At 52.8% G+C, this 60948-nt stretch overlaps 5 protein-coding genes across 9 annotated transcripts in view; 1 reads left to right on the forward strand and 4 right to left on the reverse strand.

Annotated features, from left to right (window-relative positions):
* The window catches only part of SART3 (spliceosome associated factor 3, U4/U6 recycling protein), a 13957-nt gene extending 2153 nt beyond the window's left edge, over positions 1-11804 (reverse strand). Inside the window, exons 1-18 of the mRNA XM_065739298.1 lie at positions 11562-11804; positions 10613-10739; positions 9554-9658; positions 9113-9297; positions 8132-8237; positions 7251-7375; positions 6904-7059; positions 6489-6627; positions 6026-6133; positions 5734-5811; positions 5587-5645; positions 4750-4859; positions 4318-4430; positions 3913-3989; positions 3354-3525; positions 2195-2643; positions 1598-1750; positions 1-20 (exon numbers count right to left, since the gene is read on the reverse strand). The exon at positions 1-20 is cut by the window's left edge and continues 168 nt beyond it. Of these exons, the coding sequence (XP_065595370.1) occupies positions 1-20; positions 1598-1750; positions 2195-2643; positions 3354-3525; positions 3913-3989; positions 4318-4430; positions 4750-4859; positions 5587-5645; positions 5734-5811; positions 6026-6133; positions 6489-6627; positions 6904-7059; positions 7251-7375; positions 8132-8237; positions 9113-9297; positions 9554-9658; positions 10613-10739; positions 11562-11735 (2456 nt within the window). The 5' untranslated portion in view covers positions 11736-11804. The remainder of the gene's footprint in view (positions 21-1597; positions 1751-2194; positions 2644-3353; positions 3526-3912; positions 3990-4317; positions 4431-4749; positions 4860-5586; positions 5646-5733; positions 5812-6025; positions 6134-6488; positions 6628-6903; positions 7060-7250; positions 7376-8131; positions 8238-9112; positions 9298-9553; positions 9659-10612; positions 10740-11561) is intronic.
* A 239-nt stretch (positions 11805-12043) lies between these two features.
* On the forward strand, positions 12044-13480 carry ISCU (iron-sulfur cluster assembly enzyme). Its single transcript, XM_065739332.1, has 5 exons — positions 12044-12124; positions 12202-12315; positions 12526-12636; positions 12976-13054; positions 13272-13480. The coding sequence occupies exons 1-5, from the start codon at positions 12044-12046 to the stop codon at positions 13361-13363; spliced, it is 477 nt and encodes a 158-aa protein (XP_065595404.1). The 3' UTR covers positions 13364-13480.
* A 2621-nt stretch (positions 13481-16101) lies between these two features.
* On the reverse strand, positions 16102-21610 carry TMEM119 (transmembrane protein 119). 2 transcript variants are annotated; one of them, XM_065739270.1, is made up of 2 exons: positions 21368-21610; positions 16102-17552 (listed from the first exon to the last, which is right to left on the reverse strand). In XM_065739270.1, the coding sequence occupies exons 1-2, from the start codon at positions 21604-21606 to the stop codon at positions 16829-16831; spliced, it is 963 nt and encodes a 320-aa protein (XP_065595342.1). In that variant the 5' UTR covers positions 21607-21610; the 3' UTR covers positions 16102-16828. The 2 variants fall into 2 exon arrangements, with proteins under 2 accessions (XP_065595342.1, XP_065595343.1); XM_065739271.1 differs by lacking the exon at positions 21368-21610 and adding an exon at positions 18662-19285.
* Positions 21611-21625: 15 nt separating this feature from the next.
* On the reverse strand, positions 21626-23361 carry SELPLG (selectin P ligand). Its single transcript, XM_065739272.1, has 2 exons — positions 23281-23361; positions 21626-22819 (listed from the first exon to the last, which is right to left on the reverse strand). Exon 2 carries the CDS (start codon positions 22812-22814, stop codon positions 21654-21656), a length of 1161 nt encoding a protein of 386 aa, XP_065595344.1. The 5' UTR covers positions 22815-22819; positions 23281-23361; the 3' UTR covers positions 21626-21653.
* A 3245-nt stretch (positions 23362-26606) lies between these two features.
* On the reverse strand, positions 26607-60137 carry CORO1C (coronin 1C). Of its 4 annotated transcripts, none has more exons than XM_065739300.1 (11): positions 59074-60137; positions 41996-42195; positions 36532-36654; positions 31760-31889; positions 30189-30370; positions 29530-29649; positions 28865-28969; positions 28066-28211; positions 27525-27582; positions 27192-27437; positions 26607-26763 (listed from the first exon to the last, which is right to left on the reverse strand). In XM_065739300.1, exons 1-11 carry the CDS (start codon positions 59972-59974, stop codon positions 26644-26646), a joined length of 2331 nt encoding a protein of 776 aa, XP_065595372.1. In that variant the 5' UTR covers positions 59975-60137; the 3' UTR covers positions 26607-26643. The 4 variants fall into 4 exon arrangements, with proteins under 4 accessions (XP_065595372.1, XP_065595373.1, XP_065595375.1 ...); XM_065739301.1 differs by lacking the exon at positions 59074-60137 and adding an exon at positions 55183-55264; XM_065739303.1 differs by lacking the exon at positions 59074-60137 and adding an exon at positions 55133-55207.
* Between the last annotated feature and the right edge of the window lie 811 nt (positions 60138-60948).

The raw sequence follows: 60948 nt of genomic DNA on the forward strand, positions 1-60948 counted from the left end.
TATTCCACATAGGCCAGGCCCTAAATAAGGAAAGAAGACACCCACATTAGTTTTAGTGCTTCTTTGTGACAGCTGGAATGGAATACACCACACAGAAAGTGGAACTAAACGTGGCCTCAGGTCCCAGTATTCTTCACGACTAACAAGGGAAATTCTTACCTATGCAAATCTACAACCTGCATTCTTTCTTCAGGTCTGATTTATAGAAAAGGTATTTAATAAACAAGATTCGATAAAATACAATTAAGTACTGTCTCAGCAACAAAGCTTCACTTTCAAACATACATTAGACATACACTCAGGATAGATCTGGTATTGGACTGATGTGGGTTCACAGGGGGGAAAACGAATGTACACAGCTAGAACAGAAAGATGCACTCAAACTCTGTGATTTTCCACCACACTACAGCTTGCATCCACAGGAACAAGCCCACAATATAGGGCCAACTTATTTTCATGAAGAGTAAAACCCACCCCAAGCAGCTCTCACAACACAAAGGCACTGCTCCTAAGAGACTGGAATCGCTGCCTCCAGAATAGAGGCTGATGACAAAAGCCTTCTTTGCAGGAAACAAATCTGAGCCAATGTCACAAGGGATCCGCTGCTTACCACCTGCCACTGGTACACCTTGAGCAACGGTGTCTTATTTCCAGCAGAGCAAAGGAAAAGGCCTCCCCTTGGCATCTGCTGTGCCTGGCTGCTGCTACCAGGGAGTGCACCACAGCTGGGAGGCATCACCTCCCAGGTCTCCTACTGCTATTCTTAAGCACCACTCAAACCCTTATTGGATTATCTAGCTTCACAGGGCTGGAAATACATCAGGATTCATACAGCATTCAGTTCTAGTTTACTTGTGATTTAAATCATAGCTCTCACAGCAGAGAACATGGACTACACAAGACTTGGGATACCAAAAGAACACTCCTTTAGAAGATGCATACAACAGGAACTGTATTTCAAACATTAACAGGAGTTAAAAATCCATTTTAAAACACATATACATCACCACCAGGATGGTATCTGTTGGAAGTGTCTGGATGTCAGCCACAGCAGAGCTCTCACGTGGGATTTTGGCAGAAGAGCCACTGGTTTAGTTCTTATTTAACAAACACCCATTTATTCCAGCACGGAAAAAGCAACTGTCAGAGAGGTGTCTCATTTCTAACTGGCAAATCTATTACTGCACCAGGTGCCCTGAACAATAGCATCACAAAACTGCAGACAGAGAAGGAAGGGAATCAGTTATACCAGGTGAACCCTATCCAGTCAGATACTTCAGACACAAACTTTCTTTCCAGGATTACTAATGCCTCTTCTTTTCTGATCTGAAAATGCTGTAGATAACACCTTCCTTCCTCCTCATTTACACCATACACTTCTCTTAAGCAATTGAGTAAGTATTTCAGCAAAAAAAATGATTCTTATTGTCCTCTTTTTCTTATCTGTTGGAATAAAACCACACTGGGTTGTACAAAGGTTGACAGCCACAATTATTGAGGGCATTTGCATTAAGCTAGACCTGCTTTTTGCATCCAGATCTTATAATGAGTTTCTTCTTGAAGGACTTCATTGAAATTAAGAGTTAACAATACCTACCTTGGGTTTTCCAGCTCGGTTGGTGACCAGCCGGATGTCTTTCACATTCCCATGAGCTTTACATATATCTTCCAGCTCTTCCTTAGTGCAGGAAAATGGCAAACCAGATATAAACAGTTTGTGTTTCTCCAGTGTGGTACTATACCTGAACACCTGAAAGAAATTAAAAGGGTGTCAGTTCTCAAATCAGTTAGAAACAAAGGGAATTTCAACCTATTATAAAACACTCAAGTGCCTGAGGTTATGTTCCTGTGATTAAAAATAACAACAACCCATTAAAGCCATGAGCAGCATCTTGACAGATTGACAGTGATGCCTGCTTAGGAAGCTGGGTACATCACACTATTAACAAGGTGCTCAGATTATTCAAAGGTTCACAGGAATCTGCTAACATCAATCCTAGTTTATGCCAAAGTCACACAGCATACAACAACTCCTAGAAAACGTGGAGACGTTACCATTCCAAATTAATACAAGATGAACTCATCAGATGCAAGAACTCCAGGAGCAGAATGTCCTGCCAGCTTTCCAGTGCAGTGCCACTGTTCAACTTATTCCAACACATTCAACATGCTATTGAAAGAACAAAAAGTTTACCTTAAAGTCTGGATTCTTGTTCTTGTCGACACAAGGAGAAACAAACATAGGTCTTCCCTCCACAACTTTACGATCCAGCCCAAGAGCTTGCAGAGCACACTTCTCATCCTTGAACTCTACATAGCAGTAGCCCCTGAAAGTCCCCTTGTTGCTGAACACTGGACGGATTTGTGCTACCTCCCCACAGCTCTCAAAGAGCTCTCTCAGTTTCACTTCGGGATCTGTCATGCTGTAGGAAAGGTTGCTGACAAAGACAGTGATGTTATCTTTAGTGCTGTCGTGCAGAACTTTTGGGATGTCTTTTCGGCTGGTGGAGGGCTTTTCCTTTTGGTTAGTGGGATGATCTGGTTTCTCAGGTCCACTTCTTCCAAAGAGCCCAGTTTCTAACTCCATGTCTTCTTCAAGAAGCAAACCATCACCATCTCCCTTATGTCTCTTGCTGGGTTGCTCTGCAGATGAATGAAATTCAAAGCCTTACTAGTAGTAAAGTTATAACGTTTCATTCCTCACTCTAATTAGCTTGTCCTCCGCTACCAATACGGAATCTGGAAATAGCAAATATGGATGAAATCAAGAACACAATGACAGATCTCACAGACAAAATAGAAACCTCCCTCTGGTTCTTATTAATAGCTTGACCAAGACAGCAAGGACTTAAATGGAAGTGCTAAAGATATTTCTTCTGTTTTTCCATCAGTTACAACTACTGACTCACGCTCTCTTTGCCTAAAAGGATCTTTAACTAAAATAAATATATAAATGAATATTAAAAACCCTAGTAACAGCAATCTTAAATCTTATTACCACCTTCCAGGAGACTGCTACACTACTGAGCAACCCAATTTAGATCGATGACTGCATCATTTAACAGTCGAATCATTAGAAAAAAAAATCTTTTATTTCAGATAAATACTGTGTTGATATCTTTTAAAATCTACAGTAGCTTTTTTTTTTTTTTTTTTTTTTTTTAAACATACACACTTCTGGCCAATAAAAACCATTTAGTTTTGCTTTCACTTCACAATACAATGAAGATCTGCTTGGGAAAAGAGCCCTTGAAAAGACAGCAGCTCTAAGGGCACTTCTCCATCTGCCTTCATCTGCAGGCAGACAGCTGGTAGCACCCTCTGTTGCCAGAAAACTGACACGCATTTTTTACCTTCTTCCTCTTCTTGTCCCCATTCACCCTCATCATCATCATCTGCTTTGCGTTTTTCACCAATTCTATTTTTTTTGGCCTTTTTGGAAGCTTTCTTTTCTGCTCGAGATTGCTTTCGTTGCTCAGCTTTCTCCTCCTCCTGCCTTGCCAGAGCAGCTTCTTTCTCAGCAGCCTAAGAACAAGCAAGATTTTTTTTTAGATTGCAGAGCATTCTCACACACTGGTTTTCCTGTTTGTTTGTTTCTTTTCCTTACTGAACTTGCAGGGTTTTCTCCTAAGCTACATTACACAAACTAATAGGATCATCCTTTAAAGCACATCTCAATTGTTTGCTCTTATAGCTTTCCTGGAGCACTCACATTATTCTTACTCATCCAAGTGCCAAAAGGTGAAAGATAAAAGAGCATCAAAAAGAAGTTAACCACATTTTAAAATGAAAATCAATAGTTCCGAAGCTGCAAGACAATTTGGGCTTATCTACATGAACCAACATTAGAAATTCATGGTTGAACAGTAGGTATTTCCTATAAACTGCTTAAGTAATTCACAAAGTTCTGACCTTTGCTCTTTGTTCATTAACTCGAGCTAATCTGTTTTCTGTTTTTTGAACAGCTGCATCCCAGTCTTCCAATGTCCCTAGAAGATTTAAAACAAACAAAAAAGCACCTTGCATTCAGCCTTCCCATAACTTGAAAACAATTCTAGAATAATGAGAATCTCTGAGTTTGCAGAACTAACTCTCCTATTGCCATTAGGCATGACAATTCTAGATATAAATGGTAGCCTTCAAAGCAAACAAAACCCAAGCAGAGCAGAAACCTCTCATATATCATACAACACTTCAGAAACGCACAAAAAAATCCAACCAATTGCAGCTGGCTCTCAGTCAGCCCAGAGAAGGGAAAAGTTCACAGTCCTCGTACACTACCTAGACTGTAAAATGAAACAACGTGCAGTTTGTTACCTTCTATCCTTTCCAGCGTGAGCAGCACCTCGCAGACGTGCTCTGGATAGTCACTTGTGCACTGCACTGCTCGATGCAAGGCCTTCCTGCAGTGCTGGGTGTCACCATGAGCTCTGCGGTGTACAAAGTGTGGCAGTAAGGAGGCAAACCTCCACATGGAGGCTGCAAAGCTGGACTGTTAACTGTGTTCCATGCAGACCCTTCCCCTCCACCCCCAGCTAGCTCACACTATGCTTGCTTGCTGCAACGTTTCTAAAATATACTCCACAGCCCTTTTCTGATAGCCACAAAAGCACATCATAAACCCTCATGCAGTACATCCATGCTGAACATACCAATCTCATCTCCAACAGATGAGCAAATTAAAAGAAAAAAAATACATACAGATACACTCACATATATACACACACTTCCCTCCAGCCAAGCTCTCACCTTTCCAGGTTATAATATTCCAGCCACATGTTAGCATACTTGGCATTCCCTTTAGTCATAATGTTGTCCCAGAGCTCTCTGGCCTTCTGCATGTTGTTACATAAGCGGGCCTGAAAAGCAGCACTCAACATGTTAGTCTTATCAGTTTAAGATTATTTGTTCAACACCACATCCCTCCCTGCCATCCCTATTGTCTCCCCATCAGCCAAAATACTAAGAATCAACAAAGAATCCTCCCCCCCAAAAAACCCCAAACCTCCAAACATAAAAACTCAACCCACCTAACACCATGCATACAAACCCAGCAAAAGGAAGAGAACACCTGATGTCATCCTACCACTGAGCAACACCTCCTGTGCCCACTTGTTCCATCAGTCTCAGTTTCTGGCTCCCACAGGTACTTTTGGTCATCATAAAACATTGGAGATAACTTTCTGAACTTTTCCTTCGGCCTTTATTGATTATTGTACCTAATACAGCACACTGATACCAGTACTAGCTTGAAATCAGCTTGTGTAGGCAGCATTAGATTAGGGAGAATTCAAGGCAACTTTCAGACTTAAGTATTCAGCTTCAAGTCACCATGGCTAACCTGCTGACCAAGTTACTCCCATGTCTGTACTGCAGAGCAGACACAGCAGTACAGACATTCTAAAAAGCCCTGATGACTTTCTCTAACATACTCTGGGATGTCCTGCCATTATGTGCAAGAATGGAAGAAGAAACTCGCTGAAGGAAAAAAGACAATGTACAAGAAAACTGCCTTCAATAGTTGGAATGTCTGAAAAGAAACTCCTCTTGGTCTAGTAATTAAAACAGAACAGATAAAAGCACCACCTCAACCCTTGCCCAGTTCTGCATGATGGTACAGGATGGATCTCCACTTTCACTGAAGCCTGGGAAGAAAAAGAAATACTGTTTGCAAACAGCTCTTAAAAATGTACTCTGAGCAAAGCAGGTGATCCATTGGATCATTTCACTTACGCTCTTCTACTTCTTGTTTCAAGTACTCCACAGCACGTGCAAACGCAGACCGCAGCTCTTCTAGTTCTTTACTCGAGTCTTTGGAGAAAAGAAATGCCTTAAAACTATACATTTCTTACCTCCCCCTCCCCCAGAACCTTTCCACTAACACCCTTGGATGATTTTACTTTGCTAATTGGGGGAGAAAGTTTTTTGTGAGGTATGTTTTTCTGTATGTTTGTTTTCCATAGAAGTTCTGTGTGTCTGAAATTGTAGCAGCAAACAAATGTATATTCAAACATGCTGTACATACCTTGTGTGAAATCCACCCTTCTTCTTAGGTAATCAAGATAGGCCTGCCAGATTTCTACATAATCTGTTGCCTGAATAAAGCCTGCATTCAGAGCCTTTTCAAACATGTCTGAAAGTGGAGGGGAAAAAAAAAAGACAAATACGTACTTCCTTTTCTATTACATTCCAAAGTATAAGACAAAATACAAGACAACCAATTTACTACATGCAGGACAAGAAATTCACTGTAAAGCCACTTTAATTCAGCAGTGCTCAAGCAAAGTTTAAATGAAGCTCTTGCTCAAAGGTGAAGCTGCTTAACAAAAAGAGCTGTACCCCAGAAGCACGCTACTGTAAACTGCATCAGTTTTAAGACTGCTGCAGAAGGGTTACAACAAACTCTCCAGGTCACACATCATTTAGAGTACAGCAAACCATTCTGTACTGTAAAGAAATTTTGTTTTGTTGAGATCATCTTTCCTTACCAGAAATAATGCAGTGATCAACTCCATGCCTCTCCATTGCCAAAAGATACTGAATCCAGAGCCCAACTGTCCAGGGACAGTTCCTGACAGCACGGTCATGAGCAGACAAAACCAACTCTTTCACTTTCAGCTGCCGGTCCTGAAATAATCACACACCAAAGTTTTAAGCTCCAATCAGCCAAGAAAACCCACCCATGATAAATAAACGAGCTAACACCTTAAAAAAACTATTTTCATCTTATATTTGAAATCTAAGACAGGATTGGCATTTTAGATTAGATACACAGAAGAACTCAGTGAATGCCCTCAAAATAGAAAGGAGGAACAAAACAACTCTGTGCCACGTTAAGTCTGGGGAAGACACACAAAAACCCACATGGAAAACAAAACCAAGATCTCTTCTTTCCTTCCTTACCAAGTACTGATTGTAGCGTGCCCAAAGGTCTGGTACGAGGCAGTTCTCAGCCAAAGCCCTCTCGTAGATCAACTGAATGCGAGCTGGATCACCAGCTTTCATCTCAAAATCAATGTAAGCTTGGTATTCTGCTAGCTTCGGTGTTTCAGCACCCAGCTATAGGTTATGAAAGATAAAAATCTCCTCAACAAAGCATGATTCAAACAGTTCAAATGACTCAGTAGGTCCTGCACATTTCAAACCTGAGCTCGGCCTCTAAATATCAACTGCTTCATTAGTTTTAGTGCTGGGAACTAGACACCAGCTTTTGATTTAACTCTTGCATTTAAAGGAAGTAACAGCATTACCAGTGCCTCTTCGTATGGTTTACACTTCTCCAACTGCTGCAGGGCTTTTTTGTAGCTTTTTATTGTTGTTTCTGGTATTGGATCTTCAGACCACTCCTCATATTCAGCATACGAAGCCTCCATATCTGTTAAAACAGACATGAAACTCAATGGACTAAATAATCAGAATTCCATCTCTACTTGATGCTAGCACATCCATATTTCTGTTTACAGTTTTGTACCTTAACTGTCACACTACCACATGGTTAAAGGGTTCAGACACTTCAGCTTACACATGTAATTTGAACAAAAATTCAGGACAAGCTGTTTAAAAGCTGACAACTTTGCAATACAAAACCCAAGTCGCAAGATTTTCCCAGGGCTTTCAAGAAGAAACCAACTTAGATTCTTTCAATATGCAACTGAAGCTTAAGACCTGCACCACCTTTCTTCTGTAAGCAGATAAAGAAGCAAGAAAATGGATCTGAGGAGTTCAAAGTATGAAACTGATACAGCAGGACTATCAATCCAGCTGTCAGCACGTGTCATTTAGCTGCCAGCCAAGGTTCTTATACAGTGAGCTTCTCAGCTGAATTCCTAGCTCCTAATGGCCATGTCTGTGTTCATTACTTGTACTTTAAACAGCCTAAATGACCTCAAACTACACACCAAAGTAAAACAAAGAAACAACCCAAGTTTCAAGGACCAGGAGTATTTCTGACCAAATAGGAAACGTGCATCATTCAGAAGCCCCAAAGACGGGCAAACACCATTGACTTGTGAATACTCAAATACCACAGCTGCAATTTGTGTGGCTCCACCAGAAGAATAATCACAATTAATGCCTACTATGCCATACTACAGTTTATCCATGCCACCTCCCCAAGTGCACAGGCTCTCACCTAACAGTGGGATCCCCAGCTGACGCCTGAACAGCGTGTGGATCCTCTCAAGCTGGCTGCACAGCATCTGCTGCTGCTCAGGAGACGGAACACTGCCAGGAGCTGGCTGCAAACAAAAGGACTGAAATTAATCTGCTCCCTGATTAAAGCCTGAGCTGAAGAACACGAGGGGGTATTGTTTATGGGCTGGGAACTGGGCACCAAATCGTTGAATTGAATTGCTGAAGAACACACATGGCTGACTTGCATTTCGTGTGGCTGCTGTGAAAGGTAAAAGTTGGAAACTGCTGGAGTCAGAAGCTGATGGGTGTACAAAGCCAGTGAAAGCAGACACACTGGGAAATGACAGCCTGGAGAAAAACAAACAGCGTGTGATCACACCAATTCCCAAACACACTGGACTGCCAGATAGGTTTTCAGTAAATCCTTGGTGCTCGCAGAGATGTAAACAGAAAGGAATCTGGAAGTTCCAAAACAAGCAGAAAATAATTCTCCCATTACTCCTCTGATTGGGCATTTCATTACTGATCAACTTCCATATCTTACGTAGCAAGCTACAAGGAAGCAGAAATATTCACATTCTGGACACCTCGCAAAGTTTTTGAAATATAAAAGGGTAAATCAGTGAATAAATTCAACACTGAGATGCAAGGCAGTCTGGAAACGCAAGCATGATTGATCATGGGCAAAAAAATTCAGAACAATAATGCTAAATAGCAAAGCTACTTAGTCTTGTCAGATCAACTAATGAAGCAGAGAAGTTTTATGATCTTACTTTAACACGGCTCCACTCTTACACCAGGTAAACACACAGATCTGACTGTTTGACCCGGGGAAAAACGTTTCTACAGCTGAAAAGAAACAACTGAGTGACACCACCGCCTCTTTCCTCTAAGGAGACTGATGATGGAGCAGCGTAAGGTGACCTCCTAAGCTACATCACAGCTTCTTACTGGCAGCAGCCCACCAATCCAGGCTCACCTGTGCTGTTTCCAGGATGGCATTCTCAAACTCACGGTATGCTTCCCACAGAGCTGTTCCTTTTGTCACGTGCAGCCCAACTGCTGTTAACGCTCTCTCAAATATCGAGCGAACTTTCTCAATTCCTCCTTCCTGACCAATGCCACCAATGGAGTACTGGGCATATTCCAGCCAAATTTCAGGGCCTAACCAAAGTTATGAGAAACAGATGAGTTAACGTCCTCGAAAATAGAAAGGCAACCAAATACCTATCAAAGACATAATAACTTCCTTTGCCGTTCAGTGTAGCAGACCTTTAAACGGTCTTTAATTCCCACACCTCAGAAAATAACACCACTCCATTCTTGTATTTTTGATTCAATTTCTGCATTAAAACATCGTGAAGAAGCTTTCCTCGAAAATAAATTCTTAAGCTGGAGGCAGCACACGTTATAAACTTACAGATGTAGTCTTTCACAGCTCTCTCAAACAGCTCATAAACTTTCTCCCGCTCTGCGATTTCAGAAGCCATTTTTATCTCATCCTTCAGCCAGTCCAGCCAAATTTCTGAAACCAAGGAGTTTACAAGTCAACAATGCTTGTGAGTTTATAATAGGCTTAAAGATGGGGACAGAGACAATGGGAGAAAAATGTTAAGTCCCCACATCTATTCACAATGAAATGAAATGTTTGGTACTGATCTCTCCAACCTAGTCCTACACAAGCACATTTCTATTTAAAGAGAGATAAAGTGGTGAGCAGCAATTTATTAGCACCTTGCACAGAGAACACGTGTGCCTCCTGATGCCTCTGTGATTGCTGGTGCACACTTTTCCCCCCTTTTTACAACAATCAGTAAATGGCTTTAGAGGCAGCAAGTTCCCACATGCTTAAGAGGAAACCTTCATTTGTCAAGGCTGGAAGCCCACTGCCAAAACAGCCTCTGCAGTATCTACATTGTTGCTGTGTTAATTATGAATAAAAATTAACGCCTGCTTCAAGGGCTACCTACATCTTGCACAACACAGTATTTTGTGCTGCTTGCCTGGGAAATTTCACTTTTAGCAGCAGTGTGTCTGGCTCTGACTCACACCCCCTAAGTGACTGGAGCCATTTCAGTGCTGCTATCCCACAGCTGCACGTTATCAGCCCTACAGCAAAGGCAGCACTAGCAAACACATGCCTGCCCCTGAGCTACTGCAGCATGTAAGCAACTGCAGATGCCCCCTCCCACCACTTTCACCCTTTAGCAGGACCCTCAGGAAGAAGAAGGCAGGACAGCACAGATGCAAGCAGCAAGAACTCAGATTTCTGTGAGACTCACTGCCCTGCACCTGGCAAAGCCCAGGCTTAACACTGGCTATTTACACTCATTGCATTCAGAGCTTCAATCTGACCTTTCAGGCTGGAACGAAGTGGCTGAGACCTGGCACAAAGACATTTTTTTTCACTACTGAAATAATTTTATTTCACACTGATAATGCTTATTGATATCAGCTGCAAGGAGAAGCAGCTCCGTACCTTCAGTAAGTGGGAAGAGTTCACTCATCTTCTGCCGAGCTCTTCTGAGCTTCACCAGCTCTCCCTCCTGGCGGAGCAGCTTTATCAGATCCAAGTGGCAGTTGTAGTCAAAAGCATTGATAGAAAGCTTTAAAAAGTAAATAAAAGTTTTTAAACACATGCAATGGCAGAAAACCTTCAGCAGCGCAGAACTTCACGCTCTCTTCTGCGACATGCAAACCCCCCTCACCAGTTCAGTAACATTACTAAGACTGGAAAAGATCAGTATGACCACCAAACCCAACCCACTCCCACTGACCACGTCTCATAGTATCACATCTTCACAGTTCTTGAACGTTCAGGGATGGTGACCTCAGCACCTCCCCAGGCAGCCTATGCCAGGGCTCTGTCAATTTCATAGCAAATGAATTCTTTCTCATGGTCAGACAGAACTTCCTGGGTTCCAGTCTGTACCCGCTGCCCCTTGTCCTGGCGCTGGACAGGGTTGAGAAGAGCCTGGCCCCATCCTCTAGACACGGATAAGCACTGCTCCCTCAGCCTTCCCTTCTGCAGGAAGGACAGCCCCAGGGCTCACCAGCCCCCAGCCACCTCTGCAGCCCTTAGCTGGGCCCCCCCTAAAAAAAAACCAACAGAGCTTTAAAGCTCTGCTGAAAACTGAACTAACAGCTCCAAGGCCCGAGAGCCCCCGGGTACAGACACAGCGCTGAGCAATACCCAGAGAGCCCTCCTCCGTAAACGTGCCTTGATTCCTTCACAAACACGAAAGAGACCGCCGAGTTTCCTTTCAACGCGTGAGAGCCGCTCACTGAGGCTCTCTCACCCTCAAGCGAATTATAAATAAACGAATATAAAGGCACAGCCCGCACCGCAGGCGCCCAAAGGTGACCCCATCACCTCAGGAGGCGTTTCCAGGGGTTCACGACCAAAGCAGGGCACGGCCGGGCCCCACCTGCTCCTCCAGCCGCTGGATCTCCGCCTCGTTCTCCTTCTCCTCATCCTCGCCGTCGCCCGACGAATCCGAGTCGCCCTCATCCTCCGAATCGCCGCCGGACTCGGGGTCGCCCTCCGCCATGCGCTTCTCCTCCTCCTCCGCCGCCGCCGCCTCAGCTCCCGCCGCCGCCATCTTGTGCAGCTCGCCTCGCAGCCCGCCGCGCTCGGCCAGCCGCTAGGGCTGTCCGCAGCGCGCCTGCTCCAATATCTCACACTCTGCCCATATAAGCGCGGAGAAAAAGAGAACGATCAGCCCTCCCGGAAAGGCTCTGCGCTTCTCCGCGCTTCGCAGACACACAGAGCCGAGCAGCTCCGCGTTCTGCCCCTCGTAGCCTCGGCTGAGGCGCAGGCAGCACGGCGGACGCTTCAGGACCTTGAGAGCCAGGGGTCCTTCAGAAGGGGTGGGGGCGCGCGCCGCTGCCGGGTGCGGGCAGACGCAAGATGGCGGCGCTGAGGGCGGCGGGGGCGGCCCTGCTCCGGCCCGGGAGGGGCGCGGCGGCGGGGGTGGGCTATCACAAGAAGGTGAGGGGCGGCGGGGAGGGCCGCGAGCAGCCCGTGGCGGCCGTTGGGGAACCGATAGCCATGCGTTCTCCTTGCAGGTGGTGGATCACTACGAGAACCCGCGCAACGTGGGCTCTCTGGATCGCAACGCTAAGAACGTAGGCACGGGCCTGGTGGGCGCCCCGGCCTGCGGCGACGTCATGAAGCTGCAGGTGAGGGGAGCCCGGGCTCCCGCTGCTGTCTCCCTTCTTATGGCTGTGGCATAGCTTTCCCCTGTCACACACCCCCCACTCCCCCCCCGAGCCCAGCCACCCCCAAAACGCAGCCACCCCCAGCCCTGAAGTCACTCTCCTGTTCCCGCGTGGCTCCTGTGCCTCGTGGGGCCGAGCACTGTCCCTCTGAGGCCTCCGACGTTCCCGCAGGTGGAAGTGGATGAGAACGGCCGCATCGTTGATGCCCGCTTCAAAACTTTTGGCTGCGGCTCGGCCATCGCCTCCAGCTCGCTGGCGACGGAGTGGGTGAAAGGGAAGACGGTAAGGGCTTAGCGCGAGGGCCACGGTGGGGAGCAGGTACACACTGACACCTACTGCTGGGATCAGGGAAGGATGCCGGCCTAGGGAAGCACCCTCTAGGTGTGCACACGTGGAAGGAAGCTCAGAACGCAGTTTCGTCCTTCCCAGCCTGATTTCTGAAGTGGTGTTTGCCTTTCTCATGCTAGAACGCTGCCAGCACCCTTTACTGCCTTTGCAAAGTGTCACTTTGAGACACGAGATGTGGTTGTTTCCAGAGCTTTGAAGCACACCTGTAGCAAATGCCTTTGTAGTGTGTGTGTATGCATTAACTGGTGACTGCACCCTACCCACACATTTCAGGTTGATGAAGCGTTGAAGATCAAGAACACAGATATTGCAAAAGAACTTTGCCTTCCTCCAGTCAAACTGCACTGCTCCAGTAAGTAAAGAATCAAACAAGTTCTTATTAAAGAGCACGATGCATTGTGTGTTCTCCAAGTAAAGTTTCTGCACATAGAGCAGAGCTGAGGCTGACCCATAGAGGGGGGGCACTGCTTGGCTGCTTCTGCTTATACTGCATCCTTAGTTCCAAATGTCTTGTCACTGTTCATGAAGTACTTGTAAAACACATTGTTCTGTGCTTTTTTTTTTCCTAGTGCTGGCTGAAGATGCAATCAAGGCTGCCTTGGCTGACTACAAGTTGAAGCAGGATCCAAAGGAAGGAGAGTCAGAGCAGAAAGCTAACTAATTCCTGGACGGACTGTAGAGGTTGTCCTCATTCCAGTTAAATTTGCAGTGCAATTATTCTAGCTATTAATAGAAGCCTGTGCACTACTCAAGAAGCTGTAAGATACGCACAACTCAACGCACAATGTGTCACTGTTCATGTGTGTACAGCCACTCTGGTAGTGCTTAAACAACTGGAACGTGGGTATTGCAGCAGCCTCTGTCCTATTAGGACTGCTTTTGAAATATTAGTGTGGAGGACTGCTCCACTGCAGGGAACCCCAGTATCTTCTCACAGGAGGGAGAATCCTGCTGCTCCACTGTTGGAAGGGCTGCACTTTTTTCTTTTGGAATTGGTATAGTTTTGCCTCATGTTTGACAGAGTTCAGCAGGAAACGTTGCCTTGGTCTTGATGCTTATGTAAGATCTACAGATCACTTTGAATCAATGCAGTACATAAGTTTCGGGTGGTTTGTCTGCAGCTGTGTTGGAGTTGCATTTCCCAATCTCTGACCTCTCACATGCTGTCTGTCCCCTGTATCACGCTGCTCTCTGGGAGGAGCTGGGATGCTTCACCAGGCACTAGAGGGCACTGACTGTGCAACTGGGAGATGAGCAAACAGCAGCAGCTGTGGTTGGGTGCCAGGAAGTACAGACCCAGCAGCATTAGCAGGGCTTGTTTGTGTTTGTGTCCTCCAATAGCAGCAGAGTTAACACTGGAAAATCTTTTAAAAGCGTTCAGCCCTTGGGTTTGCCAAATAGTCTGGTAAGAGATTCAAACCCAGGATGCAAATAGCTTAACTGGGATGTAATGCTGAGGGGAACCTCCCTGGAAGAGCAGGGCTCAGTCTGTGCCCTCTGAACTTCCCCCACCCTGCTCAGAGCAGAGCTAGCAGCCAGCGTTCTTGTTACTAAGCCAGGGGCAAACAGGGATCCTCACCTGCTGCAAGAGCTGATTTGGGATGCTATCTCTGACAGCCTCTGTTGCTTGTAGTAGTTTAGGACTGGGTTCTCCTCAGCTGTGGAAGGAGATTCAGGAACAGCCTGGCAGACATCTCTCCTGAGCCTCTCTCTGTGCACAGCTAAGGCTGCTTCAACTGCTTTGCTGGAGGAGTGGGTCACAGAGAAAGCAGGGTTTGATGTTCAAGGAGTGGAGGATCTGCACACCCACTCCCCAGGAGCGTGGGGCACAGCTTCATTTCGGAGCAGCAGTGTTCTGTAGCCGTGCAGTGTGACTTACCCCCTGTGCTGCCCCGTGCCTCATGGCAGTGCTGGTTTCCAGGGGAGCATTGCCACAGCTTTTCAAATCAAAAGTAAACGCACTCAGAAATCTTTGCCTGCTCTTACAGATTTGAACATCCTCCCCCCACAACCCCACCCTGTCTTCCTTTCCAGTTTTCATACCTAAGATGTTTCACAGCTGCATTAAAAACAACACATTTGAAAAAAAAAAAGAATAACTGGCTCACTCTGGTTTCTGTCCACAACGTAATTATTTTTTTTAGTGCCCTAATCTGCCAAGCAGGGCATGTGCTCTTGCTGCTGCGGGGTGTGGTTGTCACAAAACAGCTTTCGTGGTCCCTCAGCCCAGCACCGCCCTGTGCCCGCTCGGCTCTGACCCTCACTGTCGCCCCTCCTGTCAACGAGGAATGTGCGTTGCTCCCTGGGAGCAGCTGTGTGATCCACCAGTCAAAAATACACAGGATCAGGGAAACTTCAGCCACCCACGTGCACTGTGGGGCAGAATGGGCTCATTGTGCTCACAAGAGCCCCTCGGGCAAAGAGCAGGAGGGAGATAAAAGCCGGCACTCTGCTGGGAAGGCTCTGCAGGGCCACGTTCCCATTTGCTTGTGGCAGGGATCTGGTGGGGCTCTGCCGACCCCACTGCAGCCCCACGGAGCAGGGAGGGGTGAGGTGGGAGTCTCAGCCCATTGCTGTTGGGGGGCTCCCTGCAAAATGCTGTCAGCTGGAGCAACAAGGATACACAAGCATGGGGTTACGTTGGCAGGAGGATGCAGGGATGCTGATCTAAAGACACAGGGACGTGAGGATAGGTAACAGCACACATAGTTGCTTTAAACCCAGGAGAGGTGGTGGGCACAATCCCGTAATAAATAGGGAATCCCCCCCACCCCTTTCTAAGGATCAGGACTCACCAGGCATCACAGAGGAAGCACTCTCCAGGCAGAGATGCTTCCCTCGTGGCTGCCAGCCCTTAAATGAGGTTAGGGAGGGGTGGGCCCTGGGGGTTCCACCCGTGAATTGCTCCCACCTGGACTCCACCAGGTGCTCAGTGCCTGTTTCAGGCCGTGACCTAACGGCTCCCACGAGGACACAGAGCTGTGCTGCCTCCCAGGCACAGCAGACTCTTGCCTTCCATCAGCTCGTCCTGCTGCAGGGCAGGGCGTGATGCTGCGTTCTCAGAGCAAACCTGTGGGCATGTTCCCGCAGGGGATGAGAGGTGCAGCACTGTGCCCTCCCCGTTAGCACTGCTGTGCGACGCCAGATAACGGTTTCTGAGAATTGAGTGCAGATTGTGCAGGAGATAACTGCTTGCCCTGGCTCTGAGGGCATCACCAGCAGTGAGCACGCGGCCGTAGGGAGCAGAACTCCAGGAGGGATCCCATTATTACTTTCTAAACAAAATATTTTGCTGCCTTCTGCGGTGCTGAGCCTCCCCTGCCCATCCAGGGAAGGATGGCACGGAGCCCGTGGCTTGCCTAATCTGACAGCTCCAGAAACACACGCGAGAGGAAGAAGTGCGTGTAGTAAATGTCTTTATTCATAGCAAAGGGGGTTAAGAAAATAAGGCATAACTCCAGCTCCTCTCTGAGCTCTGTTCACTGTGCTTTCCGAGGGGTCTGTGACATTCAGGGCATACAAACAAAAGGATGGGGGCATTGTCACTGCATCCTCTTCCCTCCTGCTAAGGTTGGCTAAGGTTTTCCCTTCTTTTTCTCACCAAAACACGTCCAAAATGCCTCCAGTCTCCACCAGGCACTGCAGGGAGGGGGTGTTGTATGAGTGAGATGGGAGCAGCACATCCCCCTCCCCGATCCAAGGGGTCTGTGATGTCTCCAGGCCACCACAGAAGGTCTGAACTACCGGCAGGCCATAAAGTCATGGGTCATGGTTCCTCCATGCCCCATTGCCTGGATGGGGGCCAGGATGCGATAATGAGCAAAAATAACATCTGCAAGAAAGCTGTGCAAGGATAGCAGGGAGACCCAGCCTGGGCTATTTCTTTATTTTTTGAGGGGGGAACCAAGGAAAGCACCCACGGGGAGAGCACAAGCGATGGGTTTGGCTGCACTGAGCACCACCACAACCCAAAGCACGGCTCAAAAATGGCCTCCCATAGCTTCACGGGGTTGGGGGGAGGTGAAGGAGGGGGAATGGAGCTTCATCGGGGCTTCCTCGAGCCTCCACGTTCAGGTGGGCGGTGAGCAGGGCCGCCAGGAGCCCGGCTCCAAGTCCATGCTTGGCACTAGGTGCTGGGAGAGCCATCTTGGGCCTCCTCGCCCTCTGCGCTCGTTATCTCCGTCTCCACTCCTTCAGCATCTTGATTTTGGGGAGGGGGCTCCACGGGTTGCTTGCTGCCTTCTTCCTCCCCACCCTCGTGCTCTCCCTGGGCACTGGCCCCGTTGGCCAACGGCGCTTTAGCGGGAGATTTGAGGCTCTGGGCCGCAGCCAAGATGTCAGCCTGCAGCTGCCGGCCGCAGTCCAGGTGCTCCTCAGCGTCGGGGTCTGGAGCCTTCTCAGGCACTTCGCTGAAGGCCCGGGGCCCTCCCGTCTTGTCCCGTTGGTCCACGTACTTCTTTTTGGGGAAGGAGGACGGGTAGTACGCCGAGGCCTTGTGCTTCTGCCGCACGATGACGGCGGCGCAGATGATGAAGAGCAAGACGAAGGCCAACGAGCCCACCACCACCACCAGCAGCATGTACTCCTTGAAGAAGTCCACCAACCCATCGAAGACATTGCCCGGCGCTGAGCTGTTGGTGACGGCCGTCCCCACTGCGTCACCCACCGTGGGGCTGCTCCCCGGCGTCACGGGTTGGGCGGGGGGCAAAGCAGAGGCCTCCTCTCCATCCCCACTGCCACCACCGGGCTCGGGAAACACGGCCACGTGCCGTGGGGCCGCCGAGTGCCCTGGGGCCACCAGAAACACCAACAGCATCAGAAGGCACACAGGCAGCTGCACCGCCATTGCCCTGCAGGGAGCAGGGGGACAGCAAAACGTTAGGGGTTGGTGGGGAGAAAAACCCAAACCCTGCCCCAAACAAAGATCACATCACATCGACCCCATCCCAAGCGTTGCATTGGCCCCAACCCAAGCAGTGCACTGACCCCAAGCCACACACAGTTAAAATTCTTGAAGGAAAGCAAAAATCAGCTTTGGTTTGCTCGCTGCGATGGTGGTGAGGATAAGCAAAGTTTGTGTTTGTTTTGCAATGAGGTGCCGTAAAAATAGATGGAAAGCAGCCCAGTGCGATTGCTCAAGTCGTGGGGACGCTGCGTGCGCGACGAGGTGACCAGGGCGAGAGCCAAGAGCTGGCTGCAGGCTGCCTTCGTCGGCTTAGAAAATTCCTGAAAATTGAGGTTTCCAGTGGAAACTCTGACACAGACGGAGCCGCTGCGTTTCCCAACGCTCGTCCCAGCGCAGAGTGCTCCCAACACTTTCCAGCCTGAGCTCAGCTATAAATACACTGGCGAGAGCTCAACCGGTACCGGACACAGCACATCCCCCCGGCCACATCTCCCATCCTTACACCCCCCAAATCCCAACCAGTTTGGGGTTTTCTCTCCCAGTCTCAGCCTTCAGCCGGAGCTCACGGAGTTCCAGCTCTCAATGGCTGCAGAAATCTGGTTTGCATTAAAGCAGCGCGTGCACAGGGTGGGAGGCAGCCCTGCAATCCCTGCGGGGAGTTTGGGGGGACGCAGCTTTAGGACCGGGGCGCGCTCCCATGTGCCAGAAAGGTGACTCCATTTGCAAGAGGAGCTAGCAGCTGCAGAGCCAACACAAGAAAGCCAAATGGGTGCCCGTCGCCATCCCACTGTCCCCACCACGTGGCCCCACTCCTGGCTTTGCCACACCAATGCAAACCCAAATCTGCTTTCTGCAGCTCGAGAATTTGGAGAGTTTGATGACAGCAGACGTAGCATTCCCCAAAGCATACAGACAGCTGTGGCCCCATCCTGCACCCCAAAAGCCATCGAGCCTCTCCACAGTTGGAGTTCAAGCAGAAAAGAGAGCACAAAGCATGAGAAAGTGGGAACTTTGGGGACCCCATGCAACGGACTCGGGGTTCAGGGGGCTCACCTCACCGGCACCGCGTGTCTGTCCCGCGCTTCTCTGCCTGTCCGCACCGAGCCCTAGTCCCGCTCCCTCCTCCTCCTCCTCCTTCTCTTCCTCCTCCTCCTCCTCCACCCGCCGCAGCCCTGAGCTCACTGGCTGTGAGCGCAGCGGACCAGCTTGTTCTCATTAGGGCCGTGTTGGGGAGGGAGCAGGGGGAGGCTGGAGAGGGACAGGCGGCCCTCAGCCCACCACAGCCCCCTCCCAGTGGGGCGGCCCTGGGCTGGGGGCTGCTCAGTAAAGGGGGTGACCATCCCTGCACCCCTTTTTGGGGGTGCAAGTGGGGAAAGCAGGTGTGAGGAGGGGGCTGCTGTGAGGGATGGAGGTAACAGTGTGGTTCCTTCAGGGTTACGTGCAGCCCCAAAATGTGAGCTTTGCCCCCATGCAGTTCCCTTTGTCTGCACCCCAACCTGGGGCTGGATCCTGTCCCTGTAAACCCAAACCTCGCCATGATGTGGGCACAGGACACACGGACCTGTGAAGTGTGGTCATGCATCTGCCCCGGGACAAAAGGGACTGGAATTGCACACAGAGCTCTGCTCACCTTCCCCATCCATCCTATCCATCCCATCCACCCCCTTCATACCATCCATCTCATCAGTCCCATCCACCCCATCCATCCAACCATCCCCTCCAATTGACCCCATCCATCCTGTCTGCCACCAGGCACAACAAAGATGTCCCTTCTGCCCCCCCAAACCCCACAGTCTCAGCCCTGGCCTTTCCCTGGCGGCCAGACCCTCACATAGCCCCCAGCATCCCGTGGCAATGCCCCATATGCAGAGCAATGTCCCCAAGGTAGGGAGACCTGGGAGATGTCACTCTGAGATCCATAGGGATAGGGATGGGGATGAGGACCAAGACAAAGAGAGGGATGGGGAGGGTTTGGGGCTTGGTTCCCTGACGCTTTTAGGGGCTCACAGTGTGGCCTCGAGATGCACAAACAGCTCCAGAATGGAGGCATCACCCCAGCCCACCCAGCTCAGCCCCCATCCCCTGCATTGCAGCCGAAGTAACCCAAGCAGTGACCTCACCCCCTTGCTATTTGCATCCTGCCTCCCTGGGGACCCTGCCAGAATCCCCCTAAGAAGCCACCGCTTCTTAGGACCACGGAGTGGGGGGGGGGGGTGAGGGGGGGTGTCCCCATTCCTGTCCCCATTCCCATCCCTGGTGGGTTCAGGTTTCACCCGGCTCGCTCCCAGAAATAACGCACCGCTCCTGCAGCCCGCCGGCTGCTCGCAGCTGCTGCTTCTCCTGACCTTAAATTATCTGAAAATCCTAAAAGGGAGCGGAGAGGAGGTTGGGATGGAGCCAGGGCCCCACTGCGTGCCATGTGTCCCCATTCCTTCTCTCAAGGACCACGGGGCCGTGATGGGATCTGGGGCAAGGCAGCACTGGGGAGCACCGAACCGCCCTCCCCGGCTGCGAAGAGCACAGTTTGGGGTGGCCCCGCTGCCAGCACCCACCGACCACTACGATGCTGTTTTTGGGGACTGGGCAGGGCAGCACCGCCCGGGCTGTGCTGTGTAATTTGGGGCAGATGAAAGGTGGGGGCCCACAGGGCTCAGCTCGGCACAGCCCGGAGCCCAACCGGCAATTTGGGAAATGTCAGCCTTGCTCTGCTTGTAATTTGCTCCATTGGGTTCGTGCTGTGCTGCGGCAGCATAACAGCTGGGGAGGGGGGGACGGGGGGGGCTCATCCTGCAGGGCTGCACCACTGCGTGCGTGGCTGTGTGGGCAGCACAGCAGCACTGTGCACAGCCAGGCACGCGTCTGCCTCGGCAGCCGACCTGCCCCACACGTCGCGTGGCACCACGTCCCTCTGATGGCAGAGGGAAGAGCAGCTTGTGGGGTGGCCCCACCACGTCACCCATGCTGCACCGGCCCCGCAGCCTCACCGTAAACATTTACACTGAGTGAGGTGGAAAATATTCAAAGCAGAGCATGAATGTAAACACACGGGGGCCGGGATGGGAACAGGACGGCCACCCCTCTGCTTTCGAGGCATGGATATATTGGGGTACAGCACTTGTGGGGGGCTTTGCTGCCCCAGTGCAGCTGCAAGCAGTGGTGCGAGCGGGGTGGTTGGGGATATGGGGACAAGGAGCATGGTGGGACAAGGCTGGGGATTGAAGGAGTGGGATGCTGAGCTGGGACACGGATGAGGACGTGGAGATGAGGATGCTGAGCCTGGAAAGGGAGGGATGGGGATGGAGGGAGGGGGACGCAGCACCCTGATGGGACAGAGATGGGAAAACATGGATGCGGATGCTGAGACTGGAAAAGCAGGGGTGGGGATCCTGTGCCCAAATGAAATATGGGTTGGGTTGCAAGGATGTACCCACATAGGACCAGGATGGTGACACAGGGACGCAGCACCGTGGAGGGGCAGAGGGGTAAACCATCTCTGCTCCCTCAGGGGGCTCCTCCAGGGCTGGGCACAGAGAACAGGTCGGGTTGCAGACTCTAGGGGTGGCCAACACCTCCCCAGTGGGACAAGGTGGGACCAGCATGGTCCCAGAGCCTCCTTCTCCCCCTGGACACAAGGCCAAGAGCCCACGGACACCAGCTGGGGGTCGGACCCAGGCCAGCAGCACCCCACCACCCCCAGTGCCATCCCCCCGCCCCACTGTGTGCAACCACGGGCAGGAACACGTTAAGCCACAAACACACCCACTGCAGCACCACCGCCCTTTCCACTCCCAGCATGAGCATGGGAACCCCGTGGTCACTGTCTCCATGTGCTCTGCACCCTGGGAGGGTTTCATTTCTGCTGCTGCCGGCGGAGGAGGAGGATGGAGAAGCGAAATTTCAGGATGGGGATGTGGGCACCAAGAGATCACCGCATCTGTGTAGCAGAGGCATTTTAATGGGGTGGCTGAGTCTCTTCCATATGGCTCCAATGGGGACATCGGCGGCACCAGGGGAGGGCCCCACACTGCTCCATCACCACGATGCTTCAGGAGTGGTCCGGCAGAAAGCTGCTGAGCGTCAGGTTGTCCCCATCAGCTTCAGAGCTGGCATCGACCAGCAGTCTGTGACGCACGGGGACGCCAAGCCGGGGTCCGTTGGTGGCAGCACGCTCGCTGTCGGGCAGCAGGGAGGAGATGCAGATCATCTCAGGGGGGCTGAGCTGCCGCCGTGCCGACCTCACCCGCCTCCAAAGCAAAGTGCCCAGCACTGCCGTGCACGCCATGAAGAGTGCAGCCACCAGCGCCAGCAGCAGGATGGCCAGCAGGCACTTGTTCATCAGCAAGCTGTTGTCCCACAGCCCATCGGAGGGGTGCGGTGCTGTGGTCCCCCGTGGTTCTGCAGACAAAGGTGTTGTGTGCACCTCCCACAGAGGGTCAGAGCCGGATTTTTTGGAAAGCGTGGTGGTGGAGAGAAGAGCCGATCGTGGCTCCATGGAGATGTCCGTGCCACTAGTCATGGTCCCATCCGAGCCATGCCCTGTGGATTCCGTGAGCTGGCTGGGCACGGTGGTGATGCCACTTTGGGGTGCTGTGCCAGGCACGGACTCAGGAGAGCTGGTCTCATCCAGAGAATCCATTGTGGTGGTCGCCAAGGTGCTGTCACCCGTCTTTGGTGGCAGCTCCGTGCCCAGCAGTGCAATGGGCTCAGGGCTGTTGGTCTCATCCAGCAGATCCGCTGCAGTGAGCGGCAAGGGCTTGGCTTGCCTGGGGGTGCTGTCTGGCTTTGGTGGTGGCTCTGTGTCCGAGAGCACGAGGAGCTTTGGGGAGTCAGACTCATCCAAGGAACCAACTGTGGTCCCCACAGAGCTGGCGTTGTCCTGTTCCGTGCCTGCACGAGTCCCTGGGCTGTCACCCAATGGATCCGTGGTGGTGACCAGCAGGGCCGTGGGCTGCCCGGTGGTGTTGCCCAGCTCCGTGCCCATCAGCACTTCATGTCTGGGGGATGTGGTCTCATTGCCTGTGAGCATCACAGCGGTGCTGTGGGGTTCAGCATCAGCTCTTCTCCTGCGGGAGGGCAGTGGGGGCTCGGCCGGGTCCTGCTCTGCTGCCCCCCAGACCCACTGCAGGCCCTGCTCCGTGGGTCGGGCCCCGCAGTCCTGCAGGGTGCTGAGCAGCAGTGCCAGCAGCATGGTGCGGCCCGGTGCCATGGGACCTGGGGAGGACATGGGGGGTGGGTGAAATGAGCCCCCTCCGCCCGATCAGAGTGTTTGCAAAGGGAAGTGGAGAGGCTGGAAATGGGAAACGAGCCGTGATGGAGACGGTCGCTGTGAGAAGAGTGGGTGCAGGAGGGCTGCCCGGGTGGAAATGAAAGCGCAGGGACGGTGCAGGCTGCAGATTTACAGCCCCCCAGTGCCCTCCTCCCGCTCCGTGCTGACAACATAATGTCGGAGGCACCCACTCAGAGCAGGGATAAAGCCACCCCAAGCCCACCCGGCACTCAACAGTCCCCAAACAGCTGTCAGAGGCCAACAAGGGCCCCTGTGGCCCCCAAACTGCCCCACATCCGCACTCATCACACCCCAGTGAGCAGCATAGGGCAGAGGGTGGCAGCCCCTGCAGATCCCAAGCATCCCCTGGGCACCCTGCTCCAACCTCATGGGTTTTGAGGCTTACCTGTGCCGGGGGACGTCGCAGGACCCCGAGCTGTAGCTCCGGCGGCCGTCACTGTTGAGAGCACTGGTCCCAACCCCAGGGGTGTCGTGCAGCTCCCCACTGATGCGGGCAGGAAATGTGGCTGTGGTTTTGGAGCCCTGCAGTGGGAGGACGTGACGCTGACACCGGAGGCCACTGAGGGCCCAGGGGCTGCGTGCACCCCAGGAAGCGGCCGCCTGCTCCTCTACCAGGGTGGTGGTCCCATGGGTACTCCACTGCCCTGCTCCTCTGAGCCCGAGCACTGGGGCTTGTGCTGCCCCAAAAGCAGAAGTGATGGGAAAGGCGGTCCTAAAGCTGGCAGCGCCCGTGGGACAGCGCAGACACAGACCCCAGAGAGGTGACCCCACGGGAGGACACAGTGTACCCCAGCGCAGAAAGGGGAGGAGGGCGGGGGCTGGGCTCTGTGCATTTGCAGAGCCCCCACGCCCAGACGCTTCTCCTTGCAGCCACCCAGAGCAGCAATGCGGCTCACAGAGCACAGGGACGTGGGGAGGAACCCGCTCTGACCGCAAGCACCGGCACAGCAGCGCGCAGGAGCTGCGCCCGCAGGAAGGATGCTGCAAGAGCACATCCGCCGCGCACACCCTGCGTCCATGAACATCCCCACCGCAGCCCTCTGCTCCCACACCGGGTGCAGCGCTCGGCTGCATCCACCCCAAAGCTTCCTGGGGACCCATGGGGCGGGGGTTGAGCATCACGGGGACGGGGACAGGGCGTGCACAGGCGGCAAGGGAACATCTGCGGAGAGCATCCCCATCCTGCCCTGTCAGCAGCCCCCGGCTGTGGTTACAGGGGAACCACCATCCCATGGGGCCAGGCCGGGCTGAGTCCCAGAGGACGGGCGGCCCAGCCACCAGCTGACACCTCTGGGTTTCCATTGCTGTGGTTATACCCCACGGTGCCACCATTCATCCCAACCCTGTGCCCACCTGGTCCAGCTCCACGAGGGGACCTGGGCACGGCCGGTGACGTTCCCCACTCCCACACCTCCCTGGGCACCCGGGCCCAGCAAGAACACAGTCAAAGAACAAACCGAGAGAAGGAAGTTTGTAATCAATGACTTTTTTTATCTCTTGAAAATGGAAGCAAATATTTGGACAGATACTATGGCCGCTCTATAAGAGCGCATCTTTCAGGACGTCGCTGGTTCTCTTCTGGGATATCGTGGCTACAAAAAGCTTCAGGCACTGACTCTGGCTGAGCCTGGCTAGGCATCATCAGTTCATTTAAATAAAGTACAAGCTATAAGCTCGCAGCCACGGCGGCCGTTCCTACACCTCCACCACACACCAACCCACCCGGGCACCTCCATCCAGCGCTTCGGAAACTTATTTCCCTCCAATTAGAAACAAAACAAAACAAAAAAATAAACCACAAAGTCTCCCCAAGCACACAGCCACCCCGAGGGCACACACATCAACGCAGAGATCACCGTTTGGGGGAGGAGTAGAACTTTGGGTTTTGATTTCCAGAAGTAAAGACACATCAGCTCAGCCATATCCTGCACCGTGGAAACGTCACTGGACGGCCCCACGACCTGGAGGGCTGCGACACAGCACCAGCACTCACCCACACCCTCACCTACAAACACTTTGCTGTGGGATCGTAACACATCCTCTGCCTTTTGCATCCCATCCTCGTGCCTCTCTGCTACTTCTCCTGGCTGTCCCCAGCACAGACATCCCTCCAGCACAGAGAATCCTTCATGGGTAAGGAGTGAACATGCAAACATGGAAAATAAAACCCTAATGGGGGAATGGGAGGCTTTCTAGCTAACCTAATGGGAAAAAAAAAAGGATCAGCCTGGATGAAGGGACGCACCCTTCGTGCTCCAAGCACACACTGTGCAGCTGCACCAGGTCAAGGACCAGAGCACAGCTGGGAGGGGACGGGGGGCTCAGCAGCTGCTGACTGCTTCCTGGTGTCACTCTGACCCCAATAGTTTTGCTCACGTTGGGTTTGAAGGGATGCCGGGCACTGTGTATGGGCAGCACCAACACAGCAAAGCCTGAGGGCTGGCAGAGTTTGGCTGGGCAGCACCATGCTGGGCACACCTATGGGAGCTCCTATAGGCAGATATAGGGCCAAGAACATGGCTGTCCCACGCCCAGGCACCCCCCTGGCAGTGCAGACCTCACGTGAGCAGCAGAAACCCAGCGAGGAGCTTGGTGGGTCCTGCACCTCTCAGCTGAGGGTCTCCAAGGGGATGAGAGGTGGTGATCTCATCCAGGAACAAACCGTTTCCTGCACAGTTTTAAGGCAGGGATAGGGGGGGGGGGAGAAGCAACCACAGTTGGAGGCATTTTGTTTCTGGAGACCCATCCTGAAAGTCACCTGGCTGCTCCTTCACATTGCTTCGGAAGCAGGGTCCAAATTTCCCTCATCAGCACTGAAGTTTGGGGCAAAGAATTGCAAAGTCACAGCTTTTAAAGGCTTCTGAAAGCAAGCAAGGTGCAGGCACACATCTACAGCCGTGCAACACTGCTGACACTGCACACCTTCAACACAACACCACTGCCTGCACAGAGGTAACCTCAGCCTAAACAAAACCCAGCCACCAGCACAGGTCCATCTGGACACGGCTGGGATGGTCCCAAACTCTCTTCCCAGGGCAGCTCAGAAGTCCTGCAGGGCGTACAAAGGAGGAGAGGCATTGTGGCACAAATTGCTTCGTTCAGAACCATGCATGTATTTTTCAGCTGTGATCAGAAGGCATTAGGAAGGCAGGAAAGTCACCTCCGGGGGCTCAGCAGCAGCCACACCGGGAGGGAAACCCATCTGATTGTTCAACATTGAAGGTTTATACAAAATAGCTTCAGTTCTGATCTCTGAACAGTATAAACACCCCCATGCACACACACACACACACACACACACAGCGCTGTCCCTTTAAATGTCAAACACAAATACTGCAAAGTGGCAAATAAAAGTTAAAAAAAAAAAATTAATGGTTATGAACAATGTGGCATTGGTCCCTAAATCTAGAAAAGATATTTGGGCACAACATTGAAAGTCGTAATGGGTTTCTTTTTTTTTTTTTTTTTTTTTTTTTCAAGAATTCGTAACATCTGGAAGAAAAAAAAAAGACAAAAAAAAAAACTGTAAAAGTAGCACTTATTGTCGTTGTTTGACACAGTCACATAAATTCATTAAAACATCAGGAGGAGAGAAAAAAAAAAAAGAAGAAATCTCTTTCACTAAAAAGCTTGGCTTGGACTCATCGGCTCTCGCTGATGTGAATGAGGGAGAAGGGGAAGCTCGTGCTGGGTCGCTGCTGCTCGCCGAACTGGGGGAACTGGAATGTGTGGGGCCGGCAGCGCCCGCTCAGTCCGCGATTTTCGCCATCTGCTGTTCCAGCTTGGAAATGCGCTCGTCCTGGTTGCTGATGGCGTCTTTGATGGACTTCAGCTCTTTTAAAATCTCATCCAATTTGGCTTCGTTTTGCTGGAAGGAAAGACACAGCGTGCGTTCGTGATGAGCGCAGGACTGAGTTGTGGAAGCAAAGGGGCTCCTCTGGATGGGGGCCTTGCAAGGCTCAACTCCCAGCCCTCATCAAATGAGGTTGGAAAAGACCTTTTGATCACCACGTCCAACCATCACCTGCTCGTGCCCACTAACCACGTCCCTCATGGCAGCCCTCCTCCAGCAGCCCAACCCAGCCCTGATGTACTGGTACATTAGGTTGGAAAGGACCTACAAGACCACCTAGTCCAACCATCCTAACACCATCCCTACCCACTAAACCAAATCCCTCAGCACCCCATCTAAACGCTTCTTGAACAGACTGCCCACTCCAGCTCTGTCAGGACTGTTTCTGAGGACGGTCACCGATTTTGGCCCAGCAGCCCCAAAACCTCGCGGGTTTTACTCACGGTGTCTGAGGCATCAGCTGCCTTCTTTGGAGCACTTATGAGATCGCTTTTCTTGTTTGCAGCAGGCTTGTTGTCCAGTATATTCTTCTTGACCACCTTGAGATCCCTGTTCTTGCCAGGAATGTAGCCATGCTTCAAGGAAATGAGAAGGGGATCGGCGTTCTTCCCCTCAAACCACTCCTCCGCCTCCAGCGCTGCCTCCGGGCCAGCGGTGTCGGGGTACAGGTCGTCCTGGAAGAGGTCCGACTGCGAGGAGAAAGGAGCAGGTGAGGAGCAGTGGGGCTGGGAGGCAGCAGCAGCCTGCACAGCACGCCAGCAGCAGCCTGCGCTCACCTTTCGAGGGACCGTCATGATGATGGGCTCACATTTCCGCTCGTGGAGCTTGAAGAACCTTTCCAAGGAGAGAGAAACATGGAGAAGTGACTTGGAAGAGAGGGTCCTGCTGCTCACACACGGCAGCGTGGCAATGGAAAGTGCACACGGAGGCAAAGGAAAGTGAGAAATCCAAAGTGGTTACAGCCGGTGACACAAACCGAATCCCTCAGCTCAGCACTGCTGCTGGAAAATGCATATGCTGCAGACAAATACAGGCTTTGCTTCCTTCCTGGCTCTCCTGCTTGTATCAGTAACAAGAGGAGGACCAGGAAGGCTCGGGAAGCACTTCCAGCACATTCCCTGCCAGCAGCATGCCAGGAGCCACTGCAGACAGCAGTCTGCATCCCCGAGGTGCTTCCCTTTGCCTTGCTTTCCTTGGTGACTCTGATCACCACAGCTGCACACGCTGCTGCTCGCAGTTACCCTCTAAGTTCCCGAGCCAGCTTCCAACCCCACTGCTGCATACAGGCTGGAGATTGGGATCAGCCTTCCTCCTTACCTGGCAATCTCACACTTGTTCACATCAAGGCCCCTCTTTGGCATGAACCCCATCCCCCTCTGCGGCTCTTTGCTGCTGAAGGTGTTGAGGTAGTGAACATAGGGGGATTCATCCGTGATCTCAAAGTAGCGAATGCTGCTGTCACCCTGCAGGACACAACGAGAGTGAATCCTACTACGGGAGCACCTCCGAAACAGCAGGTGAGGCAGCAGGCATATGGAACAGGCACTTTCTGTTCCTGGTCTACAAAGACATTGAATTTACGTGCATGGACCCTCCTTTTAATTACCCATTCACCCCTTCTTGCCTTTAGCTCCTTCTGAGAGGAAGTCCAAAGCTGCCGTACTCAGAAGTGGGCACTCCAGAGGATTTAATGCCTACAAACTGCTTTTAGAAAGGAGCACAAGTGATCCCAGTTTTCTATCATCTAACCTCACAAAATCAGCACGAGTGCTGCTGCATGCTCCACCACCTTCAATGCGAGGACAACAGCATCTAAAATGCACTTTCCTCCCCTACTACTGCACAGTCATTCAGGTCTACACCAAGAAAAGAAGTTCTAATGAAGGCATCTGACTTGTTGCACAAAGAGCAGCTTCAGCCATATGAATTCACCTCAGAGAAACATCCAATTACACACCAGACCTTCACAGTGCAGACCTCTCAGGCTCTGTGCAGCCCTGCAGAGCGAGGATGAAAGCAGCCTGGGTTTTGTCAGGTTTGTCTGCAGCTTCATCAGCGTCACTCATCCAATCAGACTCTCTCTAAAGAAGCCTGGTCATTAATAGCTTCTCCTCACCTTGCCACACAAGTAAATAATGTTGGTATCTGGGTCGTAGAATGGCAGCAGTACCCCGTTGCTGGTGTCCATCTCGTGAAGGGCTATTGGCTCCTCCATGTTTTTCTGGAAATTTGAAAAAGAAAACTCTGTTGCTAATCAAGAATGGAAAAGCTGATGTTAACGTGGGATCTGCCTCGTTCCTTGGAGCAAGAGGAACACCAGCTACCCCACCCCAAAGGCTCTGCATGTTTGAGTAACAAATGTTGATTTTTCTCAAGCCCGTGAATTCCCTCAGGATGTTTAAATCACAAGACACGTCCAGAGCAGGGCCCCACTCAAGGGGGTCAAGTCAAGGGGAAGATGTGACACAGTCATATCAGTGAGTGTCCTGTGCCAGTGAGGCTCTGTACATACAACCCATGTACCCTCCCTGCACCTCAGATGTGCAGCTGCCAGGTTCACTTCTGCTCTCAGCAAGGCAGGGGCAGACAAAAGAGAACCCACTTCCTCCCTGAGCAAGCGTTAAGCCCAAATAACATCAAGCACAGGAAGTCTGAGTAGGAGCAGGGAGAAGGAAGAAGCTCGAGGAGATCAATCAAACACACAGCAGCTGACTGGAGGTCCTGACTGCCAGCTCAAGATGGGCACTCCAAGAGCACAGCAGCAGTGGGGTAGGAACCTACTGGATTCCAGAGGGCCAGCTGCCGCTCGCTCATGCGGCTGAAGCCGGTTGTGAAGATGTTTCCATCAGCAAGGAAAATGGCTCTCATGGGCCGGGCTCCCTCGTGGGTTTTCTCTTTCTCCTGCAATAGAAAGAAGAGCCTTGAGCAAGGAGCAGAATGGCCCACTGGTGGTGACTTCTGGCTGCACAGAAGGCCGGTGGGATGCTCTGCTCCTCCATGCTGACAGAGCACATCCAGCCATCCCTGCCTGATGCTTGAGGGAAGAAAGTGAGCACTAAGCTACAAAGAAGTGGTCATGGCCAGTTCGTTTCAGCTTTGCCTATCTGATTCTAACAGGGCTGTAAGAAGGCTTCTTCACAAGCTGCAATGCACACAGGCTGCTAAACCTCCGTTCTGCACGCACGACTCTGAAACTGTAATTATGCAAAAGGATTAGATGTGGAATTACACTCCTGCAGGTTTTAAAACTGAGCCCTCAAATCCCAGTTCGAACACTAATTCCAATAAACCCAGACAAATCCTCCAACCACTGCCATCCCCCTTTGTCATTTCTTTCTCACTTGGAAAAAGATGACTAACTGTGGTGTGCACTGAGAATCAAGGTTCTTCCTTTATATGCTCTCACTCTCTGCTGAGGTGAAATGACTGCACAAACTTACAGCAATGATTTCTTGTTTCCTGGGGTCAATGATTCGAACTTTTTTGTCTTTGGAAGCTGTACAGATGAGGCTGCCATTGCGATTCCAGCTCACATTGTAGATCACATCCACGTGCATGTCATCCAAGTTGATGAGGGCTTCACCTGTTCCCACGTTCCAGATGATAATGGCATTATCACAACCTGAAAGGGAGAAGAAAAGCTAAAAATCACAGCTGTGATGTGAACAGAAGAAAACCAGCAGCAAAGAGCAAGGAATAAAGCCTGCTGCAGCATCTCAGACACCATGCTCTGCATGCAGAGCCCCAGGCAGCACCACCTCACTTGAACCCTGGGTCACAGAGGGGACAAAGTGGCCAGAGAAGGCAAAGAGGTGACTTTCTTACAGCTCTGCACATGACAGCACTGGCTACCAGCCACTGCCCTCTCAGGTTATAGAGATCTGCAGCAGAAAGAGTGGCGTGGATGGAAAATTAGGCAAGTGACAGTAAAAGAAACTGCAGAACATGGGGGGGGGGGAAACAGCAGGCTTCAAACGCTGAGGTCAGCAGTTTCACAAGGATCATTAGGCAGTTGGTTTTGTTCAAGGATCAAACAGCAAGAAGACAAAGAATAAAGCCTTGAACAAGAGGACAGCAAAACAAAGAACAGGACAGCAGCCGTAAGATCCCAGGTAAGGGACCAAAAGCACAGTGTGCAAGTTGCCAGTGCTTCCTAATGCTTAAGGAGGAGTAAAAACATACTGAGGGAAAGGTAATGATTCCTGTTCACTCCCAAACAGCCCCGGAGACAGCCAACACTGGTTTGTTGCCACTAAGAGGAAGCCTGGAGGCTGCAGTGACCTGACGGGATCCTCCTGTGCATTCCCACACTGAGCTTTGTTAATGCCCTGAACTCTGCACCAAAGCATTGTTGGAGAAACCAGATCCAAACCAAAGCAGCACCTCAGAGAGCCTTTACAGCTACCAAAAACACACAGCTCATCTGACAGTCCAGCTGAAACCATTTGCTGCTTTGGTTATTAAAGGTCACGCTATGAAAGCTGCAGAGTGAGCTAATGGATAATGACTTTCCATTTGATCTCCATAACGACTTGTCTGCTTTTCAGTGGCCAAACGAATCTCACTGCATGAACTGTACCCAGCTGAGAAGGCAATCTGGAAAACACTGGAAGTCTGTGGAATGAAGAGCCAGGAGTTAGGACAGCTCGCAGAGATGAGTGAATGGAGGAACAGTTGGGCCTTTAACAGAAAGTGCTTGAAATCAGGGACCAGGAGGGTGCATGTAAATGCCCATCAGCTGATGAAACTTGCACATCAAAGAAAGTCTAACAGCTGTAATCCCACAATTCATGCCTCCAATTTCCTGCTTCTTGCCCCTGTAAACTGAAGGCAATCAAAGGCCAAGATAGGGAGGGGCTGTGAGCCACGTGTCACAGCGTTGCTAGGAACTGTCACGGATCTTGTGATTCAGCAGCCTGAAGCAGCTGGGAGACGAAAGGAGCAGCCATCAGCCCCCTCCCCTCCAAAACACCCAGGCAGGATGCCACAGGGGCAGCTGCTGGCCACATACCTGCACTGAGCAGCACGTTGCGTGCCGTGGGGTGCCAAGCCACGATGCCCACTCGCTTTGAATGGCCCTCTAGAACTACCACTGGCTCCGTCAAGGACAGTGTGAGCCCGTTCTCGGGGATCTGCCACACCTGGAAAGGGGAAAAGGGAAGATGGTGAGCCAAAGGGCATCCCTCTGAAAAGCACATCGCTCGTTTGCTTCATGCATCCTGTGCCAAGCCTCAGTGGAAGCCTAGGTTGTCACTTCTGCACGTAAACAGGGAAACAGAGGGAGGAGACTGTTAACTTTCGTCTGGGCTGTGTGAAACATCCCTCCCAGCACAGCACCTGACCACTGGCCCGTCACACCACGCATCTCCTCCACCACCACCACGTCCCAGAGCCATTCGTGTCAGCTGCTGCCTGCCAAGGACTCAGAAAACACCGCCTTGCAGCTTAATTCCACCTGAACCAGCAGCTGCACTTTCAAGTTGTGCTTGGGCTTTGTAGTGAAGAAGTTGCAGCTGTGTTGGGGCTGACTTCTTCAGAAATGCTGGCTGGTAGTTTTCAGTCACACCTACATGGCTCCGCATCCTTCCGCTGGCCAGGACAGGGCCACCAGGGCAGGAGCAGTCCCCAAGGCTCTGATCACATCTCTGCAGTCCCAGCTGTGGGGCCAGGACAGCTACACTGACCCCAGATGGTGCCTTCTGCGATGGGCAGTGAGTGGAGAGGAGATCCACCCCTGTCCCCCAGGGCAGGAGCAGCCCCGTTCCTGCAGCTGGACAACCATCTTTGAACTGAGTTTGACCTACATCCGGCATGTTAAAAAAAATTCAAGCCTTAAACTGAGCACTTATAGCTGCCGGAGGTAGGTGGCAGCAGCACAGCACATTTGCTTCCCTTCTATTGTTTGCTTTTTCTGAAGAGGGATTGCCAAGCCCTGCCTGCAGCGCCCAGCGAGCTGTCAGAGGCAGCAGGATGACCCCAAGAGCATTTCAGAACCAGGGCACCTCACCTCCAAACAACCCCAAATGATTTCAGCAGCACAGCTGCACCCTCCAGGCTTTCAAATCCCTCCCAGTCCTCCTGCCCAGCCATCCCAGCAGCAGTGGCACCCACAGCACCAGGACAGCACGTGCTGCCTTTCACCAGCAGTCAACCTCTTCATCACCTTACAAAGAGCACGGCAGCATCAGCACTGCAGCCTCCATCTGAAAGCAAAATACACTCTGCTCACTGCAACAAGTCCACGCACCTGCCTGGGACGAGGGAGCTCCAGGTTACAGAGCTGTCAGCTCTTACAGAAGCAGCTTTGTTCGTGCCAGCCCAGGGAATGAAAGCCTGACAGCAGCAACAGCTAACACACGTCTGCTGACAGCAGAGCAGAGCTTCACAGTCACTGCTAAAACTGGCACTGGTGCTTGGTGTAATTATTTTACGTAGGTCTCACAGGAACCACCTCCAAAGCCTTAATGACTCTGAGTGCTAATGCAGTGCTGCAGGAAAGAGCTGCTGCCTGAGGCAGGCAGGGAGGGTGGGAGTGCTGGGGAGGGGGCTATGCAGGGCCCATGGGTGCAGCCTGGGGCACGGCTGGGACAGGAACAGGAAGGAAAAAGACCTGGAATTCACTCCAAATGCTTCTCCTCTAGATGAAAAGGCCAGGACAGTTAGGATGACCAGAGACAGGCTGATGTTGTGCTGAGGAAGAGGCAGGGAACCAGACCTCTGCTCACCCCGAGGTGTCTGGGGAGCCCTTGGAGATGGTGAGCACAGCATCTTTTTCCCCTCGGAGAGACAAAGCTGTTCTTCCACTCTGCTCTGCCCTGAATTCACATGGCCTCGCCCCAGGCGGATGGCTGTCCTGCTGTTTGGAGGGGCAGCTTTGAAAATGGGATTTATTCACAAACAAGTGGAGCAGCACCAGCTGGGCTGAGCCAGGGCAGCTTTCAGAGCCACAGCTCCAGCCACGGGGACCAGCAAGTGAAGGCTGGGAGAGGAGAGGGGGGAACTGCAGGCAGAAACCAACGGAAGGCATTTTTAAGAGGCCTCTGGAGGACGGAGATACGGTTGTTTTTTTCTTCAAGGGGATGAGGGAAAGCCCCTATAGCTTACAGCAGCTGCAGGCCGCTGTAATCCCCTGCAGATTACACAAACTATCGACCTAATAATCCTGCTTGGTATTGCAAAAAAGCCAGGAGTGTAAAAGGTCGGGGTGTGCTCCCGAGCGACCCGGCCCAGCATTCCTGCGTGGGGTGGGAACCTCCCCGAGTGGGATGGATCAGGCACTGCACAGCTTCCCACGCGGAGGCCTTCACACTGCACCACGAGACGGAAGAGCCCCTGGGTTTTACCTGCACCCCTGCAGGAGCAGGCACCCAGAGCAGCCATCCCCACCACTGCAGGGCACTGCCAGGGCTCTGCTTTCATTTCAAAGCAATTTGCTCCACGGAAGGAACTCTTCTCTGGTCATTAAAATCAAGGTCATTAGTGTTCACCTTCTGATGAGGCGAATTATCCCGATCTGACAAAGGCCATCTGATACCATTTATGAGCCTTTCCAGAATCAAACGTTTTCCAGCTGAATTAAAAACCTTCAGCACATTACAGTCATTCAGCAGAGCACCAAGCATGAATATTTCAGTAATTCCTGATTTATTGGCACAAGAGAATCTTTCTTCAAAGAGAAGCCACAGAAGGTATCTGCATGCCACTGCGTTTTCAAGGGAGTCTTTCTGAGAGCAGTGTGGAGCAGAGGAGACAGGGGATGCCCCATTGGTATAAAAAAAAAAGATGTCTGCTTTCCCAGTGCCCCAGTGAACCCAAATAATTACCTGTCCACATGCAGCTCCCAGCTATTTTCACCTCACAGATCAAACTTGCTTACTGCTTGGCTGGACAGATTCTCAGAGCCACGCTGTCCCCTCCACCACGAGCATAGCTGACACTGCTGGGTCCTCCTGTGGCACAGGGTCAGATCCTGAATCCTTAGTGCCAATGTACAGATGGCCTTTGACTACCTAAGACACTTTTTAAAAGCAGCTGGTGCTTCTGCAGAAACCACGTGGTTTTCTTCCATCACATCACTGATTTTTTTGCATTTTGTGTTGGCTAATGAACAGCTCAGAGCTGAAGAAGTGCTTCATATCCCTCAAGACAAGTTAATTCAGCACCAGGCTGCTCGGGAAGCAGCACTCCAAAACCTCTGCTGAAGAAAATCAAGGAAAACAGGATGCAGAACAACTTGTGCCAAGCCAGACAAGCAATTAAAGCTGGGACAGCTCAGCTCACCGGCTCATCCAGTTCCTCTCCCAAGCAATCCAGGCCAGGCGTGTTCTTTACCATCTCCAGCTCTCTGTCCGGCCCAGTTCATACGTGTCCCAGATGACCTGCCCACCAGACACTACACGGGACCTCAGAGGAGTCTCAGCTGAGCTTTCAGCCAGTCCTGCTTGCTTTCGCCTCCTCTGCTCTCAAAGCCACCGTTTCCCAGACCCACACGCAGTGGGTGTGGGGATGAGATGGGCAGTGATGCTGGGGCAGACAAAGCCCTGCAGAGCTGTCTGCTCAGCAACGGGCTCCGACGCACGCGGACGGTGCTGTCTGTGCATCAGGAGAGTTTGGACAACTTGTAATTGAACACTGTTGTTTTTTCTACATAATTCAGTCCCTCTGGAGCCTTGCAACATGCTTGTCATTGTACTTGGATTAGAGACTTATCTTGCCTCCCCAAAGCAGCTATGGACTATAGCTTCGTCTGCTTCTGTTGATGCTCATGTTTCAGAAAGCATTCGTTCTGACTCACAGCCTTCCTAGATTCTAGAGGAACAAACCAGCATCCCTCAAAGCTCAGTTCTAGCCCAGTAGCGACTGTTACAAACACAGCAGCTTGTTGTTTTGTTTAATATTAAATATAGTATGCTTTGTTAACATGCTTCAGCTTCCAAGACAGAGAGATCACAGGCAAGAGCTGTCCCAGGATAAGCCACTCAGGATGAATCCCCTCCCAAACATTTTAACGATGAACAGAAGCAAAGGAATTTATCTGACATGATCTATAATAAGATTTCAATATAACATTCAGCCTACAGCATTTCTAAATATGGCCAAAGATCACTGAAGTTATTTGGCATTATTTCATCTTACAAGCATTTTCTTTCACTTATTCTGCTGTGTTTGCATACACAGAATTCCACATCCGTCACTGAGCAAGGTCGTCTATTGTTCAGTGGGTAAAACAGGGGACCAAGGCTGGCAGGTGTAAAAATTGGATCACTGTTAGCATACTTAAAAGAAAAATAGAAAATCCCAAACTTTTGACATCTACTCGCAACCTGTGAGGAAAGGATGCATGCTTCAACCCTAAACCAAGGGCAGAAGCAACTGTGAAGGCAGATGGGCTTGCTCCCCTCTCATCCCCAAGGCTTTCCAGCACACACCACCGCATCCATTCGGACTCCTGAGGCCAGGAACCTCCTCCACCTTCTGTAAAGTACTGCAAACCACACCAAGCCACTGCTGAGTGGCACACTGCCTTCTCTTCCCAAACATCAGATCCCCAGAGGAAGAACTGCTCTTCCATTTGTCCAAGAGAAAACCAGAACATTGGATGTCAGGGCAGAAGGCATCATCATCTCTCAAGCAGAACCAAAACCTGCTTCAGAGAATGCCCCTAAGTACTCCTCCAGCAGCAAGGACTCTAGCTTCGTATCAGGACACGAGACAGCTGCTCGCCTTCAGAAACACAAGCCCCATCTGCAGCACAGCTCAGGGCATGAAAGCAGGCCCACTCACCATGACAGTGCAGTCCTCAGAACCGCTGGCGATGACCTGGTCGTTGTGGGGACACCAGTCAATGTCCAGCACCGGCCCCGTGTGCCCGCACACCGTTGGGTAGGACTTGTCAATTCGGCCCGTCTGGAGGGGAAAAGCAAAGAGGAGAGCTGTGACAGGCTGACAAGACAGAGCACATCTCAGACAACAGAGGAAGACTCCTCCTAACACCCCACCGAGGCTTTGGGTATTCAGTTTTGTGGCATTTGGAGTATCTTGTGCACCAACAGAGGAAGCGAACCAGTGATCCTCTTCTTGGAGATGTCCTGTGGTGCAAACCAGCTCTGCTCGTGCTTCGTGGCGGCGGCAGCCACAGCTAAAGATAACCAGGCTGCAGCTCTAATTGCAGGGTGCTGCAGCGCTTTGAGTTCACCAAGCCTGCTCGCTTTCATCCCAAAGGCATTTTGCTGAGATGGAAAGCCTTCAAGGGGCAGTTAAGTGAAGCAAAACACTATGTTTCAGAGCTAAAGGATCAGTGTTGTTGAGTGATCCCCACCTGCCACTATGGCACACCCCGGTGCCACTCATGTGCCACCAAGGTCACGGGTCAGCTCCCCAAGCCAAGAAAACACCCCATGTGAGATGGATTTAGCAACACCAACACAGCACCCCTTTAATATCCTGAAGCCAGAGCAAGGGGGAAGATTCCCATAGATGCAGGGCCAGGAACGACAGCCCCTCCCAAAGGGTTTTACTGCCCCAAAACGACGGATGCATCAGTAAAACACGGCTGGATGGGAGATGGGAGGCAGGGAGGGAACATTCTGGAACAGATTCTTCACTTTTTGTGCTTAAATACGCAGAAGAAACGGTTGGCATTACAGCTCTGCCCCTTGGGGGTGACCGTCCCAGCCCTGGAGCTGGGCACACCTCCTCCTGCTGCTCAGAACCAAGCTTAGGGAGAGTGACCTATGGAAAAAGATTCTTAGTAAGGGTATAAAGAAAGGGAAAATGAGATGTTATTCACGAACAGGAACAGCCTCATCCCCTGCACTGCCACTACACAGAAAAGGGCTTTAGGATTTATCTGGGGGGGGTGAGTTGGTCAAAAGTGGATTCTTGATTAAGTGCTACCACAATCCTCCCAGGTTTGAGGGTTTGGTTTTGCTTCTTTTTATTTTTTTTTCATGTAATCTTTTAATTAGTTAAGGATTTTAAATAAACCTCAAGTGCTGATACACAGCTTCAAATTAACTCAGTACGACTTCAAGAAATTAAATCCTTCTCAAAATCCATTACTGCTCTGCTCGAGCGACACTTTGCAGTAACAGTTTTTGATGCTTTAAAAGTTGTAGTTTGAGGAAAGTTATAAAAGCCAAAAAAGGTGAACGTGAGGATCAGTGCTGGCACGCTGGATGATGCTGAGCAGAAGCACGCTCAAAGCTCGGCTCCTTTGGCAGGGGTGGGCTGCCCTTAAGAACTGATAGATGAGAACAAAAAGCTCTGTTATTAAATCCAGAGGGGTCAGATAAGCTGCACAGGAAAACCATTCCTAACAGGGGCAGCTTTACCAATTAACGTGATCACCTCACAACTGCTTCTTTGGCAGAAAAGGGCGACTGGCTGCAGGAAGCAGCCCCCAGATGGTGGTAAAAATATCACTGGGAACAGCTGCTTCCCCCAGGCCGGGGTACGCTCACCACCGACAAGAGGGAAGTGGCACCGAGTTGCACAAGCAGCAGCGATTTCACCACCCTCACTTTGCAGAAGTCTGAAGAAAGAAATCAGGTTGCAAACACCCAGCCTGGAAGACAAACTGACCGCTACCTGTCCTCCTTCCTGAGCTGTGTGTTTCCTCCGTGACAACCTCCAATTGTGCAAACTCCAATGGAGCAAAGCTTGATGCACTCTGGGCACTGCTCTTCCACCTCTGGTCACAGCAGTGAAGTGAGATTTCCGTGGCCTCAAGGCCTGCCCTCCCTTCCTTAGTGCATCAAGCGCCTGAGGATCCGTTGCAAACAAGCTGATGGTGATTAATGAAAACTAGTTACATCTTGCTTTTTATCTAGCTATCGCACAGTTGTCTTGAATTCTCATCCCTCCCACTCAGCACACACCACTACGTGGGGCTGTGTGAGAATCTGAGCAAAATTCAGGGGGGGAAAAAATTCCTTTGCAGTGTTCAGAGGGACAGAAGGAGCCCACAGTTGCACCGGAGAAAGGCAGCACTTCCCCTTCTGCAGGCTTCGTGCAACGGCTGGTGCTCTGCCGCAGCTCAGAACAACCAGCAGTGGCATTTTCTTCTTTGCAAGGCAGAAGTTGGGGGGGGGGGGGGGGGGGGGATGCTCTCCAGCTCATCGGGAAACCCCCAGTTTCTCCTCCATGGAGATGCTGTGAGCATCATGCAGGAAGCCAGGCTCCCAGTGAGCTGCCTGGAGCGTGCCTGTGGGGCTGGGGTACGCCCCCACTGCACGCACCGGGCTCAGGATCAGTCCCGCTTTGCACGCATCACACGCAGCCTCCAGCAGGTGCACGATTCCCACTGTTTTTCCCCGACCCGCGCGGCTCGCGGCGATTAGCCTATTATCCGCGCTCTGTAATGGATACGGATTAAAGCACTTTATCCACGGCTCGCTCTTGCAAGGCAGCTAACCCGCGGGAACCGCAATCCCCAGCAAGTCTGAAGGCTCCCGCTAGCACAAGGAACGGCGGCTCCCGAAGGCCCACATGCACAGGGCGACAGGACAAAGCAGCCGCGGCCGGGCCCCGGGCTCCGCTGCCGCCGCGGTCACGCAGGGGTTAACCGGCGCGCACTTGCCGCGCCGCCGCTCCGCCTCCGCCAATCAGCGTGGCGGCTGCTGGCGGCCCCGAGCGCTGTCATGACCATATAAGGTAAAAAGCCGCGGCCGCCGCAGTGCCGCTGCGGCGGGAGCGGGAACGCGCGCGAGCGGCGCGGGAAAGGGCGGGGGAGGGACACGTGCGCGGCCCGGAGCCGGCACAGCCCGCGGTGCACAGCGCGCCCAGGAAGGGTGAAGTGCACGAGCCCGTGTTATTCCCGCATCCCCGGCCGTGCTGACAGCTCCCGGAGGTCTGACTGTGAGAGGGGGGGCTGCCTTTCCTGCGCTGTTAACGCCATCAGGTGTTAAACGTTAAAAGCATACCAAAGGCAAGGTGTAAAAGTGACTGCTTTCATCCCCAGAAGGGAACAGCAAGCACCGTGCTGTGAGAACTCAAGCACCTGTGCTAAGCGGACTCAATCCGAAGTCGGAATGGGGGCTGTTTGGGGAGCTGAAAGAACAAGTGTCAGCAGTCACGGAGGAAGAAATAAGAGGAGCAGGGGGAGCGATAGAGCATGGGCCACAGCGTGCTGTGCTGCAACAGAAAGCGTCAGGCTGGGGGATTTAAGAGCAGCAGTCCTCAGCAACCAGCCGTGCTTGTCATACGGGGACACTGGGGAAATGGAAAACAGGGTGGGAATATGGATGGAGACAGAACTGAGGGCAAAGGATGACAGGAGAAATAATTAAATGAAAGAGAGAAAAAAAAAAACAAATAATAACATAGCGAGGGGAAAAAATAGGAGCATGTCCTGGCAGGGCTGTGCTGCAAGGCATGCCATGCCACAGCAACAGAGCAAGGGGCTTCCAACCCAGCTCTGTGCCATAGCACCAGGCTTGGGCAGGAGCAGGATGTGCAGCTTGAGGGCAGCACAACCCAGAATGCTTGCAAAGAGCTGCTGTGCAGATGAGCAAAAAGCAGAGCTACACGAGAGCCCGGGGGCTGGCTTGCTTCGTCAGTGCTAGCAAGGCAGAAGTGAGAACTGGCTGCGTCTGCTCCGTGATGCACTCCCCATCAGAAGGCTGTACTCACTTCTGGTCACTGCTGCTATTTACAACAGGGCAGATCTGCACACACAGCTGGGAAAAAGGGCTGATAACAGACAAGACCTGTGGAGAGTATGGCCAAGAGAGGCGTGAGGGTCACAAAGACAAAACGTTACTAAGAAGGAATACTAACTTTTGTTTCTTATTCACACCGTACAAAACGCCATCTCAAATGAAAAATAGGAAGGTTTTGAAAGAATGAGGAAACACCAGGAGATGCTGGAACACACCACAGAGCACGCTTCCTGATCTGCTGCTCCTCTGCTGGAAAGAACTGTTTTTCTAAAAGGTTATGAACCCAAATCTGACTGCTCCCGTAAAGCAACACCATCAAAACATTACAGCTCGAGCTCTAAGTTTGTATTAGAATCAGTCTGTATCAGTACTGCACTACTGCTTCTATCTAACAAGGCAAGAATTTACACCCTATCACTCTTAAGGACATTTATTTCCCTTCTATCTCATCGAGCTATCCATCTTACAAATTGCTAACGTTCAAAGGAGAAAAAATTCCCGTGGAAAGAAATGACCGAGATGAAGTAACGCATCTCGGTTTGATGCTTCTCACTTTTGTTTTTAACTACGAACACACGAAGGGATCGGGGTGGCCAACCTCCTGTCAAAGATTTTCAGGTTAACGCTGTTGTATTTTGAATGTGGTAAAAGCCAGTGCATCAGAAAGGGAGAGGGGAGCAGCACTCTCTTGCAAGGATGAAAGATGCACTGTGGTTTTTTCCACGTGATACCTGGGGGCAAAATGAATTTATAGAATTTATTTCAGTCTGAGACACTGCTCCTGCTCATTCGTACACTTTTATACCGTAAAACGATGAGACTGCCAGGAAGATTTCCATGCCCATCTTTACAGCCTCCTCCAGCTATTTGATGCAGCCATTCTCATAGCTGGTGGGCAGCAACCTAGCTTTTCTGTGTGTTTTACGAAGCATAGGCCTGAGGAGCTACAAAAATATTCAAAGGAAAGAGGAGTACACTGAACATAAAGCCTCAATGTAAGATTATTTTTGGAGCGTGAGCAGCATTTGGCACAGAAAAGTAAGGGATAGGCACAGATGAAGCAGAGCTCCTTTCCATGTCAGGGCTAGCAAGGCCTGGCTGTGATGTCAGAGCACAGACACAGCAGGCTGGGAGGACTGCAGGGCTGCAACAGCCCTGGAGCTGTTGCCTTACTGAAGCAGCTCTCACCTCACACCACACACCAGAAGTGTAATGACCGGACAAGCAGCAGCCAGAGCAGCTGTGCCATGGGCACGAGGGCTGTGCCACCCAGCCCTCCCCGCTCTGCGTTTGATTTCACACAAAGCTCAGGGAGCTTGATGGCAGAAAAACCTGACTGCAGCTAGCACAGAGGAGCACGAGTTCTACTCAGAAACCCCTGAGATTTGTTTTAGATCCCTCAAGCCAACCACTTCTTGACTGCGCTGAACGCTGTTGTGATTCCAGCAGCATCACACGTGTTCTTACCCGGCGCGACCGAGCACCGTGTGTCACAACACAGCACAGACATCGCAGGCGCAGCGCAAACAAGCAGTGAGAAGCCACAGGGGAAAGCCGAGCCCTCTGACAGACTCGGCAGCACTCACCTTGTGCAAAGGCAGCACCAGGAAGGCCCCGCCGCCGCTGGCGTCCACGATGATGGCCACGAACCTGGGGTTCACAGCACAGAAGGAGCTGTCCCAGGTGACACGGGACACGCGGATGTCATCGTAACATTGGTCGTTCTTCACCGCCTGGCCGAACACGTGCCGGAATTTGCTCTGTCGTACCACTCGCCTCATTGTGTCTGTGGAGGAAAGGAACGGCAGAGGGTGGTGAGCTGCACGCCTCGGGTCGAGGACTGGCTCCTGCAGACCTGCTCGGTTCTCAACTTGTTTTGCATTCAAAAAACAACACAGACCAGCTCGTCCCCGACACGGCCCGACAGTTCAGGGCTGCTTCGCAGAAGGAGCTCGCTGCTGGAGTGGCAGCGTTGCTATTGCAGACGCTCTTTCTGCACCAAAGGAAGTCCCTAATCCTGAAAGCAGTTTTTAGACAAGTCTCCGCATATTTTCAGGGATAAATCTGGTCTCGGATTGAACTTGTTTACTTTCAAGTCAGACAGGGTCCAGAAGATGTAAATAAAAACGCAAGCTCTCAAAATCCGGTGTTCCTGTGAAGTGGTTCCACATGTCAGCCAGCTTCCCCTTCTTTCTTCTAACTCCAAAATCTCACTAAAAAAATAATAAAGTTAAGTTTCCTAGGCAGAAAGGAGTAATGGAAACAACCTAATGACTCAAATTAACTTAGCGTGTCTGTAGCACTTCTCTTGAGAAAAGGATTTTCAAGAAGGCTTGAGTTAAAATAGGAGACTGACCAGCACGGAAAATTCCACTGCTGGATGAAGACTCAGGTGTGGGACCTCGTGTGAATCCCAGCCCTGGAGGCACGCATCCACCTCCCGCCTCGCCTCCCACCAGCTCCCCACGTGGAAGCGGAGCTGGGAAAGCCACAGTGCTTTGCGAAGCTGCTCCCTGCACACCCCTTCTGATGCCCGTGGGAGAGGCTGGGCAGGCTGTGAGTGCACCCCTGCTTTTTGGTGACGGAGGGCTGCGCACGCATCGCAGACGCAGACTGCAGAACCAGCACCGTTTGTAGCGAGGTTACCAGAAATGAACGGCGACAAAGAGCTGCAAAACTGGAGCAAAGCACTCATCAGAGCTGGGAAATCAGCAGTCACACGGTGTTTGAAGAGGGGAAAAACGTTACAAGTGGCGTCGCAGACAGCTACGGTGGAAGAGAAAAGCGCTGTGCCTGCTCTGCACTCCATCCTCCTGAGCACCGCGCAGCCCCGCCGACCCCGGCCCCCACAGGGGTCCGATCTCCCAAATGGATTCAGTCATTGTGGAGCTACAGAAGCTCCACGAACACCATTTTGTTATCACAGACACGCAGGATGGTTTGAATTGGAAGGGACCCCCAAAGGCTGCGTGATGCACAGGGGCACCCACAGCCCCGTCCTACGACCACGGCTGCGTGCAGGGACGGGGCAGCACCGCCTCTCTGTGCATCCCGTGCCACCGCTTGTGCAGTTTATAGGGAAAAAATAAGTAAATAAAGGTCGATTTTTAAAATCGCTGTGAATGATCACGACCCCCAGATGGAAAAAGCGCAACTTAACAACGACCGCTGCCGCGTTACGGGTGAACTCAGGTTTCCTGTGTGGCTTAGCGGGATTGCACAACGCGCCTTCTGCCACACGTTGCACTCAAAACCACGGGGCTGCTGCGGGCTGGGCACAGCCACGACAGCGCGGAGCAGCAGCGACACGAGCACGGCCCACCGCCGCCATTTTGTGCTCTCAGCAAAGCCCGACCCAAGCGGATAGCAGCTCAAGATGCCCGAAGGAAACGAAACATGTCGCCCCATTGCTGCCTGAGGCCCGGCGGGGATGTTGCATGAAAGAAACGCAGCTCCGCACCCGGTTACTCATCTACTGCATAGATGCAGAGAGGCTGGGCCTACTCCCAGCGAGCCATTAGTGCTGCGTGGGGCCCTGACCCCAGTACGGCCACACACCTTACTGGCCGCACTGGTTCCATGGTGGGAACGCGGCCTGTTCTCATCCCACTGTGCACCAGGATTAAAATCTGATGTGTTGGAAGGTAAAGCGAGGGCTCAGAGTTAACGTGCTGCAAAGTGCCCACTGTCAACATATGGCACACGCAGGGGCTTTGTGATTCGGCTGCTTTAATGCTGAGAACGTGCATAGGGTAGTTAATAAGAGGGACTGTTTGTGTAGCTTGGGTAATTATACCTCTCCTTCACTTCATCAGTACCAGAACACAAGAGAGAAAGTTCCTCCCAGGCATGCTATTTTTTCCAATAATAAAATCCTACTGCACTATTTCCCTCATTTTTACCATTTGACAGAATTTTTTACCATTTGACAGGGTACATTTCTTGTCTTCCACAACCGACATTTAAAAACACGGGGAGCCAGATGTATCCCAAAATATCCCCGTCTGTTCCAAACCGATTTGTTCGAGCACACCTTTGCTGCCCTCTTCCCCCACCTACAGCTCATCATTCTTAGCAGGAGCTCTCAGTGATGAACACATGGCGAACAGCCTCCGAGCCTTCATTTCCATAGCAAAGGGAGTGATTCTTGGCTTTGGATCACAGCCATTTTGATCTGGCTGCTCTCCAAAGAGAAGTGGGGGAAAAAAAAAATAAAATAAATGTGCGGGCTCCAGCTATAAAGAGCAGCAAGCACGGATCTTCCTGCACAGCTCAGAAAGCGGGCAGGTGGAAAACAACACAGGGTTAGCTCGATCCTGAGCACCGACAAGAGTCATCGTCTCCCTGTGCCAGCCTCTCGTTAACATGTGAAGAGCGTTCAGCATCCTAATTTGTCTCTCAGCACTGAAGTGCGAAGGATCGCTCTTCCACCACCACCCACTGAATGAGAATTTGGAAGCTCCGTCCCTGCAGACACCCGAGGTCGGGGAACGGGGCCGTGCGTGTCCCCGTGTGCTGCAGGGAACGGGACCAGATGGCTTCGGGAGCTGGGCTGGGACAGATCCACCAGCAGAGGCTGAAGGCAGGGCAGCACTCAGCCCATTCACTTGCAGGATCACACGGTGAAATGCCAGCAACGAAAGCTGATCCGATGTCTGGAAAGACTGATGCAGCCTTCAGCATCTGCAAAACCCCACAAGGCTTCTGGTGGCCGCAGCGCATCCGTGGCCAAACTGGGCTGGGCTTGGGCAGCAGACTCAGTGTTAAGCTTTCAAAAGGGAAGGATAATTAGATCGTGGTCGCTGCCACTGAATCTGAGCTGAGGAGCTGGAACGCTCTTCGTACACTTGCTAGACAGGAAATGCTTTTTTTTTTTTTTCTTTTTGGTTAAGCACAACTTTGGGAGGATTTAAGGCCTCACTGCTGGGAGCTGAAAGGAGTTTGAATTTTGCCAGAGTTACAGCCCTCAGCAAAGACAGCGACAATAGAAGTGCTGACAGCTCCGAGCCTGAGCTGATCGCCTGGACCTGCTCGGGGGCACCGACATCTTGCATGTCCTCTGTGGGGCACAAAAAAGAGCCTTCTGCTTTCAGCCTTCTCCTCCCCAAACATCAAGTGACTTCCAGCTGAATTTTACTTCGCATTCAGCTCCGTCTCCCACCACCGTACGGTTCAGGCTCCGGCCTTTGTTTCAGCCTTTAAAAGGATCTCAGAAATGCAGAATGCCATCAGCCGTGCTTGCACAGTGATACTTTTCATTCCATTTCTTTCTGATCTCCCATCACGATGTGTCACAAGAGTTGCCATGAGTTTGCCCATTTTCCTGTTTATAAAGGATTTATCTGTCTAGAGAAGCCAACAGATGTATTTTTGTGGCTTCGGAGGGTTTTCAGGCTGCTTATGCAAGAGGAAACACATCCTGCTAGGGAACACTTACAGGAAAACCCCCCACTAATGGCAAAATCCTGCTCAGCCCATGTGATTGTGATCCCTTCTGGAGAGAGCGACGTCTGAAAGAAAGGGTTGGTTTCAGCCACAGCCTATGGCTGCAGGGGGATACAGAGCAACCAGGCCAGGAGAATGGCACTTCCTTATACATCGCTGCTGTTTTTGGGGCTGGAAAGGAGCAGGGCTTTTCCTTAAATGGGAAACTTGAAGATAAGCAAGAGATGCATCTGTTTATGGTAAGCCCCAAACTCCGTTCAGCACCAGCTTTATTGAAGGGATTCCAGTGCTTCAGCAGTGGCTTTGAAATAAATCCGCCTCAGATAACCATCAACAAATGCAAAGCAGATAAGGAGAAAGACCAAGGCACTGTAGGCAATGTCACCAGAGCAAATCACTACTGATGCCCACTGCGAGGGGACACCTGCCTCGCTGGTGACATGGAGAGTCCCTTGTGTCCCTGCCACCAGACAGCGAGCCCACGCCTTGGGCATCAAACCTGGTCTCCCTGAAGGCACCTGGGTGAGATGCCTGCACCTGGGCAGAAGTGAGGAGTGCTCAGAGCTGAAACCTTCACAAAAGCCATCAGAAAGGACCCAAACCAATAACCAGGCCACCGATGTTCCTGCACACACGAGAGAGCATCCTCACTGCCACACACAGCCGCATCTGCAGAGCATTTGGACGTGGCTGAGATAAGCACCACAGAACCCCATGAATGCAGCCATGTCCTCTGCAGATCACTCTGACCATTGTACAGTGCACAGATGAGGAGCAGGGGGCACGAGCCCTGTGCTGCTCCTCCTGCCCACACCCTGCGAGCACACTTCTTGCGCGGTTTTAAACTAAAAGAGGAAAGATGTAGGTGAGATGTTGGGAGGGTGGTGAGGTACACCTGGAGGTGGTCAAGGCCACGTTGGGTGGGGCCCTGGGCAGCACAATCTAGCAGCCCATGGCACAGGTTGGCACTGCATGGGCTTTTATGGTCCCTTCTAACCCAGCCCAACCATTCTGCGAGTCTGTCACCCCACAGTTCCCTCCCAGCAATGGGGACGGTGGGTGTGTGACTGCTCCATCCCAACACGTGAGGAAGGGAGCAGCTCAGCACTGCCCAGGTATTTCCTAACCGCTGCACGCTGGCATTTCATCATCGTGGAGTGCTGGGTTGTGCAACCTCAGCACATGCTCTGCAAGCCATGCGTGTGCACTGTGTGCAACACAAACATCTGCCTGCAGACAAATGCTCCACAGCTTTACCATACTGCACAGGACAGCACCTTAGGAGCATCTCGGAAGAAGCATCCAGTGAAAAGAAAAGCTTGCCAGATCATTTTAAAGGCATGCATCGCTGACCCAAAGCAGCGTGCCAACCTGCAGGGGACGCCCAGGCAAGCATGAGCTGGGCTGGCTGGGACAGGCTGCAATGCACGGTGGCAGTCAGAGTGCAAGAAGCAGCACAGCACCAGCAAGGCTGCAGGAGCTCATCTCCCTTCCCAAGGCAGGGTGGAAGCAGAGAAGAAAAACACGAGATTACACGACCACAAAAACTGCAGCTCGCCCCACCACCCTGCACGAAAGCTCTGCTAAAAAAGGGAACTGCTGTGAACCCCTCGACTCAGTTCTACACTGAGAACTTCACACCATCGCCTCTATGGTGCATCCTTTCAAATCGATTCGTACTGAGCCCACTGCTGACAGAACTTTTGTTTTCAGACGTTCAGAGTTATTTAAACCCAGGGTGAACACTACTACAGATGGCCACAATTCCAAAATACATCGTATTTGCGCACAGATTATTTTCAGTCTTTGGTTACTTTAGTCTAGGTTGAGCAAGACTCTGCCATCTGATTTCACTTCGTTTTAAAGACAAAAAGCTGGAATCTGAACTCAATACTGAAATTTCCAGCTGTTATACCACTGGCAAGATTCTATTTTGGGATGGGAACCTAAGCCACAAACTACCAGGGAATTTGATTATATCTCTCAACTGCACAGCACACTCAAAAAGATGTAAGGCAACCCGAACTTGAAATAAGCTGGGACTGCAGTCCTGGACAAAGTGCAAGGTGCTCGTTCTGAGCTGTGAAATACTTGATACGACTGTTTTTTCAGAGCTGTGCCCCAGGAAACAGTCATGCTGACACTGCTAGAACATGAAGAGCTCAGGATATTGTTGGGAATGGACTCACTCTGAGGAGGTTGCTCTGTGCACACATCCACCACACTGCAGCTGATGCTCCTCTCAAGAGCACGCAGGGATGCAGTGGATATTCTTACCTGAATTGCATACCTGGGAACCTTCATCTTCTTGGGTACACAGCCTTATTACTCACACTGGTTTGTAGCTTTTACCTCCATTGTCTAACATCACATCATTTTACTGTGATTTGCAGTGGGCGCTCTGCTGCTGCCCAATCCCAGCAGCAGCCTCCAGCCAAACCTCCTTGCTGACCTGTATCCTTTGTAACACCGTCTGTCAAGCTGCAGGCATCGATGAGTGATGTGTTTGGGGATATGTGGATGACAGCAATTTCATACAGACTGGACAAAAAGGGTTCATAAAAATGAAAACCGTGTAACAACCAAAGACGAGGGAGAGCAAAGCAAAGAAGAAAGCATTAAAACCCAGGATAAGACCTCATGATGGCACAAAACACGTGCCTTCCCCATGCTCACCTCCTAAAGCCTCCCTTCTTCTCCACTGGAATACACACCAGAGATGCTTCTTTGCACACACCGTAAGCTCATCTACTGCCAAGAGACAGCAACACACTTCCAGTACTGAACAACAACCCTATGAACTTCAGCCAGAGACGTCACACCAGTGTATGGAAGATGCTACTTACACCCCTGGGGACTGAATGCATCACCTCAACAATACGAGCAGCACAGCCCACAAAGCAGGGAGCAACAGGGCTTCAGACCACACTCTGACCCCAAGGAAAACACAAGACAGAGAGCACAGCCCGCTGTGCAGAGCTGCAAGTCAGCCAGCCTGTTCTGACAGCCAAGCTCCAGGATCCCTGTTAAGAGAAGTATGCAGATAAAATGCTTGCTCCACACAGCTGACCTAGTTCTCTTATCAGTGCAGCAGAGCTAACGGGGAAGTACCAATCTGTTCGAGGCTGCTGCTCGGATTTGCTGAATTCTTCTGCTCTCTTGAAGGTTACACGAAGCTTCTTCTGAGATCATTCGTATTTCTGAGTGACGTACCACAAGGCTTTTCTTCTCCCTTTTAACCTGGGAGATGAGCTTTGGGGGAAAGGCACCGTAGCAGCAAAGGATGGTGGTTATGAATGCAGAAAGAGCTCTTCCTCACCAGACCTTCATTCATTTCTTACCAAACCATTGGCCTCATCATCCAGCTGGAGTTCACCACATCTGCAGTTCCCAACTAATGAGCCAAGGCACAAGCACTTTCCTATAGCACAACCAAGCCCTACCAGGGAGAAAGGACTGTATTTTCTCCTGCAGCTTTGAATCAGTCTTAGGTCCCCAAATGAAGCAAACTGCAAACGTGAGCCTGTGTGTGACAGGAGCTCATCAGTGGCCACTGGACCCAAAGCAGCTCCTGATGTGGGAATGCATCATCTTCAGTGATGAGCCTATGCTGGAAGGCCAAACAGAAGCAGCACCTGGGTGCTGGGAGCCCAACACAAAGAATAACACGAGCAGGATTTCCCATTCCAGGCATGTCAAGAAGGGATGCATTCACAAAGGTAATGTGATTAACACGGTGTTTTGTAAGGAAAGCATGTTTCCTGTTGAACCTCTGTAGCCTTAAGACATTACTGGGAACATTACACTGCTTCTCCTGGCTTACAGCTACATGGATCATGCCTTAAAACCCAAAGATTTATCAAAAGGAGGAATCACCGAAGGATTTGATGGACCACTTTCTGTGCCTCCAAAATTCCAACACATCACAGCACCCAGCTGCACCACAGAACTACAGACACCGAAGATGCTTTGAAGAAAACCCATCTCAGGGATGAAGCATCCTCCAAAGCAGCACCACAGCCTGAGCCCCACCAGGAAACCCAACCCCACGGCAAGCACTTTGCTATAAACACGAAGCCAGCCGGGACACAAATTCCTCACCACTTCGAAATAAAGCAGAAACGTCAGCTCAGCACAGCCAGGACAGCCGAGCTGCCAAGTGTGACTCAGAGGGACCGGGTGCAAACAGCCCAGCCCCACTGAACGAGATCACCTTGGAGGTCCCTCCCAACCCAAACCCATCTGTGAGAACTGTCAAAGGCAAGACGATATCCTCAGCAGAAGAGACACAGAAGGTTCAGGCTGGACAAACGTGAATGCATTTCAGATTGTAATGCTGCAGAACGAATCCCACTTCTCACAGCTGGAACTGGCATGTCATCATCAAGCCCAACCCCATACCCCCACCACACCCAGTAGCCTTGTCCCTCACTGCCTCATCTCCACATTTCCTGAACACCTCCAGGGATGCTGACCCCAGCACTTCCCTAGGCAGCCTGTGCTTGACCACTCCTCTGGAGCAGAAATTGTTCCTAATATCTGCCACAAACCTCCCCTGGTGCTCATTAAGATCACTTCCTGTCATACCATCGTCGTGTGGGAGAAGAGGCTGACCCCCACCTAGCTGCAGAGAGTGATAAGGTCAATCTGCCGAGTCCATTTTAGATCCCTATCCCACGGTACCACTACATCCCTCCAACATTCCCTTGAACCAAGGGCTGAGTTTAAGCATCCCTGTCCTGCAGCTGCTCTGCTCACACCAGTGCCTGGCACAAGCACTGGTGACATGTGCACGGCCTGGCTGCAGGCAAGGCAGGCAGGAATCTCAGCCCCTGGTGACCTTTAAGCTTTACCTACCTGCTGTCTCACAGCGCACACAGCCTCAGCTTTCAACCCTCCAACATTGCTCCTGTGGCATTTACAGCGCTGCAGGAGGAACAGCCAAAACAACAGGCAGCACCGCAGCGAGATAAGCCCCAGCTGGTTTTCCTGTGATCCTTCATAGTGCCTCGGAGCTCCCCTTGTAGACCAACGTGGCAAGCACTACATAAAAGGAACTGAAAGATAACCTTTGGCCCCAGAGAAGCATCAGGGAGCAAAGCGAGGAGTGCAGAGATAACACACGAGCATCCAAAGCACGGTGAAACAGGAGGCCGAATCCGGGCACTGCAGCACTGCGAGAGGCTGTGCAGAGCCTGAACCAATGGCTCCAGAGGCAGCCACAAAAAGAGATGCTGGAGGCACAACACAGCTCAGAGCACAGCTGTGCCTCCACACCATGCTGCACCAAAGCAGGGCTGGCAGCCGGGCTCTGTGTGAGCTGGCTCCCCATCTCTTCCTGCCTCGCAAACCGACCTCGGCAGATCGAAAATGAGCATCGCTCTCCCCTCCCCCCCCCCCCCCCCGCCCCAGAACCACTGAAAACTCACAAAAAGAAGAAATAATTCAACTGATCCTCCTCCTGTTCTGAACGAGGCAGCTCTGTGGCCACTGACTCCATTCCTCACCGCCGTGCTTCCATCAATGGATGAATTCAGCTGAGCAGGATTACCTGCACACACCACGGCGTGTGCTGGTGCAAGCAGAGCTGCACGACCCCGCACCTGAGGAACCCAGCAGAATACATGACCTCCCATTTCTTGTTTCTCAGAAACAAGGAAGGTTTGCAAGGCTGCCTGGCCTCAGTGCAGTGAAAACCACGACCCAGAGCTGAGCATACACCCCAAAGCACCGCGTGTTCAGGATACCAGCAAGGACTGACAGCTGTGAGAGGCCTGGGTGCTTCAAGTGAGTGGAAGAACCATTTCTAAAAGCATTTCTGAGACATCAGTGCTGCTTTCCTTGCCACGTGTGTGCCCACGGCCACCCCAGTGCTGAGTGACTGGCCGGATCCTGGGAGCAGAGCGATTACTCCAGCTTGCCTTCCTTATTGCCTGCTAATCCCTGGTGGTGCTAATTACCTCCATTATCAGCCTGGCTGACTGTGCCTGACACACACCCAACATCCAAATTCGCAGGACCAGAGGATGTCAAATCCCTGCCCTGCCAGATGCAGCATGAAGCAAGGTGGCATTTGATGCATTTACGTGAGATAAATAAGAGCTTCCCAGGGACCGGAGAGCACAGTCACTATGGCAACCACATGCAGAACAGGGACCGAGTTCCCACGTCGCAGAGCACTCGGACGACCCAAAATCCCAGATCCTGGAGCTGCAGGTGGAACGCATGTGGGGATGGTCTGCACCTATTTTGGAGAGCCACGAGAAGAGCAAGAACCCTCCAAAAGGGATCTGACTTCAACACAAACGGCCGAGGCTGCAGAGGAGAGCTGCTAGCGACCGCAGCAGGCTCGACGTAATCGCTCTAAGTCAGACCCCACCGCTACCCTAATTTTATTTCCACTGCTTTTCCAAATCAAATTATTAAAATGGAAACCAAGGAAAACCCAATTAAGACGGATGAGGAGGCCCAGCTCAGTGCCAAGCAGCAGCACTGTAGCTGAGCCAACCACCTCCAGCTTCCCCTGCGAGCCCAGCCCTCCGCACAGCCATCACAGGCGAGGAACTCATCACCTACTGCTCCTTAGTGGCCCAAAAGGAAAAGGCAGAAAGAGAAAGCAACAGTGATGAAGTGATAATGCTGAAATCATCCTCTCTCCTATGCAGACCGTTCCTCTTTGGTATCTAAATCATCAACGGAAAAGGAGAAAAATGGCCCAAGAGCCCACGCTGGATTTTGTCTCCTCCAAAGCAGGGAGACCTCTTGTATCTCAATGTGCCAGGCTGACAGCACTGATGGGCTCCCCCCCTCCAGGAGCAGACACCATTTCCCTTATTCCTGTCTAACTCCTTGCTAGCTCCTGCCCTGCAGGGCCACATTTCAGAGCCGTTATGGTACTCCATCACAGGTCTGCCCCCATTCAGGAGTGCTTGGTGACAAGGATGACCGCTGCTAAGAGATTGCATCTGCCTTAACAGCACGAGGAACTGCACGGGAGAAGCAGAGAAAAACCAAACAAGCACACAGCAGTGCCTGAGCAGCCACCTCCCATTTCATGCCAAACCACCACCTCCAGCCTCATCCTGCTGCTCGTTCTGACCACTTTTTGTTCACTACATGAAACGACAGGGCTGATTTACAACAGCGTGAATGCCACGATGCTGTAACCAGGAAGAACTTGGCAATGCTTGCTGCAGAGGAGCACCCCACACACCGGGTGAGCCCACCCCAGCATCACCACGACCTGAAGACACCCACTGAGCAGCCAGCACCTCACAACAACTCGAATTACCCATTTTTGTGTCATTACTCAAATGGGAAAACCAGAAGGAGAGAATCCCAGCAGCAAACTGAGAGCACAGAAAGCGATCCCTGCGACACGTGCACATCTGGAGCCTGCAGCACTCACCCCCAGCTGTCCTGAGACACATCTCTCAGCCCAAAGCCTTTCTGCCTCGCTGCTGACCCAAACTTCTAGGTGGGGGAGGCTGCAGGGGGAGAACTAAAAGAGAGCACAGCCATTAATCCTTGTGCCTGTGCCCTGCAATGCCGAAACTGGGGCATTTCAAATCCTCAGCGAGTTCTGCTCCACGCATCCTTACGGGAGGGCTGAGATTATCACCAAAGCCCTCAGGAAAACAAAACCAAAACAAACAAAACCACGCTTAAAAAGTCAAGCGAAAATGTGCCTGTGAGTTCACAGAAAAGGACATTCCTGGTCCTGGGAGTGGTGCAGCAATGACCTCACCGAGGAGAAAACCCAGGCCAGGAAGTGTTTTGCTCACGTCTTCCAACTAGGAAGCTGGCATCCAGGCTGATTACATTCCCAGGGAATCAATAATCAAATTCAAAACATTAACATAAATTCTCCTATCACCGACACGCAACTCCGTGCTGTAACGAGGCATTTAATGACACAGTCGTTAAAGTCCCTGCCATTAAAGTTCGGCATGATGCACGGGGCAGCCACCGGGCACAGGCCTCTCCCAGCTCTGCCATATCTCTGAGCAACGCTGATATTTTACCCTCCTGTGCATTCCACCCCACTGCCATTACACCGAATCTGCCTCTCGCTTGGAGCTCATCCCAGAAGCGACAGATGCAAGAAGCACGAAGATTTAACTCGAAAAACACAACGATGTTTGAAAGGCAGCTCGCTAGAAGACGGAGTGATGCCAACAGCATGCTTAGAAGAGACACTGAGTGCTGACTGTGGCTACAAGCGACCACTGAAAAATCACAGCAGCACCCCATCTGCTTCCTTCGTGTGCACAGTTTGCAGCCTGCACACCTATCCGCTGCAACACAGCATGCTGAGTGCACAGGAACCCGTTCTTCCCCCGAAGGAGGGGATGATTCAATGGGTCGTTGAAAACCCAACCCTGTGTGCTTAGAAAGGCACGGTTTGGGGGGGGGAGAGCAATCTGGGTACGGCTCAGCTTGAAACGAAAGCAGAGGTGCTACCGGCAAAGTGGAAAGCGCGCCGCAGAGTGCTGCATTGCAAATGTCACTCCTCCACACCGCTGCCATCCTCCTTGCTGGGTCTAATCCACGGCACAGCTGCATGAATGGGCTGAATGGGCATGCTCCTGACACGCAGCCGGGAACAAAAAAACCCACAGCGATGCACAGCACTCCCCCTCCACAATAGAACTGCATCAATCAGTCGTACTTCTGTTTCTAGATAGATTGGGAAAAAAAAAACCAACAACAACAACAGAGGGAAAGCTGCGCCCTGCAGCACGCCGTGCGGCTGAAGGCACCGCGGGGGGATGCTGATGCGTGGCCGGAGCTCCGTGCAGCACGGCACAGCAGCGTGCCGGCGCTGGGCGTGTTGCTGCCCGTGCACAACAACAAAGCCCGGCGGCAGGGCACAGCCCCGGGCAGCCGGCACCGGGACAAAGGGCGGCCGGGCCGGGCCGGGCGGCACAGCGGGCGCTGCCTGCAGCCAGCGGGCGGCCCCAGCCCGGCAGCGCTCCGCCGGATGCCGGAACCGCGGCGGTGCCGGAGCGCTTCGCTACCTAATAAGGAGGGGAACGGAGAGAAACCGCGGTTTGCAGCGCTCCCCAGGCGCTTCCCCCGCAGGCCCCGGGCGCTGACAGCCGCCTCCGAGGGAAGGGCCCCAGAAGGAAGGGCCCCGCCCGAGCATCCCCTGCGGCCGCCGGCTGCTCCCTCTGGGCGGCCCCGCCTGCCCTCGTCTCCCGGCCCGGCCCGGCCCGGCCCGGCCCTGCCGCCTCGCCGCGGGCACGGCCGCCCCAACTCCACCGCCTCCACGCTACCGGGAGAACCCACCGCCGTTCCCGGCTCTCCTCCCGCCGCCCCCGCGCACCGCGATCCTTCAGCCGCGTCCGCTCCTCAGCCCGGCGGATCCCCCCTCCGCCACTGCCGCCTCCGCCGCCGCCACCGCCCGACTGACCGCGGCGCAGCGGGCGCAGGCTCCGCCCCCTCGTGGCCCCGCCCCCCGGTGGCGCGGCCCCGCCCCTCATGACTGACAGCCGTCTCGGCCAATGGAGGCGCGCTCTGGCCCTCCCACCCCTCTGCTGCGAGCTCAGCGCAGCGCGGCCGTGGGGCCGACGCGAGTGGGAGCGGCGCGGATCAGGACACGGAGACAGCTCGGGACAAAGCGGTGCACCTCGGGCTCGAAGTCAGTGCCTTCCTCGTGCCGGCTCAGCCCACGGCCCCCGAACGAGCTCTTGATAAAGAGGGAAACAAAAGCGGGGGGAGGTCCGGGGTGACCCACGGGTGTGTGGGTTTGCGTGGTGATTCACGCTTTCCGACCAGGTACGTGACTCGGTGAAGGGCGTGCAGCAGTGAGTCAGCGGCAGCACTGCGGGTTAAGAGCTGCTCGCGGGGCTGGTGACACTGATCTCGCGTGGGCAGAGCTCCTTTCCACCGCTCCTCGGGTCTGAAATACAGCGTGGAAGTACCCGGCGCTGCCACGCAGCTTAGAAGAGAAACCAGGTGAGGTGTCGGCCCCTCCACGCAGCTTCAATCTAAACCACGGAGGGTTTGCACTGCCCTGAAGGAAGAAGCTGCTCACGCTGCGGGCAGAGGGGCACGCACCCACGGCCACGGGGCTGTGAGCACTGCCGGAGCTGTGGGTGCCCCCGTGGGACCACCCGGCCCTCGGGGGTCCCGTCCGACTCCCACCACTCCACGAGTGTACAGTGAGTGACAGCAGGCACGCGGACTGCAGGAGGCAGTGAAGAACTGGCAGAAAATCGAGGCTGAAGCCATCAGCGCCGGAAAATGAGGATGGCCGAGGCTCTGCAGGCTTCCTCTGTGCACGGAAATCTTCCTCACCTCGCCGAATGAAATCACTCCAACAAACAGTGCAGAAATGACACCACCAAGTCAAAGCTTTCCAAAGGGAGATACCCTATTACCGACGGGGGGGGATCTGACAGCAGGGTTTGTCCCTCTGTTTCTGCAGCACTAACGCTCCCCAGGACTGAAACGGGCAATAAAGCTCTGCCTTTCCTCACTTCGTTCAGCTGCTTTCGGCTGTCTCACCTATCCCACCCTCTGCCACAAGGATGCACAATCGCTGCCGAGTCCGTCCCGCAGCCTTTATACGGAAGCAGCCCCGTGTCTCCGCACTGCCCCATCCCTGGGGCTGAGGTCAGCAGCTAAATTTAGCTCGCTTGCAAATATGCATCCATTCCACGGCTGCAATAAATCACTGCGGTGATCTGGACACGCCTTATAAGTAACACATTCAGTGCACCCCCCCACTCCCCCCCCCAGCGTTCCTCGCCAGCGTGCTGATGCTCGTCCTAGTTCAGAAAAGGTGAAGGAAGCAATGCCAGGAGGCACACGAGCTGTCTGCAGAGCTCTGGAGCATCACTCCTCGTCTCCTGCCCGGAGCTGTGGCTCTGAGCACTGCTGGAAAATCACTGTGCTCACAGCACAGCCGCAAATCCACGGCAGGATCAGAAACTAACCCCAGGAGTGCGTCTCCCCTGGGCGTCACACGAAAGGAAGAAGTGCTTTAAGACAGCTATGAATGGGAGCATGGAAAATGGGGTGGCACGTGCTGCCTCAATGAGGGGTGCACCCCAGGGCACGGCAGAGCCATCCCCAGCGGACACGGCCCGGCCACGCAGGCTCAGGGAATTCACTTGGGGAGATGAATTTGTTGCCAGCGTTTCAATTTGCTGAGATCCTCGTGGCTAAATACGTCCAGAATGAAGGATAACGGCTCACGGAGGCTTTAGGGAGATCAGCAATTTAAAGTCCCCTTTTTGCAGCTTCACTGCTAAGTCAGATAGGCCAGAGCAGGCATCCCCACTGCACAGCTTTCCCAGGGCCTCCCTGTCCTCGAAGCCTTTTGATTCCCAGTGAGCACAGGGCACGTTGAGGCGGCCCCCATGTCCCCCCAAAGCAGCCGCAGTGGGGCGGTTCTGGAGCTTGGGACCAAATCCCTTTTATTCAGCCCTCAGCCAGAAAGGGGAGCTGTGGAATTACGGAGCAAAGACGAACGTGAGCGACGAGCTCTGAGGTTTGTAGAATAAAGGCTGGGAGAGGGAGAGCAGTGCTGACAGAAGGAAAAGTGAACGCGTGGATTGGAGTAGGGGTGAGGAGCTGGAGCCCCCCACTTTTATCACAGCTCTGCCCCCCTCGGCGTGGCCCCGTCCCTGCCCGTGAGCATTAGGCCGCGGTGTTATCCATACGCTGTGAATGCTGTAACCCACATTTCATACAGCACATCTGTTTCTATGTACGTGTGCTCTCGCGTGTTGCGTGCAGCTCCGTGGGAAAGGCACAGGACACGTGCTGCCCGGCTTTACAGCGAGAGCTGCTCTTTATATTAAATCCAAGCTCGTCTTTTTCCTCATCTATTTTTCTTCTCCACCACCATCCAGGATCGTGCAGGACCTGGGGATGCCCACGGTCAGGGGACGGGGCTGGGAGCACTGCTGGAGCTGTGGGTGTCCCCGTGCACTGTGGGCAGTGGCAGCAGATGACATCTGGGGGTCCCTTCCAACTCAAACGATTCTATGACCACATAATATATTACATTTTCCTTTTTCCCCATTTTTTTTTTGCATTAAAATGCCAGCAGCCCCCACACCTATCTCAGCTGCTGGGACACCAAATAACCACAGAGCAATTAGTTGCAACAGATGCTATTTTTCTTCGTAGCAGAACACACTCACGCACACACAAACAGCGATGACGAAATAAAGCAAGCTGCATTTTATTTCCAACGCTGATACCCCAGGACTGACACTTCCTATCTTTCTGAACAGCAGGAAGAATTGAGGCAGGCAGTGGGGAGCGAGCGGGGCCGGGCGCTGCGGGTCTCCGTGTCACGCATCCCACAGCCCAATCTCGTCCTCATTAGTCAGGAATTTGGGAAGCCTTTTGCCATCTCGTTCTGTTTCTCCCCCTGCTGTTTAGGACCAAGTTGGGCCAAAGGTGCTGGAAAAATCAGAGGTATGAGAAAGGCATCACACAGTGGTACCCAGAAGAGAGATGCGAGGCGTGGGAAGGCGTGTGCTCAGCAGCAGTGTCCTCAGAGCCCTCTCCCCACTGCTCTGCGCTGATCTCCTCTCAGTGTGATGGCCCGGTGGGGTAACCACCCCTGTCCTGTAAGTAACCACGTTCCTCCGTCCCAAACCAGCACGGATTTCCTTCGCCCTGATGTTTATTTTCCTTTATAAGGAAATCCCGGATTGCAGACTGCCCATACACCGAAGGTGCAGCGTTCACCGTCTGACGCACCACGCTCATTTCTAACCTCTCCCTGCTTCTGTTTCACCACTAAAATCCCAGCAGATCCACAGCCCTGCAGGGGGACGGCTTCCAGCTGATGCCATCCTGCCGGACTCACCCGGCCGAGCCCCAGCACGGGGAAAAAGACCCGGGGCCGACAACACCCCCTCGTTACACCATAACTCAACTGCTATCGGATCACCCGGAGAGACAACAGTGTGAGAAAGCACCGCGCGGGCGCTCCTACATCAGATCTGTTCATGAAAAGCACCCGAGCTGGACGTGGCACTCGTTTACTAATTGCACCAAAGGCTCCAGGACAGCCGTGACACAGCAAAGCCCCACCTCACGCAGCACTTACACCGGCACCCGTCGGAATCCCACCATCCCTGACACAAGCACAGCTCTGCAGGACGCAGCCCTGCCCCGCAGCCCCCCTCCCGCTGACCCCTCCCTGCCCATTTTGCAGAGCTGTGCCCCCCTCCCCCCATCACCCCCTCACCTTTCCGGGCACTGCCAGCCGCTGCCTTCCCCTCCGCTTTCACCTTCTCGAAGGTTTTCTTTGCGTCGGCGACTTTGAGCACTTTCTCCTCCTCCTCCTCTTCCTCGCTCTTCCTCCCCTGCTCCTTCTGGCCCCCTCCTGCTGGCTCCTTGCCCCCGGGCCGGGCCGTGGGGCCGCAGGGCTCCAGCAGCGCCTCGCTCAGTGCCACGGTCTTGCTCATGCTCAGTGCCAAGCTCTCCTTGCTGTGCGACCTGACCGGTGGGGCCGGAGGTCTCTTTTTCTGGCTGTACGACTCCAGCATCTCCATATCCATGTCTGCTCCGAGCCATTCCCTGCTCTCCGGCACCTGGGTGCTGTTTTGCCTCGAAAGCTTCCCGGCATCTCTCGCCGCTCGACTCTTTGCGAGCTGCCCGTCCTCTCCGTTCTGGCACGGCGCGAAGCCCAACACCTGCATGAATCCGTCGCGGGGGCTGTGGGACAGCGGCGCCCCCACCTCCTGCCTGCTCTGCAGGATGTAATCCATCAGCTCGAAGCTGTCTGATCGAGCGGGGATGCGGGGTTTGCCGCCCTCGCTGGGGCAGCCCGGCTCTTTGCTGGACACCCGCAGCTCCACGCTGCTCTCCGAGTAGGAGCGGCACAGCGGGGCTCCCCGCAGCACGTCGATCCGATGGAGCCTGGGGCTCGCCGTCACCCCATTCCCCCCCGGGCATCCCTCCTGCGGTCCGAGCCCCTCATTCTCCGGCTCCCACTCCTTCTCGGGGCCTTCCTCTGCCTCCTGCAGCAGACGCCGGTACTCGCTCTCCTCCAACCTGTACACCACCGGCCTCACGGTGCGCCCGCTGCCGGCCCGCCGCCGCCCCACCTCAATCTCGTACACCTTCGGAGGGGTTTCTCCTTCCATCCCCGCGGAGCTCTCGCTGGGGCCGCGTGCCCGGGTCGTGGCCCCCCGGCCGTGCCGGCGATGCTGTGTGCTGTGCTCCCGACGTGCTACTGCCGGAGCTCCGCGGGCCGCGGCGCAGCCCGTGCCTCGTGCCTGGCTTGTGTCACGCCGCAAATATCCGCAGGACTGCCAGGTGGAGGCTGCCACGCTCGGCGCCTCGCTCCCACCAGGGCTCGCTGCCTTCTCCTCGCTCCGCGCCGACATCGCGGGGGTCTCTCAGCTCGTGGCCGTGGGCTGCCCGCCGGCAGCTCCTAGCGCGGGGCCCGGGGTCGCTCCCCACGCAGCGCCCATCGCCGCACCACGTGCCGCCCCATGGCGCTTTATGGGCAGCGCTCCCTCCGCATCCCACTCCGGGCTCTCTCCTCCTTTCTTCGCTCCCCTCTGCTCTCAGTGATTTGGGGCCAGGGTCGCCCTTGGCCGGGGAGTGCCGGGCTCGCCCCGCAGCTGCCGCCCGCCCGCGGCTCGCTGGGACGCAGCAGTGCTGGCTCGGGGCCCCCGGGAGGGCCGGGCCGGCTGCAGCGAGCGCGGGGACGGATCAGTGCTAAGGGAGTTTCTGTGCCATCACCAACAGCGGAGCCCAACGGCAGCCGCGCTCACAAACAGGTTTCCCATAGGAGACCCCGAGGCGTAACTCAGCAGAAATCCCTCTGGATGTGCGGGGTGCTTCTCTAAACAGCGCTGCGAGCTCAAAGCTCTCCCCCCCCCCCCCACACACACACACACCCTCCCCCCCCTTTTCCCCTTCGGATGCGGCCACCGCTGCCAAGCGGGCTCCGGGAGCTCGGCCGCGGGGGGAGCGGGCGCCTGGCACCGGGCTCCATCCCTGCGCTTCGCCTTTTATGGTGCAGCGCTGCCCTGGGGCGGGATCCCACTGCGGGATGCAGAAAAACTCCCAAATTGGCCCAAAGGGCACCGAACAGGCGCTGCCCTCCCGC

Source organism: Cyrtonyx montezumae, unplaced genomic scaffold, assembly GCF_038088225.1.
Source record: "Cyrtonyx montezumae isolate F1298 unplaced genomic scaffold, pur_monq_1.0 scaffold_23, whole genome shotgun sequence".
Classification (NCBI taxonomy): Eukaryota; Metazoa; Chordata; class Aves; order Galliformes; family Odontophoridae; genus Cyrtonyx; species Cyrtonyx montezumae.

What these genes read in the sequence shown, in the direction of transcription:
- CORO1C (XM_065739300.1), bottom strand. Translation starts at nt 59,974, where the DNA reads ATGGAAGGAGAAACCCCTCCGAAGGTGTACGAGATTGAGGTGGGGCGG. An exon ending in GGAAACAAGAAATCATTGCT is followed by an intron (nt 29,650 to 30,188) that starts GTAAGTTTGTGC and finishes TTTCTATTGCAG; the next exon opens with GAGAAAGAGAAAACCCACGA. An exon ending in TTATTTACTTGTGTGGCAAG is followed by an intron (nt 28,212 to 28,864) that starts GTGAGGAGAAGC and finishes TGTGTCCTGCAG; the next exon opens with GGTGACAGCAGCATTCGCTA.
- ISCU (XM_065739332.1), top strand. Translation starts at nt 12,044, where the DNA reads ATGGCGGCGCTGAGGGCGGCGGGGGCGGCCCTGCTCCGGCCCGGGAGG. An exon ending in GGGTGGGCTATCACAAGAAG is followed by an intron (nt 12,125 to 12,201) that starts GTGAGGGGCGGC and finishes TTCTCCTTGCAG; the next exon opens with GTGGTGGATCACTACGAGAA. An exon ending in AGTCAAACTGCACTGCTCCA is followed by an intron (nt 13,055 to 13,271) that starts GTAAGTAAAGAA and finishes TTTTTTTCCTAG; the next exon opens with TGCTGGCTGAAGATGCAATC.
- SELPLG (XM_065739272.1), bottom strand. Translation starts at nt 22,814, where the DNA reads ATGGCACCGGGCCGCACCATGCTGCTGGCACTGCTGCTCAGCACCCTG.
- TMEM119 (XM_065739270.1), bottom strand. Translation starts at nt 21,606, where the DNA reads ATGTCCCCATTGGAGCCATATGGAAGAGACTCAGCCACCCCATTAAAA. An exon ending in GGGCGGTGGTGCTGCAGTGG is followed by an intron (nt 17,553 to 21,367) that starts GTGTGTTTGTGG and finishes TGCTCCCTGCAG; the next exon opens with GGCAATGGCGGTGCAGCTGC.